This window comes from Citrus clementina, unplaced genomic scaffold (assembly GCF_000493195.1).
Source record: "Citrus clementina cultivar Clemenules unplaced genomic scaffold, Citrus_clementina_v1.0 scaffold_2, whole genome shotgun sequence".
NCBI classification, from domain to species: Eukaryota; Viridiplantae; Streptophyta; class Magnoliopsida; order Sapindales; family Rutaceae; genus Citrus; species Citrus x clementina.
In genome coordinates, this window is record NW_006262688.1 from 16,384,358 (window position 1) to 16,456,446 (window position 72,089).

General features: G+C 32.9%; 4 protein-coding genes and 1 non-coding gene across 5 annotated transcripts; 1 reads left to right on the top strand and 4 right to left on the bottom strand.

Moving 5' to 3' along the window:
* Nucleotides 1-8,746: 8,746 nt before the first annotated feature.
* LOC18053485 (transcription factor bHLH162) lies at nucleotides 8,747-9,920 on the bottom strand. Its single transcript, XM_006447229.2, has 3 exons — nucleotides 9,676-9,920; nucleotides 9,166-9,519; nucleotides 8,747-9,004 (listed from the first exon to the last, which is right to left on the bottom strand). The coding sequence occupies exons 1-3, from the start codon at nucleotides 9,901-9,903 to the stop codon at nucleotides 8,861-8,863; spliced, it is 726 nt and encodes a 241-aa protein (XP_006447292.1). The 5' UTR covers nucleotides 9,904-9,920; the 3' UTR covers nucleotides 8,747-8,860.
* Nucleotides 9,921-23,380: 13,460 nt separating this feature from the next.
* LOC18053486 (60S ribosomal protein L14-2) lies at nucleotides 23,381-24,112 on the bottom strand. The gene is made up of 2 exons (XM_006447230.2): nucleotides 24,029-24,112; nucleotides 23,381-23,773 (listed from the first exon to the last, which is right to left on the bottom strand). The coding sequence occupies exon 2, from the start codon at nucleotides 23,750-23,752 to the stop codon at nucleotides 23,474-23,476; it is 279 nt and encodes a 92-aa protein (XP_006447293.2). The 5' UTR covers nucleotides 23,753-23,773; nucleotides 24,029-24,112; the 3' UTR covers nucleotides 23,381-23,473.
* A 14,225-nt stretch (nucleotides 24,113-38,337) lies between these two features.
* On the bottom strand, nucleotides 38,338-39,614 carry LOC18053487. Its single transcript, XM_006447231.2, has 3 exons — nucleotides 39,361-39,614; nucleotides 39,044-39,269; nucleotides 38,338-38,955 (listed from the first exon to the last, which is right to left on the bottom strand). Exons 1-3 carry the CDS (start codon nucleotides 39,565-39,567, stop codon nucleotides 38,498-38,500), a joined length of 891 nt encoding a protein of 296 aa, XP_006447294.1. The 5' UTR covers nucleotides 39,568-39,614; the 3' UTR covers nucleotides 38,338-38,497.
* A 5,597-nt stretch (nucleotides 39,615-45,211) lies between these two features.
* On the top strand, nucleotides 45,212-45,742 carry LOC112100928. The gene has a single exon (XM_024190804.1). It carries the CDS (start codon nucleotides 45,212-45,214, stop codon nucleotides 45,740-45,742), a length of 531 nt encoding a protein of 176 aa, XP_024046572.1.
* Nucleotides 45,743-60,562: 14,820 nt separating this feature from the next.
* On the bottom strand, nucleotides 60,563-60,666 carry LOC112101307. The gene has a single exon (XR_002907433.1). It is a non-coding gene; the product is annotated as a small nucleolar RNA R71 (small nucleolar RNA).
* Between the last annotated feature and the right edge of the window lie 11,423 nt (nucleotides 60,667-72,089).

Consider the following 72,089-nt stretch of genomic DNA (forward strand, 5'->3'; position numbering starts at 1 on the left):
TATCTGCAAGCTGATTCTCAGTTGAAACAAATTTAATCACAACATCTCCTTTTTAAACATGATCTCTAAGGAAGTGGTGCCTAATTTCTATAAGCTTAGTCCTAGAATGTTGAATGGGATTCTTGGATAGATTAATAGCACTAGTATTGTCACACAAGATAGGTATTTGATCGAGTTTAATACCATAGTCTCTAAGGGTTTGTTTCATCTAAAGAATTTGCGCACAACAACTACGTGCGGCAATATATTCTGCCTCGGTGGTTAAAAGCGCAATCGAGTTTTATTTCTTACTAAACCAAGAGACAAGTGAATGGCCTAGGAAGTGACATGTTCCACTAGTACTTTTTCTATCAACCTTATATCCGGCAAAATCGGCATCCGAATAGCAAGTTAAGTCAATATGAGTTCCCCTAGGATACCAAAGGTCAAGATTAATGGTGCCAATCAAATATCAAAAAATTCGTTTGATAGCAAGCATGTGTGACTCTTTAGGATAAGATTGAAATCTAGCACACAAGTATACACTAAACATAATATCAGGCCTACTAGTAGTCAAATAGAGTAAGGATCCGATCATACCTTGATATGTCTTGATATCAACTTCCTTACCTTTCTCATCTTTGTCCAACTTGATGGTAGTACTCATTGGAGCGCTTTTTGCCGTTCCATTATCATAGCCAAATCTTTTGAGTAGATCTTTCACGTACTTGGCTTGATTTATGAAAATTCCTTCCTCGTTTTGTTTGATTTGGAGTCCAAGGAAGTACTTCAACTCTCTCATCATACTCATTTCTAATTCTTTACTCATACAAGATGAAAATTTTTTACACAATAACTCATTAGTAGAACAAAAAATAATATCATCAACATAAATTCGAACAATAAGTATATCTTGGTTCTTATGCTTAACAAATAAAGTTGTGTCCGCTTTTTCCATCGAAAAATCGTTATCTAACAATAAGTTTTTAAGCCTATCATACCATACTCTAGGTGCTTGTTTTAGTCCATACAAAGCCTTAGATAATTTATATACATGATTTCGAAATTTTCATTTTCAAAACCAGGAGGTTGTTTCACATAAACTTCCTCGATAATATAACCGTTTAAGAAAGCACTCTTGACATCCATTTGATATAAAATAAAATCTTTATGACATGCAAAAGCTACGAGCATTCTAATGGATTCTAGTCTAGCTACAGATGGAAATGTTTCATCAAAATCATTTCCCTCTTCTTGATTGTAACCTTGAGCCACTAGTCTAGCTTTATTTCTTACAACCACACCGGATTCATCCATTTTATTTCTAAATACCCATTTAGTACCTATGATGGATTGATGTTCCAGATTAGGAACTAATTCTCATACATTATTTCTCTCAAATTGATTCAATTACTCTTGCATTGCCATAATCCAAGATTCATCATTTTCCGCATCCGCAAAGGATTTTGGTTCAATTTGAGAAATAAATGCAGCATGCTCACATGTGTTCATAAGAGATAATCTAGTTGTAACACCTCGTGAGGGATCTCCTAAAATTACATCCTTAGGGTGAGAAGAAACATACCTCCACTCCTTGGGGAGTGTTTGAGAAGTACCTTCATTTTGCCTGCATTTGTTTCTTCATGATGATCCTTTTGAATTTCATGTGGTGCATCTTTTTTGTTGTCATTTGATGCTTCTTCTTGTTGTTCTTCTTCTGCATTATCATCAACAACGACTTTCTCCGTAGAGGAGGGGTTAGGCTCATCAAATGTAACATGCATAGATTCTTCCACAACCAAAGTTTTTTTTATTATAAACTCTATAATCTTTGCTTGAGTTTGAATAAGCAAGAAAAATATCAACATCAGATTTTGGATTAAATTTACCAAGATTATCTTTTGTGTTCAAAACAAAGCATTTACATCAAAAGACTTTAAAATAGTCAATGTTGGGTTTTCTACCTTTCCAAAGCTCATATGGAGGTTTATTAAGATTAGGTCTAATCAACACACGATTCAAAACATAACAAGCAGTGTTGACGGCTTCGGCCCAAAAATACTTAGGCAAAGAATTTTCATTCAACATGGTACTCGCCATTTCTTGAATAGATCTATTCTTTCTTTCAACAACTCCATTTTGTTGTGGAGTCCTAGGTGATAAAAATTGATGCTCAATGTCAAAATCATTACAAAAATTCTCAAATGCATAAGTTTCAAATTCTCTACCATGATCACTTCTAATACAAGAAATACTACATCCCTTTTCATTTTGAACCTTTTTACAGAAAACTTTAAATGCATCAAAGGCATAATCCTTATTAGCTAAGAATAATAACCATGTGTATCTAGAATAATCATCAACAATTACAAAAGTATAATATTTACCATTCAAACTAGCATATCTAGAATGTCCAAACAAATCTATATGAAGTAATTGAAGAGGTTTTGAAGTAGAAATATTTTTCTTACTTTTGAAAAAAATTTTGATTTGTTTTCCAAATTGGCAAGCTTCATAAAATTTATCTTTTTGAAAATTGATTTTTGGAAGACCTTTAATCAAATCATTTTCACGATTTTTTAAATCAAATCCATGCTTGCATAACCTAATCTTCTATGCCACAATCAACCATCATCATGCAATGCGGAGAAACATTTATCATTTGTAGATGCACAATCTATATTAATGGTACAGACATTAACACATCTATTTCCTACAAACAAAACCTTGCCATCACATGCATTCTCAATAACACATTTTGATTCATCAAAGATAACTCTATATCCTTTATCGCATAATTGACTAATGTTAAGCAAGTTGTGTTTTAAGTTTTCAACTAAACACACATTTTCAATGAGAGTAGAGGATACATTACCGACATTGCCAATGCCAATGATTTTTCCTTTTGAATTATCTCCAAACGATACATCTCCACCATTTTCGATCTTGGTAAAACTTGAAAACCAATAATAATTCCTTGTCATGTGTCTTGAACAACTACTGTCTAAGTACGACTTATTCTTCTTTTTCTTCAAGCCCTGCAGAGAAAATCTCAAGTTTTAGGTACCCAAACCTTTTTGTGTCATTAAGAGTTAGCAATGGTTCATTTTGAAACCCAAACACATTTCACACCATAATATGCATTTCTCTTCACTGGACATCTATTTTTCATATGACCATCTTGGTTACAATAATGACATACAATTTGATTGTTTATAGATGTATTCTTCACAAAATAACTCTTGTAATACTTTTGTTTCAAATTTGGCTTATAACCAATACCTCCTTTGTCAAATATACATTTTTGTGAGTTTAACAAGTTATCCAACATGTTTTGCCCATTTGTGAATTTTAGCACAATCTCATTTAGTTCATTGCTCTTCTTTCTAAGCATTTCATTTTCATTTTTCAAGTCATTCACGTGTGACTCTAAGTGCTCATGTGAAGTGCTAGAATTCTCAAGTAATGCAACTCTATCATGCAATGTTTTATTCTCTAATTCTAGGCATGTAATCTTTACACTAAATGATTCATTTTCATTTTTAAGCTCTATCATTTTCTTTTTAAGACATATATTCTTTTTACCAATCTTCATCAATTCATCATGCAAATCCTTAAAGGCATCATGTAATTCATCATATATAGGGAGAACACTTACTTTATCAAGTTCATCACATGATTCTTCCCCAAAGGTCATGAGAGCTAAATTAGTCATCACTTGTTGCTCTTCATCATCGCTTGTTTTCTCATCACTATCATCCCACGTGGCCATCATAGCTTTCTTCTTGAATTTGTTGAGGAGAGGACATTCTGGTCGTATGTGTTTGGGCTTCTTGCATTCATAGCAAGTAATTGGCTCTTTCTTCTCCTTTTTGTTTTTGTGACTTCTAAACTTTCTCTACTCGTTATTCTTCTTGTAAAATTTTCTTAATCTTAGAGCCAACATAGCCAACTCCTCATCATCCATCTCGCTTTCCTCATCACTCTCACGTTTTGAGGCTTTGAGATAAATGTTTTTATTCTTTTCTTCATGCCTTTTTTCTGCTGCTAAATCTTCTTCATATGAAATGAGATAACCAATTAAATCATCAATAGGTAATGCATTTAAATCTTTAGCTTCTTCAATGGCAGTTCTTTTTTGTCTCCATTCCTTAGGTAGCGACCTAATGATTTTCTTAACTTTCTCGCTATTTGAAAAAGTATTTCCTAGAGCTCCTAGAGTATTTACTATGTCCGTAAATCGTGTATACTATACACACTCTCATTTTGTTCCATTTAGAACAATTCATATTGTCGAGTGTACCTACTTATTTTAGACTCTTTCACTTGATTCATGCCTTCATAAACTACTTCAAGTTTGTGTCAAATTTCATTAACACTTTCGCAACTAGACACTTTATGAAATTCTTTCTTATCTAGTGCACAAAACAAGGCATTCATACCTTTGGAATTTAGAGAAGGTTTTCTTTTTTCCAATTCATTTCATTCCCGTGAAGGTTTTGGAATATCTTCCCCGACTTCATTTTTAGTTAAAGGCATAAAAGGACCATCACTAACGATTTTCCAAATTTCGTAATCCAAAGCTTGTAAATAAATTATCATCCTAGTTTTCCAATAAGGGTAATCGTTTCCATCAAAATATGGTAGTCTAGTGGTGGACTGTCATTCCCTAAATGTGGAGTCATTTTGGGTTGCCATTAATCTTTAGCTCTAGACTGTTAAGTTTAAACAAGAGCACTAAGCTCTGATACCAAATGAAATACAAGTGTGCAACCCAAGAGGGGGGTGAATTGGTATTTTAAAAATTATCCTAACAAGACCACACAACAATCCAATCTAACGCATTAATAAAATCGAAAGCAATAAGTTCAATAAAAGCACAATAGCAAATGAGTAAGAGAGAAGAGAAACAAACACACGAATTTTTACGTGGTTCAGCAATCCCCGCCTACGTCCACGCCTCCAAGTGATCCAAGCTTGAGGATTTCACTATCCAAGCCTTCAAGGCTTCAAGTGTTTACAATTGACTTCAAGGTGTCAATGAACCTTTACAACAAAGAGATTATCACCTAATCTCTTCACTCAAGTGTCTCACGCACTCAAACACTCACAATTAAGATAAGGAATTGAAGATTACAATAAAAACTATCTTCAAGAGTAGATATACAAATTGAAGAACAAAAGATGATTCAAGGTTTTATGATTTGCGAAAATAAGAGCTCAATGAATGTTGTGTGCTTTTTTATTTTGCTTGCTAGAAAACTTGAAAATGAATTTGACTTGAGTTTATATAGTTTGAGCTCAAAAACTAGCCGTTATGCACATTTTGGTCATAACCGGCTTACCGTTTATGGAATCCGGTTAGCTGCTTGAATGTTACCATTAAGGTAAAAATTTAAATTTTAGAACATCCTACATGCCGCTTACGATATCCGGATAGCCGTTTATACTCCAGAAGCTTACTGCCTAATATTCGGATAGCCGCTTGTCATATCCAATTAGCCGCTTGCTACAGTAACTGCTACAGTAAAATATTTTTTGAAATTATATTTTGGCCCTAAAATTTTATAAAATTATATTATGACCCAAAACGTTATGAAAGTTTTCAGATAGGTCTAATTTTAGAATTTCTAAATAATACTTTGTCAGTCCCAAAATTTTTTGAAATTATGATATCGCCAAAACTATGTGAAATTAAAGAATGGCCCAAAGTATTTAACTATTTCCAAATAGGTCCAAATCCGAAATATCAAAGATTATAAAATTCTTTCATTTTAGTCCAAAATACTTTAATTCTATAAAATCATTTTCTTATTATAAAAGCACAATTCATAAAATCTTTGTTTAACAAACATATGTGATTTGTTATCATCAAAATCAATATTTATAGCCATATAGGATAACACAACTCATTCTAATTACGATTCCTATAATTTAAGTAAATAAATTATTTTTATTCCAATTCTTCATTTCGATTTTAGCTATTCTGATTCTAACTCTAGAGGGGCCGTGGGTCGTGCTCTTGATAGTTACCCATTTAAAATTTATAATTATAATTATAATAAAATAATTATTATAATTATTATCCATTTAATAATTATTATATTTTATTTAAATGGAGGTATTTTTGGAATCTAAAAATTATAAGGGATGAATTTAATAATCTAAGGGTTTCAATGAAATAAAATAGAGTGCAAGGGGTTCAACAAAATTTTGTAATATAGAAATTTCATAATACTTATTAATAAATTGTAAATAACATAAAATGTAAGGGCTCAACGATATTTAATAGCAACAATTTAGAAAAGGCAAAAGCAGCTGAAAGTTAACTGTAACTTAGGCGGATCCTGATATCTATAAAATACTGTTTGTTTGATCTTGCGTCTTGACTGATAACTTCATGTAGAGATCCATTTATCTTCAATTACTTTGATCTTGTGGTCTTCACAAAGCCCAAGTCTTCTAGATCTTCTATAGTTCAAGCCAACCTCAACATTTAGTCTAATATTGTGCGTTCCCTTCATGCTAAAATATCTCTCCACACACTCATGCGGACCACACATATATATAAAACGTAAAACGCTAAATTGCCTGTATATGTTATCATTAGAGGCCAATGCCGTAACACCTGACAAAATTTAAACTACATGGGCATTACAATATTAATGAAGACTTAGTGATGTGTCCAATGAAGATGGCAGCATACAAATATATAAATTAACAACATCGAACAATGAAATTCCTAACAAATCAATTTAAATTCTCTGACTTGGAATGAAACAAAGTCTGGTCTTGAACAAAATTCTTACCTTGACTTCGGCCCAAAAAAAATAAAAAAATCAAGAATCTTTTCTAAACAAAATAACAAGACATAAGACATTATTTTGTGATGGGACAAAACTACCTTGCCCCCACTGTACCGAGCACCCAGTTTTTGGCATTTTCTTTAGTAATTCTTTTTTTTTTAAATAATAAAACTATAAATATAAAAAAATTTACATAATAAGCGTGAATTAAAATATAATAATTTTTAAATTTTAAAAATTATTCTTTTTTCTCTTTGATTTCTTCTCAATCACTCTGTCCTACTTCAAATTCTAATTTCTTTCTATCAAACATGTAATTTATTAAAAAAAAAATTCAAAACATAGAGTCTTTATAAATTAGATTAATTTCTTAACTACAAGTCCAGAAAATAATACTAGCATTCTTTTAAATGAAATTTATTATTTTTATATTCTTTTACCACTATAAAAAGAAATGAGTTGTATCTTATTTTCTATAGAGGATCTAAGCAATTAGTAGACTTTTGCTAACAAGTAAAAGAACTGTTATTTCACTTATCTGATTAATCCTTTCAAAAATTGATATTGGTAATCTTTGCAGTATACTTTTTGTATTCTAAATATTATCAAAAAAATTTATTGGCAAAATCCAATCACCAATATTTACATTCCAGTTACAGTGTATGGCTTACTTGAATGATACAATTGAGAGAGGGGGAAAGCTTTCTACACCAGTTTTAAGATTTACGATAAGAATTCCAAAGAGATTTTCTAGTTAAAGATGTCAACGTAAAAAAATTTATTCTATAAATGTATACTACAGTATAAATTATCTATTTGAACCCTCCAAATTCTTCTCAATTCCCATTTGATCAATATATCCAATAATTAAATTTTGAAATCCTGATTACTCTGAAGTACCAAAAAGTAACCCTAATTGCAAATTTTTATTAGATTTTAATTTCTCTACACCCCCACCAACTATTATTTATTTTTTTAGAAAGTGGTTAGATCCATAAATTTTCCATTTCTTTTTCTCTCCATTTTCTTGTTCTCCATTAACTAACCTTCCCAGAAGGAGAAAAAAATTAGGATCATAATATTCTTGGGAATTCAACATTTATTTCAAATTAGTCTCTATAGAAGGAGAAATTTTTTCATAAAAATAATTTGATTCACATATTCATCAATCATCACTAAAATATTTTCATTTCTCATGTGAATATTACACAAATAAATCACATAATTGTCCAAATAGAAATACCATAACGACAAAATGACTTTCGATCAAATAATCATAAGGGACAAAAATTAAATCTATTCAAATAAATTATTATACATTATACCGAAATTATCAGCTGGCACCATACAACCTAAATTTTATGGAGGATTAAGTGGATTAGGGTTCTAAAAATTTGATGGTGATGTAGAAAATAAAAAACTTAAATAAAAAATATGAAATGGATGAGAGTTATAAGGTTTTAGGTGTATAGCAATGAAAGTTAAGTACGATTTATTTAATTAAATTAATTATTTATCCTCATAAATAATATTATCTTAAATAATAAAACACTAAATGGTATTTATTTATTAAAAAATTATACTAAAAATAGAAACAGTAAAGTAATTTCATGAATTCTGATGGTGCAAATTTTAAAAATCAACAGATTTAAATAGTTATATCTATTTTAAAATTTAAAATATTTATAATGGATATCTTAAGTAAATGGGCATGCAGAGTATTTTAATAGGTTTCAAATAACTCTTTCATATTTTTTATATTTAAATATGTTCATTTTTAGTGGACTTATATGTCAAAGTTTTGAAACATAACCTATTCTGATATTTTTAAGAACAAATGGGACTACGATGTTAATAGTCAGATAATTACACCCTTGCCGTTGGAGTAACTTTTGTGATTGGATCGAAGAAAGATAAATAATGGAGTACCTTGCATCCGTGACAAAGTAGCTCGACTGTAATTAAAGATCAAAATCATTCTCGATTATGCTTTATTTATTTTAACAACATATTCATTATTCATGATCCTACAGATTTGTCTCAGCAAAATTCATATGAATTACAGGATTATTAATTTAGAACTCCCACAATTCTGGATTGATTTCAAAGTCCCATAATTCTGGCAATTGCATCTCTCCTTCACTGGCGCATCCACTTACAAATCCTTTTAGCCGCTCACTTATTTTCGCAGCCCCAAAACCAAACATTGAATCTCTAATCTGCACAAGAAAAATAACCCAAAAAAAAAAAAAAAAGAAAAAACAAAAGAAACCCAAATTAATTTTTTTAAGTTCTAAAAATTCAAAATCATAAAACAAATTAAAATTAACATAATTCAAGAATTAATTGAGATCATTAGAAATCATTAATTGTAACATACCTCAGCATGAATAACATGAAAAATAGTATTTCCGACGACTGAAAAATTGGCATTTAAAATCTCAGCGCCATCCTGGTGGAGAATGCGAATAACATCATAAAATATGAACTGATCATCAACCCCACTAGTTAAAATCACCTCTAAATTCGAACCCATTTCATGAATTTCAATTTCTGGTGCTTTTGGTGATGAACTTGTCATAAGCCTAGCTTCAGTGCCGTCACTGATGCAGGCATGAGATCTTTCTCTACCCTGTAAACTTTCCTTCTTCTTCTTGCATTCCTTCAACTTCGTCTCTAACATTTTTATGTAATTTATAGCTTCATCTACTTGATCAGGCAGTGACAATTCTTCCTGCTCCCACATCAAATTAAAGAAAAAGAAAAAGAAATAATTATGAATATGAATACACACACATATACACTTAATCAAGGAAAAATCTCAAAGTAAATATAGGTGTGATAAAAATCCGGGCAAAAAAGAAAAAAACAAAACCAAGAGAGAGAAGACCTTGGAAGGCTGATTTGGGAGAAGCGATTTGAGTGTGGAGTAGAGATTTTTCATTTGATCTCTTCTGTTCTTTTCAATGGTCTTTCTCTCTATTTTTGTTGGTGAAGAAGAAGAACACTGTTTCCTCTTCATTGATCCTTTGGCTTCCAAGCTTTGTCCCAAATACCCCATTTTCAGATCCAATTTTTTTGTGAAGATTGGATAAGCTATGCTTAATTTCTTGAACATCACATAAAATATATATTTATATGTGAAATATATAGAGCCAGAATCAGTATCACTTTCACCGTCCAAAAGACGATTAATTAATTATAATAAAAAAAATTAAAGACAAAAGCAATGCTGTGAAGTCGTCATCCAGGAAACGTCAGGTTTCACACATCATCAGCCATCAATTTAGAATCTTTATTGCTGCGATTTTTAAAGATTTACACGTATATTTGTTTTGAAAATCTTTTTCGAGGAAGATGCTGAGATCTTTATTTATTTATTTATTTTATTGCACTACGGTCAGGTCAAAATGTTTTTTTTTCCCTCCTAACAGTAGATAATAAGTTTAATAAAAATTTACAGAAATCTTTTAAATCAGTTATATGATAATACATTTGGATGTAAATTAATACACTGAATAAATTTTTTATTTTTAAAAGAAAATTAATTACTGTAAATACATTTAAAAAAGTAGGGGCTGATTTTGCACTAGGCAATTAAGATGTAATTATCAGGTGATGTCGAGACTATAAAAATTGAAAATTATTGTTGTCTAAAAATATATTTAATTCTAAGCTTATATATGATTTTTCTTGATCTTTTCGTCCTAGAATTCCTTATTATATTTATTAGTGGTGAATCTTATCATCACATTTTTAAAAAAAAGTAATATATGGGACTTTCAAAAGTCTAAAGATTTTGGCCGTGCAAGTCTACAAGCATTTTATGTATATATAGTCTACGAACATTATAATTAAACCCACTCATGTTTTCTCCCAAGTAATTAAATTGATAGTGCCACCAAGCCTTTAGTTTTGTTAGTGTTTCCCTTATGATTATTGTGAAGAATTGAAACTTAAATTTATCCTTATTAAAGGTATTGGACATTTTTAGGAGATAACTTACCTAGTTTGATTCTTACCGTGAAATTAATTTCTTGTTCCACTAATTTTAGATAAAAAAATTTTCAATTTTGTTTTGAATATGAGATGTGCTGTTCATTAAATTGATATTGAGAAGAAATTGTAAATCATTTAATTGATACCTCTTTGTTTTTATGTAAAATTAAGATTGAGATATAGAGATTACTTTACTAATAATATAGCACCTTTGATAATGCAAATTCCAGCAGTAATCAATAGATAAGTATCCTACATGACTATGAAGTTCAGTTTGTAGACACACAAACACTCAACAATAGTATTTAAGTTCTAGCATGTGTATATATCTTCCATACATAAGATTTGTATGTAAAACACTCAGCAAACTGTATTTAAATCCTAACACATGTTAGATTAATAAATCCTCCAAAAAAAATCATTTTTTAATTTAGTTCCTAAATGATATACCACTCATTAATTGGTTGGTAATTCTTTACAGGATTTAAGTGAATTAATTAAATTATTTTCACTAACCAATTGATGAATGTTACGTTATTTGGGATAGTTTTTTGAGATAAATAATTTGGGATATGTAGCACTATTATTAAAACTTAACTACCGTCAGTTTTTTTTTTAGTATTAAGAATAAATTTTTAAGGGTAAAACTATCTTCACCATTACATATGATATTAAAAAGCTAATTTTCTTTGCCCTATAATATTAACTAGTTTTATCCTGTCTTAAGAATTAATGGAGAATTTATCCCACCTTAGAGTGTTGTATTAGCAAAACACTCTCAAATTTTTATAACTTAATTAATTAAATGAGAATATTGGAACACATGATCATAGGATTAAATAACTTGTTTGACCGAAAAACTTAAAATCCATCTTATAGATAAGATGTTATGAACCAAAGTTAGCACATATACAAAATACCTAGTTAGAGTTACACCATATATGTGCACCTTTCAAAATAAAACTAGACACAATTAGACTTTTATCTTATGTTTCTTTTAGTTTATGTTAATTTTTAAAAAAAACGTAATGTGGTAATTTTTTTTTAAAACGTAATGTGGTGGATTAAATTTAAATTAACGTTTAAACTCCTATCTCTTTTAAGATTTAAAGAATTCGGACGACCGACCTAATAAAATTCTTTACGGAACACACTTGCATGATTAAAGTTCAAATATTAAAAAGTTAATTAATTAATCAATGAAAAATGCAATTTTCTATGAAGTGGTCCTATCTAGAGAGATTTCCTCAGTGCATGTTTTCTCCCAACCAATAAGAAACCACACACTTGTTAGTCATCAAGTCAAGTTCGATCCTGACCCGTTTTATAAATTAACGACAGTGAGGCGGCCAATTTTTTTTGTTTATTTTGATGACACGAGACTATTATTTAAATTATAACTCATATTATATGAGAATATAACTAATATGTATAATCATATATATATACTGAGACTTATTGATATCAATGTTGATATAACACTGCTCAAATTTTTAATCCTCTTAAATATTCGAGGGACGTTAACTCTTAGTCTGGAAGAAAAATTACCTTCACTCAAATTCTAAAACTAAAAAAAAAATATTTAAATTAAACCCTTGCAATGCGTCTTCAGAGTCTCGAACTATTTTTCTTACATTTATAAGAGAGTGGCTCTAACCACTTTTGGGCTAAGCCCAAGTGGTTGAGGCCACCAACTTTTGAGTGGCCTGGTCCCGCAAGAATTAATAATTGTCTTGGTTCTTTGTGGCTTATTCCGCAATGCCACAAGCATCGACGACTAATATGTGATTTTGGGACGTCCCAGAACCACTTATGTCGTGTCATTAATTTGTTTCAACTTTTCAAGTTACTTTGCTACAGCTCAGTGGGACCACTGATCTGTACAAATTTCGGCCAGCCACAAATTAACATGACCACAAAGTTGACTCTAACAATTATTTTGAGGTCACCGCACTGTTGCATCCTGTTTGTCATGTGCTTTAATTTCATCGTTTCCAGGAAGTTATACGACGGGCAAGTATTGATTTTGATTGACCTGAATTTTGGTCACGAGGATTTAGATTTTAGACTGCTCACAATGTGAAGTCTTTTGTTCACATTAAGACCATGCACATACTAAGCTTTGTAAGTGATTGTGGCTTCTTGTAAATGAAACAACGACCAAGCTATCTCACTTTTGATAACAAAAACACATAAAAAATAAGGACAAGTGTAACTTACTTTTAAGTTTTCTTTATAACTTGGTGGATTCAATAACAAATAATCATTCAAAGTCGTCTTGTATTAAGTTTCCTGAGACAAATGACAAACATTAAAGCAGAAAAGTTATTCCAGCGTACTTGAATGTTGAAAGTTGAATGGTGAACAAACATTAGTATTTATTTATTTTTTTTTTAAGTTTCCAAAAATGAAATTTCTTGTTAAAGACTCTGTAAGTGATATTCGGTTGTAAGAAAAGAGAGGGGAGGAGAGGAGGAAAAAAGTGAGGAGGAGAAAGAAAAAAAGAAGATAAAGGTGGAGAATTCAATTTTCTTTGGTGTGTTTGGCATGGAATTATTAAAAGAAAGGAACCGAAATTTTTTTTCTCTGACAACTTTAACATTTGTGTTAAATTCCTAATATTTATAATTAAATTAATTAAAAAAATACAAATATGTTTAACCATCGAAAAACTAACCATAAGGTTAATGTTTCATTTCTAATATCCTGCCTAGATTTATGATACTTTTATTAAAATGTGCTATTGCCTATTATTGTTAAAGTCCCGTTTTTCCTTAATTTTTAATAAGAAACACGAATATTATTTCATGAAAAATAATAACATGAAGAGAAAATATAGTAAAAATTCAAATGCTCAAATGAAATAATAAAAACATAGCCCAAAATAATAGTAAAAAATTAAACATTGTTTTGTTGATGATATTCATGCTTCTTATGGAAATAGTCCAAAATATCAAACACAACCTAGAATATGAAATATCAAAAACATAATAAAAAAATTTAGTCAAATTTCAGGTGCCCAAATGGCTTAAATTTCACCATTAAGGAAAAGTCTAACCCATGTTTCTCTATCTTCATAACAAAAACTAACAAAAGCATTGAGCACAGCACTATTACTATCGATTTGAGGGGTAATTTTTAAAAATCTCCCATGAGGTTTGAGTTTGTTGCAAGTAGATGGCGAGAATTGGTTTATTTGTAAAAAAACCCCTACCATCAGTTAATTTTAACATTGACCGTTAATTTACTGTGCAAAGACAATATTACCCTTAACAATAGTTTGTAGACGGAAATAGCTAAAAAAAAAATCAAAATTATTGGCTATTTTACCCTCTTTAAATTATTGATATTTTCTTAAAGTTCCTACAAAAAAAATAAAATTAAAAACTTAAAAAATCCTCTTTAAATTATTGATATTTTCTTAAAGTTCCTACAAGAAAGATAAAATTAAAAACTTGAAAATGAAATAGTCATAATCTTTACCTATGATATTGTAAATCTTTGGAATTGACAAGGATAAAATTGTCAAAAAATAGGGTTTGTGCTTTTCGCGCCAACAATTTTAGTTTTTTTTTTAGTTATGTTAGTCTACAAACTATGGTTAAGGGCAATATTGTCTTTGCACAGTTAACTAACGGTCAATGTTAAAATTAACTGACGGTAGGAAATTTTTTATAAATAAACCAATTCTCGCCATCTACTTGCAACAAGCCCAAATCTCAGGGGAGGTTTTTAAAAATTACCCTCGATTTGAGTAGCAGCTCGAAGTCGTTGTACCATTGTTAGGACATTAATTTTCTTCAACTCATCATTCAACCTTACTTTTTTGTCATTGAGTTCTTGTCCCATAGCTCGACTCATGGCACTAAACCATTCTTTCATTTGTGCAACAATAAGAATTGTTAGCTCCTAAATTCTCCAAGTTCTTTTGAATCTTCATTTCTAACCTTTCTTCTTGATGAGCTATTTTAAGTTTTTGGACACTTCTGTGCAGCAAGTAAAAACGAAACCCTATCATCCGCATCATCCCTCACATCCTGAGTACTCAAATTCTCTCCTTAAGCTTCATTGTTAATTTTTGTCTTCTCAATTTCCTCCACAAAATTCAGGGGCTTTTGCATTTTTTTTTCAGTTGCATGGTCTTCACCATAATTCATGCACAAGTCCTTATAATATGAGAATGCTTTATTCCTAAAATTTGTTACCTCTTTATGACTCCATAAACTATTGAGAATGATCAACTTAATGAATGTATCATTTAAATGAAGTTTAACGAAACATAAATATAGTAATAAAAACTTGGCATGACATTGTAAAAAGTGAAAGAAAACACTGCAAAAAAAAATGTGAACAATAGTAAAAAAGCAACTAAAAGCAGATAAAAATAGTGGCAAAAAATAGTAATAAATTACAGAATCAGCACAGAAAACATTAGCAACTACTAAGTAAAATAGCATTAAATAATAGTAATAAACAACAGTTACCAACAAATAAAACAGTAGTAAAAAATGGTAGAAAATAGAAAAAATCAGTAGCAAAGGCAGCAAAAAAAGTAAATAAAATTGCGGCAAATAATACTAATAAATAATGGCAACCACCAAGTAAAATAGCAGCAAATAACGAGTAAGATAATAGCAAACAGCGGTAGAAGATAGCAAAATATATATATATATATAGAAAATCGTAAAAAACAACAAAGACACAAATAACTCAGATTCATAACTAAGCCATGACAAATGAAAAACTCACATACCTAAATATAAGCATCCCATATAGCTTTTGTTGCAGTTACAATTTTCTTTGGTCCGGTTAACATTTGGTGTATAGTTTAGAATTGCATCTTTAAAGTTTTTGTATTAGATTCAATGTATGGTTTCGTTTTTATACTACATCCATTTATTTTTGTTTCCAAAGTATTCTCAAAAACCCCTAAGGAGCCACTTTTAAAATTATTGTCAAATTCAAATTTTCCAGCATTATACAAACTAAAGACTCCACAAGCTTAATATATTCTTCTGAGGCTCAAAATCTTGATTTTGGAGGTAATAATGATATATAACTAATAAAAGAAAAACTAAACAGTGAAAATCTAGCTAATGAGGTGTAAAACAGTAGCAACAACATCAATAGAGCCAAAAAAAAAAAAAAAGACAGTACTAAATAACTCCTCAACCATCCATTTCACCAACAATAAAAACATAGATGCCAAATCTTCATCACAAGTAATAAAATAAACCGTCCATGTTACATTCAATTATTAAGAAAAGTACTGAGCAACATAACAATGTCAATAACACAAAATCTAAAAATAGTAAAAATGAGTATTACATCTATAATCCAGAAAATGAAATGACAATCCTAGTGTTTCCTAAAGAGTTTCCATGTCATTTATCTACTTGCTCTCTATTAATTATACATCCTTTAAGATAAGTTTTCCCTCCATGCATTCCTGTCATGACCCAACCCAGACCTGGCAAGATATGTCCGCTTTAAGGCCCGCACGGATTTGTTCTTGGGGCGCCCATACACCCCAAAACGCGTCTTGCCAATTAAGGTGTGGATCACCCCTTATAAACCCAGCATCTCTCTCGTGCTTTGCCGATGTGGGATTCGCCTAGGGTGTTACATACACGCCCCTTGGGGACTCAGCGTCCTCGCTGAGGTTTGCCCCACCATCGCTCAAGAGGACACGCGGAGCCGCTCTGATACCACAATGTCATGACCCAACCCAGACCTGACAAGATATTGTTTGCTTTGGGCCTTAACAAGGCCCGCACGGATTTGTTCTTGGGGCGCCCATACACCCCAAAACGCATCTTGCCAATTAAGGTGTGGATCACCCTTTATAAACCCAGCATCTCTCCCGTACTTTGCCGATGTGGGATTCGCCTAGGGTGTTACAATTCCACTCTTATGAGGTTTCAATACTTGATATTGAACTTTCGATAGTGATTCGACTCCAGTTACTAGGGGTGGGCTAAACAATTGTTGCACCAAAAAACAAAAAACCAAATTGATTTGATTCAATTATAATTTTTTTAAAAAAACCTGAATATTGTAATAAAAAATTGTAAAAAAATTATAAATCCGGTTCAATTGTTAACCAAATCGAATAAGTAAATAACTGAATTTATTCACAATTTACATGAGTCGTAATTTGATTGGCTATGTTCAACACTTACCATATGCTCACATACATATAATTGCATGAATAAAATCATCATACCCTCACATAAACCAATACATATAATTACTTTTGATGAATATTTTATTATCTTTCTTATTTGTTTGTTTTAGTGTAAAAGTATAAGTTACAATATTTATTAGCATTTTTAGACAAATTATACAATTTAATTGTTACGAATACATTTTAGTTAGTCTTTAATTTTTTTTTTAAACAATTGTTGCTCTTTTATTGTTGACTTTTAGAATTCATGACGAGTATAGAGCATATTTGAATTTTAATTTTTTTAGATTTGGAGTAGATGTAGATTTTTATTTTTTGTTTCAAATCTAGATATGGAGCAAAAAATATAAATACTGTGATAGATCTGGAGCATATACAAATCTCAATTTTTATTATAAATTTAGATCAAGAGCAAAGTAGATCCAACCCAGATATAGGTTACAGTAATTTTTTGGGTTTTTTTCCTCAATTTTCTTAGAGTACCTGATTATGTTGACAATTCGATTTGGATTAAATCCAAACCAAAATACAACCCAATTGGTTTTCAGTTATTAAACCAAAACGGGTTTAAAGAAACTTGATTCCAAAAACAAAAAATTAAAGGACATTTATAAAAACTCATATATAAAATCAAAATCTAATCATAAATTCACCTTAATTCACATTAGGTCATGTACACAACTTTCAAAATATTGAACCAATTCCAGAATTAAACTAAACCAAATATAAGAACTCTTATTATTAAAATTAGTAGATGGACCAACGTTATAGATATATAGCATACGTTATTTCAGATATATGTAACTCTTAAATACAACAACAAATCATGATAGAATATTGCTAGCTAACATGTAAAGTGTATTGATGCACTTTGAATAATCTACAGTAGACTCCTCAAATATCAAGACGTGTCTAACTAAAGCCTTCCCATGCGGAACAATACATTTATTTCTGTTCACTATATATTTGATAACTACACTATAACCTCTATAAATTAATAATGTCGGGATCATAGAAATTTATTAATTTAGAAAGATATTAATTAATCGATAAATTAATAATTTATTAATTTATAGAGTGTGTTCACAGTACAAAGAACTAACATTTAATTGACTGAAAATTCATTGTATTTTACAAATATAATCAATAGAATTTAAATAAATTCATCAAATAAATAATGTATACTTGATTAAATAAATTCATGAATTTTACTAAATGTATTCAATGAACTAAACTAAATGGTAGTTATTAAATTGTATTAATTGAATTTGAACTAATTCATCTACTGTACCTATCTACTTGATTCACTAACTTCATGTATTTACATAAATTTATCTAAATGTATTCAATGAACTAAACTAAATGTTAGTTATTAAATTGTATTAATTGAATTTTAACTAATTCATCTATTGTACCTGCTCTACTTGATTAACTAAATTTATGTATTTACAATACCTTTAGAGCCTATTTCGCGCACTGAAGCACTCAAGTCATCAACAACACTTCATAATTTTTTATTGCAGTACGAGAATTCAACCCGAAAACTTTTAGATGAAATAAGAAAAATTAGAGATGAGATTCAACTAGATTTAAACTTCAAGAAAAAAATAAGTTACAATAGACTCATATTTTAATAAATTGACATAGTTAGTTACATTTGTAATTTCATAATATTTGTAATTTCTACAATTATTAATTTATGATATAAATGAGACCACAAAATTATATAGGAGTTCTCAGAAAAATTATTATCTTATTAATTTATCGAAATTATTAATTTAGCTTCAGGGCCCAAGTCGGGACCGCAAAAAATTATTATATTATAGAGATTATTAATTTATCAAGTATTAATTTATAGAGGTTATACTTCTTGTTTTGACTTTTGAAAATCAAATTGATCAGTGATATATATCATATGCAAAAGAGGATATATAAGGATTACATGACATTGAAGTTTTGAACCTAATCGTCCTCCAATTAGTGATCTTGAAAAAAATCAAGTATCTAGAATTTCTAATCTAATTGATCGAGGTGCCAGATGCTATTCATCATAATTTATTTCTGCAACTATAAATGACCCTCATGGGTGTTTAAAAATTGAAGTGTAGGAAGGTTCAACATTCATCGCAAACATTCCATTAATTTGCTTTTTAGTTAATTAAGTAAAACTAAAACTAAAACGATAGAATATTGAAATTTAAGAAATGAAACCAATATAAATTCCATTTTCTTAAAGGAATGCTATCTAACTCCTCGAAAAGCCTACAGAGACTGGTAAAAGAGTAGTTTAATAGGGAACGAGAATATTATTAGAGTAGTTGAGTAACATGATAGTGTTATAAGTAGATATTTTAAAGGATGAATCATCATGCCTAAAGCCTCCTAAAGTGAGATTCGAACTCCATATTCATATGAACTCAAGCATATATTATTAAGAAAACATAACTCAATTAATAGAACTCCATATTCATTTCAAATCAACCCAATGAACATGCTATCTAATTCTTCCTTATGCTATTTCTTACAACCAACCTACACCACTTTAATTTCGAAATCAACCATCGCAAAATTCAAGTGCTAACAATCATAATGCAAGATGGCACAAACACATTCGAACCTAAAAACCAACATCAAATATCATTTACATGATAGTGTTATAAGTAGATATTAATAGGGAACGAGAATATTATTAGAGTAGTTGAGTACCATCAGAATGAATCTTTCAAGAATCTGATCAAATCACCTTGAAATAACTATTGTTTGAGGGAATAAATAAAGGAATTAAAATAGAGCACCACGTGTCGATAAAGGGACTTTAAAGGCTGGGAGTTAATTTCGCGGGGTACCCGACCTACACCAAAAATACTCTCTAGATAAACTAATACGCGGGTACGCTCTGGAAGAATCAACGAATTAAGAAAAATACCCAAAAAATGGCCATCACACGTACTGTCTCAATCGCCCAAAAGGAATATTTGAAATCAAATCAAATATATTCTGTTAGAAAAAGCGAGACAACTGGTTGTAAAAATCAGCAAAAATCAAGAGCAGCCCACAAAGGATAGTGGTCCTTAGCTTCCACAACCGTCACTGTACATACACCCTTCACAAAAAAGAACCTTAGACCACCAGCAGTGTACGCCATGTGCACTGAACGACAGCATCCGCCAAAAACTGCCTCCTTGCTCCCCAAGCATGCTCCTAACGGTAGAAAACCGCCATAATGATAAAAGGACGTGAGAATTTCAGCAAGGACAATAAAAATCTCCAATAGAAATGTGACACATGGTAAGGTACCCAAGGCGAACTATATAAGACCAAAAAAGGTTATATCTCTTTCATAAGCTCACACACTCTAATATTCATCACAAAAAACACACACAAAACCAAGGGGTTGGGGTATTCTTCAACCTTCAGCCACCATTTTTTTTAGAGAGCTTGCAAGCTCTTATCACCTCAAAGGTTCAAGTAGCTAACCTAAGCGTCAGAGTGTGGTTGCCGGCCACCGCCAGCTCCACTTCTAACCTTCTTTCTTTGTTTTGCAGATTTAAAAGTATTCCATCAAGTTTTCCTACTTTATTCCAAACCCCTTGCTGCTGTTAGGGCTAGGCAAAAAAATTGATCTGATCCAACCCGATCCGATCCGATCCGAAAAATATCGGGTTCGGATCAGATCAGATTGTTAAGCAAATCCGATCGGATAGCATTTTGCCAACCCGATCCGACTCGAAAATCCGATCAGGTTGGCTAAAAAGATAAATAAATAATTTATTTACAAAAGTAATTGATCAAACGGCAAAGATTGTGCCATCACATATACAACAGAACATCACAACACAGTCTTCACACACGTAGCAGCAGTCGGCGGCACTAACCAAACACGTGACGGCAGTCATGGCATGGCAGACATAGATGTTGAGACGCAGACGACGCGACAACAAAGCAGCCCTAGCACAATCCAATGTATCTGCGCAAAGCCATCGCGATCCGCAACGAGCCAACGCAATCTGCTACCCTGCACCGTGACCACTGCTGCCACTTGATCCACTGGCCAACATGACGGATCTGCACTGTGATTTGCTGCCCTTCGCTCAAGCATGATTCTGCTCTCCTAATACGTAATTTATGTATGTATTTTTTTGAATTCTTTTTTATTTTTTAGGATTGGGTTTCTTTGTAACTTATAAATTAGTTGAAAATTCGATGATAGAAAGATTATATTATAGGCCGTGGTAAGGGGAAAAATTCAGATGAAGAAAATACAAAATGCTGCAAACCGACTTTTGACATTTTCAAATGTCTATTTTCCATTTTGCTGTGTATGACTCGATTTGACCGAACCCAATTGAATCCGAACTCAATCCGAATTTGTGGTTCAGATTGGATCGGATCGGATTACAAATTCGAATTGAGTTCGGATGAGTTTTTCTCCAACCCAAAACCCGATCCGAATCCTATTTTGCCCACCCCTAGCTGCTGCCTCTCAGTCCTCTTCTTCTTAAACTCCTTTAGAAGTCCAAAATAGCCTATACACCATGATCCAGTGAGGTACCCTGAACCCCATAAAACAAATTTATTATTTTTGTGAGATTTTACCCATCCTCCTTGTGAACCAAAATCCACTAAAAACAATTATAATGGTAGATAATATAAACAAAATCTCACAGAATTAACAAGGCAGTAAATAGTAAGCAACATTAATATATTTACAACATGACAAAGCATTTTATAACAATTATCCACTACTAGAAAAATGGTCTTTACTGACTTTAGAATAGTGTCAGAAATTACTTTCACTAACACTTTTTAATTGTGTCAGTAATCTGGGAGTCAGAAAAATAGTGACACTTGTAAGTGGTGTCAGTGATTACTATTACTACAGTATCGCCGATATTATGACATCATAGTGTTAGTAGTTATTGATATTTTATTAGTATCTATAATTACTGTTACCGTGGTATCACTAGTTAATTTATTTTTAAAAAATAAAAAAATTAAATTGGATCATTGCCTATTGATTTATTGATAAAATTAAAAGGCACCACAAAATAACAAAAAGAAATTGATGTATATCACAAAATCTTTCATTTCACATTTAAATATTATTAGTATATATTACAAATTTTAAAACTTCAATAGCAAAAATATGAGATATCCTACTCTCATAACTAAATATCCAAATTCAATACATAACAATTTCTACCATCCAATCAAATGCCTACTACTTGTGGCTAAGTTTAATAAATCTAGAAGCTAAATTGAGAAGGATGACTGCCTTTCACTCTTTGAATATGAGTAGTATAATTGCGTTATCACACCAGCAGCTTCTCCATTCAATAGACTGTATGGGTTAGGATATAAGTGAAGTTGAGGAATAAACACTTCAAACACATTGATCAAATCTGCATATGAATAAATGGAAAAGAAAAAAAAATTAGCTGCCAATATCCAGCCATTAGAGAAACAACAATTAACAGAAATAAAATTATTTTGTTCGAAAGAAAAAAATACTCATAAGCTATTTATAAATAAACTCAATTATTCTCTTTTGGTAAAGGTTATATATATAGCAAACTATAGCAGACAAGAAGTTTTCAATGTAATATATACTTTCAGCACAAGCATGTTACTCTATCTACATATACCAAATGATTTTTGTGCATAGTTAAAAGCTATCACAAATGCTCTATTATAAATAAATCATTCCGAAATAATAATAATAATAATAATAATAATAATAATAATAATAATAATAATATATTGCCATTATCTCAACTTCTCATAATTTGCTGGAGACAATACAAGATTGATTTAAAGTTGACGGTGGTCGTCCGCCAAAAGCATGCTCGATTGATTCGAGAATTGATGGTAACAGGCTAACAGCCAGCTACCTTTCATGCACGCCTAGATCACTCTTTGTTGCAACAATTTATTATTAGTTAGGACCTATATATATATATATAATGAAATATTTTGGAAAGTATATGAAAAACTTCTTTCGCATTAATGTAATGCTACCTAGAACTACAAAATATCTTATATAAATAAGTCTATATAAATTAATGTGGTATGAATAGATTAATTGTATAAAATTATAATAAGCTTATATAAAAAAAAGTTAAATCATGATTCAATTTTATTACCAAAATAAGAGTATATATGTGTGTGTGTGGAATTAGTTTTAAGTGCACACATATACAGGCAAACATGGACAAATTAAGAAATCGAATTAACATGGCCGCACCAACCTTAACATTGCCAACTTCCTTAATGGCAGTGATGAGCTTGGTCTGATCTGCTAGCTGCATGCTGCCAACCGTTGATATCACCACATCCACTTGCTTGATGGCTTTCACCAAGCTCTCGCGGTCGTGCAGATCACCTTGCACACCCCACCCAAAAATGCCAAGTTGATGTTTTCTCATATTAATCAATACATTAATAGAATCAAATTGAAGCTGTAAGAATTAAAAACCAGAAAGGGGAACACAAGAGAGAAATTCTATGCTGCATTCTCCTTCTTGAGTTTTGCAAGCTCCTGTCGAATAAGTCCACCCTTCTTGATCTTTGCCAACATGAGCTTGAACTTATCAAAATCATTCAGTGCCACTCTCCTTTTCTGGACAATCAGCTTCTTGCCCCAGGAGCTGTTTTCCCATTTGTTTTTCACATCAGCCTTCTCCATGGCTTCAATCAAAGACTTCTTCCCAGGAACTCGATTGATGTCAATCTTAATATCCGTGAGAGAAAGCCTCTTGAAGTTCATTTGGCTCCTCACCATATCAGGGGCATCAACAAGAGCCTATAAAGCATCACAAAAATAATAACAATTGTATACAATTAAAAAATAAACGAAACAGTTCAAAATTCAAAGAAATCCAAACTAAAATCACTCTGTTTACAAAAGCACATCAACTTTCTAATTTGCTATTTTTGTACAGAAAAAAAAGAAGGGGTACCCAGTTATCATCAACTAAATCAAAATATTCAGAATTCTTGTGACAATTTTATAAGATTCAACTCAAATAAAGCATAAGCGTAAAGTGAATAAAGGTACCCTGTTTTGATCAAGGACATCGACGATGACCACAAGCTTCCCATAGTCCTTGCCGTAATTAACGAGAGCAACTCTTCCTATCTCCACGTATAAACTTTCAATTATCAACTACTTGTTGAAAAAAAAAACTACGAGAGATTCAAGTTAATTAATCACTGTGTTGGTTAATTTAATATTGTAAATATTCTGAGCAAATACAATTATTTAATTCTAAAATTGGAACATCATTCCGAGCAAATAGATGAACAAGCAAAGTTAGTTGGATTCTCCATTGTCTAGACACAAGAAACCAACCAAGAAAACAAGAACAATAGTCAAGGTTCACTTATATATAAAATAACTATTGAACGATACTTTTGAGCCTACGTATACTGCTACACTACCATTAGTCGACATGGCCGGCCTATTACTTCCAGTCATGCATAGCAGCCTCATGACTTTGCTGCTCAGGTTGCAGTTGGCCACGCTGAGGCTGCTCCTGCATCTTGGTTCTGCTGCTGATGTTGCATCTGGAACATCTGATGATTAATGGAAAGCTGTTGAGCCATGCGGCTTGAAAGTTGGGCCTCTCCATTGACCTCTGCAACAGCGAGCTTCAGTCTCTGTACTTCTGCAGCCAATGCCTCGTTTAAAGCTGCCAAATCAAGCACAAAGTAGGATGCATAACTAACAGAAAACCCCTTTTTATGACAGCGTGATCCTAAAATAGTTTATTAATCCATAAGTAAAAATTAAGAAAATCCATTAACTTGCATCGGAAGATAGAGATAAATCTAACACGAGTCAAGATGCCCTTAATTGCATAAATAGAGGACAAGTAACAAACCGAACCAGTGCAATGATCAACATTGGTCTCACTGCCCCCAATCAAAAGCACAAGGACAAAGTATCAATCCTGAGGTGTTAATCATATCTAATATGCCCGACCAACTCATTCAAGAGAGCTAAGGAGCAGTGAACCATACTGGAGAAGAGTTCTCATAAGAAAACAAAGAAAGTGCTGCTGGGTAAGAACCATTAACATCATCGAACCATTCCCACAAATAGTCTCTCTTCAATCTTTCTAGTCTTTTAGCTACCCCACAAAGAATTTTGAATAGCAGAAACAGATCTTCAAGCATATAAACATGCAGAAATAATAGTTAACAAGCAGCACACATATGCAATTGATAACTCAAAGGAAATAATTTCTAAATAACTATTTGTGAAAAATGTAAACTTATGTTGATCTAAAAGGTTATATGTTTTGTACCATTTCTTGAACTGTTGAAGGTACACGATGCAATTGCCCTGTATTGTAATAAGAAAGGAAGTAAGTAAAGGACAAGGATGAGTTATATGGCTGATAACTTTACACACACATTGCTACTAAATCTTAAGAGTCACAAATCTCCAAGCATGGAACTACATTGTGATAATACTATAGAGAGAGGCCTAATTCATACCTAAATACTCAATAAATAAATAAAGAAATGAATTCCATCCCCTGTAGATGCTAGGGAAATATGTGTAAGTCTACCAATGACAACTGTTGCTAGTTGAAAGCTAACAAGATCCAACCAATCAAAGCATAGGTTCTCCATTAGAGATAAAATTTATGTTAGTTAGTCACGCCCATGGGTAGCACAGTGGGACATGGAGTTCAATGTTGACTTCTTACCCAACTGATAGACACAAAACACAAGAAAAATAACCACACACAATAGCCAAACAACACAACAATGGTTCTCAGTTTCCATAGAAATCCATTAGATAAAAATTAAAATGAACAACTTTCCCAAACAATACTAAGAGTTATAGGTGAATGAAGTAAAATGGAAAAAAATGACTGCAGCTAGAACAACAACACCAGGTAGTATGACTGCAGCTAGTGGTGCCATATCAAAGCGACTGCTCTACTTGCTGCAGATAAAATAGAAAAGGTAAAAGAAATAATGAACAAAGACATAAATGCCATACTTATCCTAATTTTATCTGTTTACAAAATGAAGATAACATATCTCAAAAGTTGAACATGTAAAGCCTTTCCCAATATAATAATTAACAAGGAACTTTCGCAGTTTCACCACCTCAATGACCACATTTAAATTAATTTGTTCTATACCTTTTGGAAAGAGCACGGGAAGGAGAGAGATTTTGGTCGATTCCTCAATTTGTCACTTGAATGGGAACACGATCTATGTCTACGCCTTCTTTCTTTGTCTCTATTATACTCACGATACCTACAAAAAAAAGTGATTAATTTCAATTATTGAGCATCAAAGATGCATTTCACACTTGTAAATAAAGTTTAGGGTTTTTGTTTTCTAATTTATTTGGTTCTTTCATCAATCATTTAATCAATTTTCTATAGATCTGATCTAAAAATATAAAAATCAAGAAATTAATCACTCTTTTTTTTTATAAAAAAATTAAATTACAACCTGATTCCCTCATTTTCTAAAATTCACGAAATAAAGAGATAACACATCTCAAAAATTTTCAAATCTAATATGAAAATAGCCATCTATCGCACATACCTCGCTTCTTATCTTTTATCTTTATTATGAATTAAAAGAACAGCGGCTGATGGTCGCCTGGACGATGATGACGAGCAACGATGAGAGCCGAAGCGAAATGACCGCGACAAATGAGAGGCGATACCACCATGACGAATGAGAGACAACGATCATGAAGACTGGATGACGATCGCAAGGGGAGGCCAAGCGACGACCACGAAGACTAGATGACGGCAATTTGGGCAAGGCAGTGAGATAGGAGATCGTGTTTTGAGAGTTAGAAAATTAGGGTTCTTTCATTTCTACTTACAAGTTCTTTTTCTAATTGGTTTTGTGTTTATATAAATGTTTTTTTGGCTAATACCTTAAAAAATAGTTACAATGGTTTTTTTCTTAAATTTAAAAGCTTGACTGTTGGAAGTCTTGGGTTCTAGTTGTATGTGGAACAAGATTAGAATTATTATATTTTTTCAACTGATACTTTGGTGTCAGAGATCTCTGATGTCTAACTTACAGATACCATCGTATCAGTAATTTGTGATACTTAAATGTTAAACACGGAAAATGGTCCACATGTATGTAAATACTGATACTTTTTAAAAAGGTGTCACGAGTTAAGTATCAGTAAAGACTATTTTTCTAGTAGTGATCTTAAGGAAATTATAAACCTAATAATATATCATTTTATTATAAAACTATAAGCATTGTATAGCACGACAAAGCATTCAATAGCAATTTTATGTAATGTTTACAGCTTTTTATAGCAAATGCAAAATCAAAATAATAAAACTGAAAAATAATTTCAAGTACTATATGTTCATAGCTTTAATCAGAGTCATCGGTTTTTGAATAATCAATGAGCTTATCTTGAAAATTGAAAGATAGGTAAATAGATAGAAGCTGAGACAAATACATCAAAGTTGAAAGTGAGATGCTAAGAGATCAAAACAAAAGCATAAGATTAAAGCTGTATGGAAGATGATGAGATGCTGCTGAAACTCAAAGTGGTCTCTCACACTCAAAAACTGTCACAGGTGCTCTTTATCGCCTATGAAAATTGCTAGAAGTTCATAAAGGATATGCCAATTTTGAGAGACAGAGTTTGACATTCGAAGAAATAAAAAGTGAGAATTAGGGATTTTTATTCATTTAAATTTGTTTGAGGGTGAAATTAGAAATTAATAATTAAATGAGGGTGAAATAAGTAAATATGATTTTAATGGAGTAGAATCTCAATCTAGACTTCCTTATTCATCAATGAGGAATCTAAATTCCTCAAATAATAGAAATTTGAATTGAAATGGAACTTGACTTCTTGTGAAATTTTGCCAACCGAACAAAGAAAAACCAATAGAAAATAGAAAATCTCTCCTCTCTTGGCTGTCTCCTTTATCCCCACCTAAACATGGCCTTAAGTAGTATTTTGTTTGAAGAAATGAGAAGAGAGGAAAAGAGTGGAAAAGAGAGGAGGGGAGAGGAAATAAGGAGATGGGATAAGGAATTTCAATTTTTATTACTCGGTTTGGTATGGAATTCTAAGGGGAGAAGGATGGATGATTAGTGCTTAATTTCACATCACTTCTTATTACCTTTTTCTTCTAATTATTTAATATTTTCATGAACTTCTAGATTCTTTTTTATTCTTTCATGTTTTATAGAATTGTTTAGGCAAAGAAATGAAAAGAATAAGAAAAGTTACAAATTGGTGGGAAAAATGACCAGATTGTGACTTCATGGATTTTTTTTTTTTTTTGGATGAATCTTTGGGCTTTATTCACTTTATTGGGTATGTACATTATATATTTACTAAGGTTGAGGATTAGATTTGAGCCATAAAAATAGATTCTTGAAGTAAAAGTTAACATACCTCTTTTTGATATTATTAAATAAATACCACGTTATACAAAGTTCCTCAAAGAGTTGTGCACTAACAAATGCAAGCTAAAGAGTAAAGAGGTAGTGAGTGTAGGGTAGAATGTATCTGTTATTTTTCAAAGAAAGCTTCCACCAAAATGAATAGATAAGAAGTTTCACCATTCTATGACAATTGGTGACACCGGAGAGGGGTAGGCGCTCAGTCTAGGTTAACTTGAACCAAACCGATCCTGAATTTTCATTATGTTTTCGGTTTGTTTCGGTTAAACCTAAAAGCTGAACAAATTGAACTCATAAAGTGATCGATTTTGCAATTTGGTTTAGATTTAACCCAAAGCGAATTATTAAACTAATCGGGTTACAATGAAAAAAAAAATAGGAAGCTTACACTAAAGGAAAAAAGCCCTAAATACCCACACAGCCTGTGAAATCGATCCATAAATCAAATTCAAAACAAATCCTCATCCTCATGGTCATGGCCGCATCTCTTCTCTCTCAAGTGTGAAGTTGCTGGTTGTCTGTTGCTGCCATGCCGCTCCACATTGGCATGACAACAGAGCTGCACCATGATAGAGCTACCGACAGCCACAACAGCCTGCAAAGACCCTCATCTCTCCTTTCTCAAATCAATGTCATGTTAGCCCACAATAGCCACACCATGACAACCTTAGCCGACCACAGTAGTTCACAATAGCAACTCAAGAGAGGAGGAAGCTGTTGGCGAAATTGAGGGTCAATGCCAAGAGGGTTGTCAAAAGTCATTGCTCTCATCAAGTAAAGATGATTCATAATAGGTTTGTTTTCCAATCTAAGAAGGGAATGTTCTCATTATATTTTGCCTTCCATTTTGATATTGATAGATCATAGATTTATTGCGGCAGTAGGTTTGAAGTAGATGTTATTCTATATGCGAAGTACTTGTTGAAATTAGTTATTTGGGTTATCAATTTGCCTCTTTGTGATGTGCATGTTTCTACACTTTTGGATTATGTAGAATTGTTTGTCAAAATCTGTTTTATTTTGTTAATTTTTTGTCATAATTGCTAGAACTCAAACTATTTTGTAACCAAACTATATTTAAACCTGAATTACGAACCCGAAATTAAACCAAATTATGAATTGGAACCGAACTGAATTTGAAACCGAACCAAACCAAACTAAAATAATTTTTCAACCTATTTGGGTTGAATTCTTAAACTCAAACGAGTTATAGCCCCAATTGAAAATTGTAAAAATCAAACTGAAAACTAAAATGCCCACACCTACTAACACTAGGTTTGAAAGAGCTAGCTAGACTTAGGTTCATCTATTATTGTTGTACTTTATTTTATTTATCTAAATTTGGGTTAAACTAACGCAGGTGGTGTAGCTATTGAGCTTGGTTATAGATCTGATATTTATCCAAAAGCTATTTTAGAAGTTATTTTATACAAGTTAATGTATCCTTTTTCCCCACTAATGTCTATATTCTTGATATGGAGGATGATGCATTTCCTACGCCAACTTTATTACTTCTAGGAAGACCATTCATGAAAATGGCCAGAACTAATGTAGATGTGTATAATGGAACTCTAACTATAAAGTTCGATGGAAAGATTATCCGTTTTAATATTTTTGATACTATGAGGTATTCAAGTGATTACATTCTTGTTTTTCAATTGACATAATTAATCCTTTAGTGCAACAAATCTTTGGGTTTACAAGTGAAGATGAATTGGCAAGTTTTATTGCAAAGAGCCTTGAATCATAAGATTCTAAAAATGCAAGAAGGGAGATAAAATTATTTGACAAAATTGAGGAGATGGTCACTTTAGAATCATTTCCAAAAGTTCAAGATAGGTATAATCTTTCCTTTCTATCTTTATATTTATCTAATGAGAAATTTTTATCTTCTATAATATAGGTGCCTACACTAGAATTAAACTACTTCCAAAGTATTTTAAATACCATGCACTCATGGATCTTTATAAATAAAAGGGATTCAGGTCAAACTAAGGAGACTAAACCAAGTGCTATTTGGAAAGCAGCCCAATGGGAAAGCATCATAATCAGATTTGAATCTTTTTCCTCTTACTTTCTTATTCTTTTCAATTATTTATGTATTTATTTATTCGTTTTTCTTCAATGTTTGTTTATGTTTTAAGTGTTTATTCTTTTTTCTCACCATTAATCCTCTCAATGGATAAATAAGAAAGATTGATTCATTAATTACCTTTTTCCTTATTATAAAGATTGATTCTTATAGGACTATCTAGGTATCTTATTTCTGCCTACGTTAAAAATGGATTTTGGAGCTATTTTGATACGTATGCCTATTTTGTTGGTTCAATATCCTATTCTTATATGGAGGTTAAAAATGAGTTTTATTAGTCCTACAAGGATTCAAACAGTAACTGTATTTAGGCAACAAATTAGACGCCCTAAAAGAAGAGAAAACACAAAGCATCAATTTAGCGAAAAGAAGAATGTAAGGAAGAGAAAAGTAGGCAAATTAGAGAAAAGACTTGGCTGCTTTAGTATAATTCAATTGATAAGTATAATTCAATTGATAAGACTTTTATTCTCATATCTTTTATTAGTTTTCTTCCAGGGATTTGATGCTTAATAATTCAGGCATGTGTGACTAATCTTTTTATTGGTTAGGGTTGATTTAAAAACCTTAGATATGAATTTTTATTAATAAAGATTCAGAATCAAAATTTCTTCATCCTTTCTAGTTAATTTTATATTTCACTAATTTTAATGTTCAAGAAATGCACTAGTTGAGAGGATTATATTTCACTAATTTTAATGGTCAATCTAATTTTCATTGTTTGATTGGATATGGAACTCATCTTTCTCCCCTTGTTTCTTTCCCTTCTCCTCCTTTCCTTTTCACTCCACTCCTCTCATTATATTTCTTCAAACTAAACATACCATAATAGTATTTTTATCTTAGATTACTTTCCAGAGGGTAAAATCATTGTTTTATTTTCTTAACTTATTCTAGGGATAAAATAATCTTTTATCTTTGATTTTTTTTTGTAGTAGCTAATGGAATTAATAGAAAAGTAATGGGTTGATACAAAATTTAAACTTAAAGTGGTGTAGAAATATTGTCAAAAACTCATGGTGGCTACTTACACTTTTAATATCTTGAGGTAGTAAATAGTAATTTATCAAATTAATATTCTACCATCTAATATTTGAATGTAAATATTAGTTAGGACTCAAATTAAGACACAATTATTGATTTCTATGCATTCAAAAATTTATCTCCACAAAATCTTGTTTATGTTTAAAGACAATAAGATTTCAAGAAAAAAGTAACAGAAACTTAGGTTGTGTTTAGGATGGTCAACAATACTGCGAAAGAAAAATATTAGTTAAGTTCTCAATGTTAGAAATGAGAAAAAAAAATAGCTTGTATAAGAAAAAGAGATGTTGTAAATGTGGTGGATTCACCATTTGTCCCACATCGAAAAATTAACAACCTCAACTCTTGGTTAGCTTGTAGATGAATCAATTAACAATAGCTTAACAATAATAAGTTATTAACAAGGTACTTGAAGTACTTTGTTTTGGAACACGTATGAATACGATAGTTAACTTGACGTGGGCAGTTTAATTTCTACTCCTTGTGTTTATTTATACTTATTTCTTTTATGTCTTATTATTATGTTTTTAGTTTATCATATTGTTAATTGGTTTGTTCCAAATAATTTTAATTTATATGACTGGTTCTATAATAATACCTATATTGTTATTCTATTAATATGATTGGTCTTATTTATTAGCTTATATGGCTGATTTAACTGTCTCTCAAGTTATTTTAATTACAATAAATTAAGATTTGTTCTTGCATATATTTGTCTTTGAATATTATTCTTATAGCCTGAAGTTTGAGGTAGTAAGAACCTGAAGTTTTGAGTTACGATTTTAGAAGTTAGAACCTAAAATTCTAAATTCATGCATAAGATTTCTACATATTTTCATGATTTTTCTTGTTTAAATTAGAAATTTTATTTTAGTTTCAATAAATTAAGATTTACTCTTGCATATATTTTCTTTGAATATTATTCCTATAGCCGTAAGGAGATGGTAAGAACTCAAAATTTTGAGTTATGATTTTAAAAGTTAGAACCTGAAATTCTAAATACATGCATAAGATTTCTAAATGTTTTCACGATTTTTCTTGTTTAAATTAAAAAATTTATTTTGTGATAATTATTTTTTTCTTTGATTATTAAACAAGGTTTAGAAAAATGACAAATATCACGAACTTGCAAATTTCCATCCATGAAGCTTTTGGAAGAAGCTACCTTTCTTGGGTGTTGGATGCCAAAATTCACCTGTAACTTATATGACTGAAGGCATTATAGCAGAAGGAAAGGAAGCATCGTTGTAGGAAAAAACAAAAGCTACAGTTTTCTTTCGCCATCATTTTCATGAGAGTCTGAAATATCAATATCTGATAGTGAAGGATCTGTTAACTTTGTTGAATCACTTCAAGGACAAGTTTGACCACTAGAGGGGCATTTTCCTCCCAAAACCAAAAACAAGAGTAATTGAACATAAGGTAACAAGAATATGTTAGATTTTATGACTACAACTCTACTTTGTTCCGCATCAATTAAAAACTAATATTGTGTGGTGAAAAAAATCACTAGAAATGATATGCTTGAAAAGACATTCTCTACATTTCATGCATCAGATGTAATCTTGCGACAATAATACCGAGACTGTCGATACACTAAATACTCTAAGCTAATAACATTTCTTTTGATTGTTGAACAAAACAATGAGCCATTGACGAAAATCATGAATTACATCCACCTATTCTCAATTATTCGCAAAAGTCAATGCACATACATGCACCAATAATGAACCTAATTGAGGAAGCAAGAGAAAGCGTGGTTATTTCCCTCATCATGGCTATAAACACTCAGGATAGTAGAACAACAAAAATGGACACCACCAGAAGTGAAGTGTCTATGAGAGGCATGACAAGGTCAATGGTGCAAAAACGAAAAATGTTAGAAATGAAAGTGAAGAAATTTGCTATTGATGTGGCAAAGAGGACATTGGTCACTACCTACGTACAGATGAACAATTGGTAGACCTCTATCAAGCATCCAAGAAAGAAGAAGGAAATATTGAGACTAATCTAGTCGATGACTTAAATCCTATTGATTTAAATAATCTTAATGTCTTCAATTTCTTCGAGGCACAAAAGGGGAAATCAATCAAGTAATTGGTAATGGAAATTTCCACACTAATTAATACCATAATAATTAAGTTAGTAACATGTTAACTTTTGTTCTTTTTATAGTTTCATCAGATGTTCTTAACATTCATATCTAATCCTGATGACTAATGTGAACTATTTTTAATACGAAGTTATCGATTTTAGAAATAAATTATCTATTTTAGAAAAGAAAGTTGGGGATGTATCCTTGGCTAACACACACTATTCTTCAAAATAAAAAATATTTTTTGGAAACAAAACTATTCGAAGGAAAAGCAAATACTATATCTAAACCTACAGACCCAATTAAAGGGTTCGAAATAGCAAGTGGAACAAACTAACAATCCAAAATGCCTAATATTAAGCAAGATCCAAAAAAAAATCTACTGAACTTTAAACATATCCACTAAAACGGGTATCACATTGTGACTTTAAATAAAAACAATGTGGAATACCTTTGTATTACTAAAATTGTCTCAATGAGGAAATACATATTACAAAATCTTCCAACAGTCTCATTAGGATCTATAATGATTGAGCGCTATGCAATAATGGAAAAGAAGTTCACAGATCTAAAAATATTTATGTTGTTGGATGACCCTCTTAAAACACTCAGGATCTATGATGATGCTTAAAATTATTGAAAATTCTCATGAACATCCATTAAAGAACTAGAAAATTCTATTATCAAATGAGATTGTTTTTATTGCTTACTCCCAAGAAAAGTTTGTGGTCATACCATCAATTTTACAAATAATTCAAGGAGATATAGATGGACCAATCCATCTACCTAGTGAACTATTTCGTTACTTTATAATTTTGATTGATGCATCACTGTAAGGTGGTTTTGTTTGTTGTTTGCATGCATTATTGTGCCCAAATTATAAGATTAAGAGCACAATTTCTAAATTATCCAATTAAGGCTACATGTCTTGATAATGTTAGTGAGTTTGTATTGAAGATATTTTATGACTAATATACATCAATAGGTATTGATGTTGAATATTTGATTCCACATGTACATACACAAAATGGATTGTAGAATCGTTGATTAAGTAATTACAGATAATTGCAAAAACATTACTTATGCATATAAAATTAAAATATCTGCAAGGGGTCATACTATTTTATGTGTTGCGACAATAATTCATTTTTGACCGAGTGCTTATCATCAATGTTCTCCATTAAAATTTGTACTTAGTCAACAACCTAACCTTTCCCATTTGTGCACTTTTGATTATGTTGTGCACATTCTGTTGGGAAAATATGCTCTTTAAAAGCATGTGTTTATTTAATTGTAATAAACAGTTTTATGATTAATAAAATAAATGAGGTATTTTATTCAAATATCTTAATTGCATTAATATTTTGATTAAAGTCCATTTAATCATATTATATGTATTTATATGATCACCGTGTGGATTCACAAAAGACATAAATACAAGTTATCTTATAATTAAATAAATTTAGTTCGCAATTGATAAATAAAGTTGAACACTTTATTTAGGTATAGACTGTAATGAATTCATTGAATGATTTATCTTAATCATGTACGAATTTATTGATATAGTACGACTACATTGAACAGGATCACATATGAGATTTAATTAACTTTGTAATAACTGTCAGACTTATTAAATCTCATAGGCATTAATTTTACTGTAATCTTAATCTTGAGTTAGTTATGATTTCATGATTATAATTGTTATTCCATTTGAGTTACCAATGGGCACGACACACACTTGTGATTAAGATTACCCGGTATCTTGGTGGGAGCAATTATGAGTATTGGAGTTATAGATTAACAATATAGAATTTGTACAACACATCTCTTGATTGGTTTTCGGCTCTTGATCATAGAATTCTCTTACCAGAGTGTGTCAACATATTTAGTATGTTAAAAATGATCATTAGAGAAAACCAGTAAGTATCAAGGAACAAGATGTAATTAAATTGATTGGACAGTTGAGATATCAATTTACTTAATGATGTGGTACAAAGGATTGTGCAGTAAAGAAATCAATGTGGCTTGAGACGAATTATTATTCGAACATACAATTATGGAGGTCAGTTCCAATCTTATAGTGGAGTAGAGTTGGAATTAAATGATTAGGCTTATTTAATTACAGGCTTAATTGTTGTAGCCACTATTGTATGTTCCTAAATGATCCCCAGATTACCTCATTTAATTGATTGTACCACTACTGGATTAATAAGCAAGATAACTAGTCATTTTGGTCAAAAGTCTAAATATATCATTTAGTGGGAGGCTCCATTTAATATGCTTTTGTGTAAGGGGCTTTATGTTATTTTACAAGATGGGTTCCCTATAGAAAAAGCAAGTAACGTGGCATTTGATTTTCATTATTTGAAGAGGGTTTTCACTAAAGGGAGATATAAAAAGACTTTTTTTTCTCTAAAGAAGAATAGTGAGGCCACATTATACAATTCTGAAAAAATGATTTTTCTCTCTAATTTTTAGAGAAAAATTTTCTCCTGCTAGTTGCTTTAGTGGTGATAAAGGCGCCCACACATCAAGTGCAGATCAAACCTGAGTCATAGTCTGGAAGATTATTTGGTGGCGGATAGTGATCTAACAGGAGTATTGGTGACGGATCGTGATCTGGGAGCCTAAATCACTTCAGTGGAAAAAGCAAAGATTGTTCATCTTCTTAGATTTTCAAGGTATGATTTCTACATTACAAATTCTTATATATTGTATGAGATCGATCCTAAATTTTTTTTAAAAAAAACTGATTTTTCCGCAACACATTCCAGCATCACTCCCTCAGTGCACAAAAATGGGACCTCCATATCATTTGGGTTTTTATGTTGGTTTTAACTTATCTTCAGTTATATGATATCTTGAACCCTTGACAAGTAATCTTTTCAAAACACTTTTTACGGATTGCCACTTTGATGAGACAATTTTTCCATCATTCCCCCTAAAATAAGGCATGAACTTCCTTGGAAAGTTTTTTCTTTTTCTCATTTAGATTTTTGTACGAATCAATGTGAAAACAAAGTATGCAGGATAATACTTTTGCAGCATTTTGCAAGTTAATCACTGGATGCATTTACAGATACATCAAATCTAACTAAATCATATATTCCAGCTATTAATACATCAGTCCTAGTGATTGTTCCTACTAAATAATTATGTGTAAACACAACTAATAAGTTATCTATTGCACGTCAGAAGCATGACAGACCACTTGGTTCCCAAGACGATGTTCCCCAGAAAAAGGAGAATTGAAGATCAAGATCTTGCTGAAAATAATGTTTAAGCTATAAATATACTCATGTTATCTAAATCACCGGTTCTAGATGAACTGATGGTCCGTGATGAGACAGAAGTCCTTGAAGAGAAATTAACTCCTGAAGAGGTACAAAAACATAAAAATGAGAAAAAAGTCTACAAATTATATTTATATAAGAGAAATGTGAGATCATAATGAAATAGACATAGAGAATGTATTCTTATTAACAGTAGCTACTAAAATTAGAAATTATCTTGTGTCTCAAATTATCAATAAATGTAGATAAAGGCATGATTAACCTCAATGGAAATAAGCAATTGAAGTAGAATTTACTTCTCTTGTAAAATGCAAAGTTTTTGAACCTCTAGTTTAAATACTTGAAGATGTCAAAGTCATTGGACACAAATGGTATTTGTGAGAAAACATAATGAACATAATGACACTAAATACAAAGTGTGACTAGTTGCACAATGTTTCTCATAGAGATTTAGTATTGGTTATAAGGATATGTATTTTCTAATGATGGATATTATTATGTTTTAATTTTTAATCAGTTTAACAGTCTCATAAACACTTGAAATGAATCTCATGAATGTAGTGACTTCATGTTTTTATTAAATAAAAGTAAGTTTATATTATTTTTTTAAAAAAAGCAGTTATAGTACTTCTCTCTCTTTAGTAATAATGATATAAAAAAATATAATATTAATTAAAAAGAGGGAAGTTGAAGAGCGAGGACAATCTCATTTGAAAAATCTTTTAAAATCTTTGTTACTGATGTAACACTTCAAATAAGGAATGAAATCTCATTTAAAAAAATTTTTTAGAGATTCAGTCTAACAGAATTAAAAGAACAATTTTCTAAAGTGGAGTATCACCACTTATTTTTTTGAGCAACCAAACAAACTAAAGCTAAATATATGTACCGCTTGAAGTACATAATCGAAGTATTTGACGTCCTTCTCATTGTTCTCAACTACTAGGAACCCGCTATTGCTAAATCGCTTATAATTGCATTGCACCTTAATCACTTTGGCACCTACTAACTACTTATTTAACCGCTAGTAAATTGATTTTTACAACACCTTAATCTTAAACACTCTCATAGACATTTGAAAACCAACATTAATTTTTAACGCTGTTTCAAACTCCGCCTAATCAAGACTGGGTATTGTGGTAAAATCCTTTTGGAAATGATCATATAGGACCATGCTCTGCCGTTTCGAACGATTCCCCTAGTGGCTTGTGCTTGTATGACATACTTTGTGTTGGCATGAGCAACAAATTTCACGGGTGCTGCCTCATCTAAGAATCAGCCTCGTTATTGGCAAACATTATAGGCATTTGAATTGCCAGTATGCAGTTAATTGCTCTGCTACCCAAAGAATAAAAAACACAATCAAATGATATTGAAACGCGCGCTCATCATTCATTCATTCATTATTATCATTTTCACGACTGGAGAGCAATATTTATTCAATCTCTCTCTCCCTAGCTAGGGGCAGGGGGAGTTAATATTTTACAATGTGAAAGGGTCAAAACTTATTAAAATTAAAGCTCTTCTAAATAGGAATGTGAATATATTAATAATCCTCTGATGTATATGTATTCACAAAACTTCAACTGCAGCTGTCGCACCGCAATGCAGCCCACCAAAATTTTCCATCAAATCAAACGTTAACATAGAGGCTGCAGCTTTGGGTTTTGGCTGTCTGTCCGCATAGGCATAGCTCACTACAGGCATCATTATCAATGGTGTTGTTTCTGCTGTTGGTCTTTGGTAACCCCCAAGCCACTTCGCTTGCATGTACTTGTGTTTTCTCCATGGAGCGATATGCATTTTCTTCTCCTTCATACATTTCTTCGCCGCCGCACACATAATCTTGATCACCGCCTTTAATCTCTCTGTTTTTCCAACGAACACTTCCGGTAGCCGGTTTACCAACCGATTGTACTCTTCACTCGCTCTCGCCATCTCGAATTCAGCCCGGAAATTCAACTCAATCACCACCCTGATCACATCTCCTTTCTTCGATTTTTCCACCACTTCTAAATAAGTGTGATTTCCTGGGAAAAAAACATAAGTACAAAATCTATTTTAATTCCAATCAGCGGAATTCCAACTCTGGAATGAATTAAAATTATATATATATACCTGCAGGAATTTCGGATGAGCTCTTCCATTTAGACTTGCAAATGACACAATTGTACCCAACATTCTGAAGCCTAACGGAAATTTCTTTCCGCATGCAAGTCCGGCAACCACCGGCCACCGGTGTCCGGCAAGAGCATTTTGAACCAGCCAACTTAATCTCTTCTAAACTATACTTCACAGCCTGCCGAAGCTTTGATTCAAAACTACTAATCCTACCTATTGTGGCCTGCAAAATTATAGCAAATTTGACAATTCAATTCTCCAATCTTCATTGCAAATCATTTCTGTTTTCTCACAATTACCCAAATGAAATTTACCTGAAGAAGCTTTTCTTGCGCTTCCCAAAAGGCCTTATTTTCTTCAACATCTTCATTGTCATCCTCTTTACAATCACATAAATTTCCTACGGTGGACTCACTGCTTTCCTCCATAAACCCAAATACAATATCGGAGAAATTCGCCGTTCCCTCTAGAAACCTGGCGATTTCTTCCGAATACGGCTGGCTCACCGGATTCTTGGCCATGGAAGAATTTTTATTTTTTATATTTTTGTGTAATCAGCAAATCCTAATCCACGTGCTCTGTATGGTTCCCTAAAAGTGTTGTTGGCGATATTTATAGCTAGATTTTGGGTCCCACATAGGACCTAGTTGTCCGAGGTGGACGAACGAGGCGCCGCACTCGAACATGAATGTCTGTTTCTTGCTTACGTGGACAGTTATCATTGGATGTTCAGCTAATTGTATTTTTGTTCCCAGCTGGTTCCATGTCAGCCAGGCCAACAATTATTGCTGGTTTGGATATACTTGAAATATTCTATTGTTAGAGTTTAAATGGATTTTTTTTTTTGGAGTTCTATAACGATAATAATAATCGTAAAAATAGAAATAATCTGGCTCATATCTGATATATGATGTTGGTGGTGGGGACAGTTGGAGTTGAATCTGACGGCTGAGAATTAAGCAGTTGGATTCACGATGGGCACTGAAGGTGCATGATCTTATCTGGTGATGTTGACGTGTAAGCTTATCTAGTTTGAATGGGACCAGCTTTTTGTCTTAATTTTATTGTGGTTTACTTCATGAATAGGGATATTCCACTAATTTTAAGCATCTCGATCGTATTGCCAAAAAATAAAAAATAAAAGCATCTAGATGTTTGTGCTTATGAAAATGATTAGCATTGAAACATTCAAATTTGGGGTTTCTGTACTTTTTGTTTGGACCAAAATGCCCTGCAATCGAAAGCTTTGTTAAATTATTTGCCTATTGTTAGGGCAAGATCGACAGATTGGTACTTTGGTAGTATTTATGAGAGACAATTTTGTCATCTAAAAAGGTGAAAATGGTTTAAGATTACTAGCCTATGCTCCTAAAACATTTAAAAAAAAAATGAGTTAGCTAAGATGGTTTTCATGCCAAAGTTAACAAAGTTGCCCCATGGATAATGTGGCAGAGTTATCTTGAGGCCATAAACATAATATTTTAATCTATTTTTTATGTCAATTTTAATATTTAAGCTCTTTTTTTAATTATATTTAGCCCCCCTAAACTTATTATGTTTATACTATGGTCTTCTTAAGTTTATTATTTGAAATTATGACTCTTTAATATAAATTCCTACTTCTGTCCTTGAGGATAAATTGGTCAAGGAATTTTTTTAAAAAAAAAAATTAAATGTATCATAATGTATCTGCATAAAATTAATAAATATGAATCCTATCTCAAAAGAGTTTTACTAAAAAATAGATTAAAATTTTCAATTAATAGTCATATTAAAAAAAAGACGTAGAATTCAATTCTCATAGAATAAGGGGTGTGATCATTTGAGCTCTTCACAAGCAAAATGCAAAATAGTGATTAGTGACTATGAGATAAGAATATAAAAAGTATCTGATCTTAACCGGAGACACCATGCGGCCAAATGTGGCATGCATAATATCCTAGCCGTTTTCATTCAATAGATAATTGTGTTATAACATATTCATAAAATCGGAACCAAATGATTAAAACCAGTTTTAATTCGTTAAAAGGAGATAAAAATTAAAAACAAGTACTAGATTTTCTATCTAATAATAGTTGCAACCAATAACAAATTTTGATAGACTTTAGCGACTCATACTTCATCAAGCAAGATTGTTTCAATGAATGGGTTATTCCTATTATGCTGTTGCCTTGTTGGGCATAATACTAGCAAAGTCAAACTTCAAATTTATTGTTAGTAGTGAGATTATTTATTTATTTATTAGTGTATTAAACTATCTAATATCTAAAAACTACATTGAGTCTCGATTAATCCAAATTCGAGCCGGATAAGACCAGTAAGTGGCAAATCTCTCCAAAAAAATATTTAACACAACTACATTCTTAAGTTTTAGAGCGAAAACCTTGATTAAGTTACAACAACCATATGCAGTGAGACTATTTAAACCCAATATACTACTCTATAAACTCAATCTTTTGAGAGACTCATTTACAATATTTTAAATTTATAATTTTCCTTTAAACACCCATTTTAATTCCCAAAATATCCTTATATCTATTTTCTTCATCAGTGAGCATTGAAGAGCTTTATTTCATTATTCCCGCAATAATTTCGTACCTGTAAACTTCATGAGGGATCCTTATGAGATTATTTTTTTCATAATCAATGTACGTTTGTTCATTATAAAGTTTTGAAGTGGAGGAAGATCCTTAATTTTGGTTTGGCAATAAGCAAATAGACATTTGGAGTTTTGTGCAAAACTTAATTCAATACTATCGTCTGCAATCAAATTGCATCCACTTTTGATTTGATCATAATTTTTTTTAATTTAGTGTAATTCTTTTTTCTTTTTTCTCCCTCCGCACAAATCTAAGGATTTTAAACTTGGTCTGTGAAATGAAACCTGAAAAACAGTGTTGTTACTACTTTGAATAAATATTGATATTTTATTTTCTGTGTGTTTCACTACAAAAAAGCTGAAAGCATAATCTTCAACGAATAATAGGACATTGTTTTCTTTTATCGTGTTGTCTTGTCAAGTGGAAAAAATAATTTATTTGAGATTTAGCAGAAGAAATTATAACTTAGATCGTGAAGAAGGGAAAAAGGAACTTTTAAGTAAATTAATTTAAGGGAATACTTATAATATAAAATTTTATAAAAAATTTTAAGTGTCAATAATATTTTAATGGTTTCAAGCATCTTTATCCGTTGTCTAACAACTGTAAAAGAATTAATAATTGAACAGCAGAACTGCTTTGGCCTTTGAGTTTATCTATTCGGAATTAATTAATTAAAAAGAAATACACGTATTGGTTTCTTACTTAAAAAATTGGGAAAAGCTATTTACCCCGATTTTAACCCTGAATCTGCGCCCCGAATATTGTCAAAAACGGTGCGTTTTGTTTTGATTGTTTTTTTGCTTTGACTCCTTTCCTTTTGCTTTCATTGCTTTTTCCTTACAAGCGAATTGTTCATGCAATTAACTTGACAATTCTCACGCTGAACCCCTTCACCTTAATATTAGCTTGATTGATCAAATTCTTGCATGCATGAGCATCAATAATTCACTCTGCAGGTTTTATTTTTTCATGGTTAAAGATTACAAATATGATAAAGTTAGAAGGCACGTTTAGAAATTGCGCCATTGTTAATTTGTTACAGTCATAATTATGAACCAAATAGACCAAAACTTACTTTTATTTAACGATTTACGAAAGCTATTTCCACTAGAAGGCATCTCATTAATTTCACTTGATTGTTTAGCAGGTTTAAATCTGATCTTATCAAGGCAGATTTTCACATTGGCTAACTAAGAAGAAAAATCGACATTTAACGCTCGATCTTGTTCTTGCATGAGAATGACATTGGACTTAGAACAAACACGAAAAACAATAGCAAACGATGAAACTGAAGCAATATTTTCTTTATAGCATTGTAAACGGCAAAACTGTAAATTAAACCATAAACAAAAGAACTCAGCTTATTTGATTCCCCACTTGAGTTTCAAATAAACACCCATAAACAAGAAAACAACAAGTCTAGCTAGCATTGGGTCCGATCCTCATCAGTATATTATATTCCTCCCTCACCTCCTATATAATAAAGTAACGGGAAATAGAACTCAGAAACTACAATTAGGTGGACTTGACAGCTGAATAATAGTACGAATAAAAACCATAAACAGAAATGCTCAGACGACCACAATTTCAGCACCAGTAACACTTCCACCAGCACCAACACAATTCCAGCACCAATAACACACAAACACAATCAGCAGCAAGACAATCCCAGAACAGTAACACAGAAACACAATCAGCAGCAAACACAACAGAGTCTTGAAGGAACATTTAACGATACATGAAATTAATTTGTATTAATTAAAAATAAATTTATATGAAATTATTTAAATGTTTAAAAATAAATTCAAACTTATTGAAATTATTTAGAGAGAGCAGACTGCCTTGAAGGAAGCGGCAGCAGTGGACTTGAAGGAAGCAGCGATGGCTTCTAGATCATGAAGCCAAAAGGAAGCAAAGGTCAAAATCGGCAGTGAGGGGCTTAGAGAGCTCGGTTCTTGAAGGAAGCGACAGCGGCAGTGACCACAACAGAGCCAGAAGGAAGCGGCAGCAGCTGTGGACTTGAAGGAAGTAGCGATGGCTTCTAGATCGTGAAGCCAAAAGGAGGCAAAGGTCAGCAGCGGCAACAAAGCTAGAACGAAGCAACAACGACAACAAAGCTACAAGGAAGCGGCAGCGGCAATTAGAATCTAGAAGGAAGCGGCAAAGGTCTGTTTCTGTAGTTCGGCAAAAGAAAGGAAAGGAAACATGGGTTAAACGCACCGTTTTCAATTTAATCAAAACGGTGCGTTTTAAATTCGGGGCGCGATTCGGGGTTAATATTCGGGGTGAGTAGCAGCGCTCTAAAAAAATAAAGAAAAGTGACATAATCCTGTTTCCAAATGGCTCTATTTGACTTTGATATTCTTCAACAGTACGCTGAAGTGTGACAATGCCGACGATTGATGTTAAACATCCTATGTTAGTACAAGACTACAAGTGCATAGCCACAAATCTGCAAACGTACCAAATTTTAGTATTATAATCGAATGGTAGCAACCTATAGAAACGATATGAATGAAAATTATACCGTTATAACATCTTTCACATTGCACCTTAATTTGAGGGTAAAAGATAACACAAAGTATTCCTACTTAAATATGGCGATTGGGTTTCACTAGCAGGAAATAGCTGAACCGTGTCAATGGACCGCCACAACAATTAAATTTGAGGTCCTACACGGTTCATGGACACCTCACGCTAAGGTACTTTTATTGAGTATAGAATTCAAGACTTCAAGTAAATTAATTAGGAAAATTATCAATCGTATACCCTTAGTTTACTCCGTTATCAAATGTACTACAACACTTTGAATGTATATCAGTCGTCAACCTTAAGTTGACAAAATGTATATGTCGTCCACCAAATCATTAGTTTCCGTTTAAATATGATGACGTTAGAGGGGTAATATGGTCTTTTCATATGATAATAATTTAAGGGTATATAAGTGATAATAAGATATTTTAAGGGTATACAAGTGATAATTTTTAAGGGTAAAATCATCAATTCACTATAGTTCCGTTAACTTTCAAATGACAGCTAACGGTTTAGTAGTCGGCAGATAACTTTTGTCAATTTAAGGTGGACGATTGATACACCCTTAAAGTGTTTTAGTATGTTTGATAAAAGTGCAAATTTAAGGTATACGAATGATAATTTCCCAACTAGTTATCCATATCCACTAGGCTAAAGAAATTTAATTAGTAAGAAATCATAATGACTATATAAAAAGACTAAACTAAACCATAGTGCTCTTAATTAATTTATTAATTTAAAACATATTAATTGCTTTTAATAAAACAAATAAAAATTAAAAGTATACTATAATCTTAATTAGTGTAGAAAAAACAACAAATCTTTCATTAATAAGTTATTAAATCCTATTGTATCTGATTCATTTGCTGGTGTGTGGAGGAAACTATGGAGATTGAATGTTCCTAGCAAAGTTAAGAATTTTATTTGGAGGGCCGCAAAGAATGTGTTGCCTACTGCAACTAACTTACTCTCTAGAAGGGTGGATATTCTCTCCACATGTGCTGTGTGTAACGCCAATGAGGAAACTGTCATGCATGCTTTAATAGAGTGCAGCTTTGCCAGGTCTTGTTGGTTCTCTTCTCCTGTTGGTTTTGTTGGTACCTGCACTTCTTTCTTAGGTTGGCTGGAGCACATTTTTACACGTTGCAGTGAAGATGATTGTAATATAGCTATGATGATTTGCTGGCCAATTTGGATCCATGGAAATGATAAAATCTGGAACCAGAAAAATGGCTCTGTTCAGCAAGTTCTTAATTCAGCTGGGCAGTTTCTTTATCAGTGGCAGGCAACTAAGAAGCAATTGTATTATGTAGATGCTGAGGTTCATAAGTTGGCTCATGGGGCTGTGAGTTGGGAAAAGCCTGAGTTTGGCTGGGTTAAGTGCAATGTAGAGGCCGCTGTCTTTGCATCTCAGGGAAGGATTGGGCTTGGCTGTGTCATTCGCAATTCAGATGGAGGATTTTTTGCTGCAAGATGTGTTGGCAGGTTTGGAACATTTAGTGCAAGGGAGGCTGAAGCTCTTGGTATCCGGGAGGCTCTTAGCTGGCTAAAGGAGTACTAGCTTCCATGTGTTATTGTTGAGATGGACTGCCTTCGAGTTTTTCAAGCTCTGACAGAAGGTTTTTATGGCCCTAATGGCTTTGGTCTCATCATTGAGGATTGTTGGGAGTTAGCCCTAGCTATAGGAGAAGTGAAATTCTCGCTTGTTCGTAAATTTGCGAATTTTGCTACTCACTTTGTTGCGAGGGTAGGAAATTCTATGACAGATTCTCGAGTTTGGAGTTTTGTTCCACCTCCATGGTTGCTAAACAGTTTGTAATTCGTTTTGCTTAATGAAATTCCTTTAAAAAAAAATACAAATTTAATTCTATTTTGATAGCATGATTTATATTTTAAAAATATAAAACACTAACTACTTATACAAATTCAATTTAAATTAACTCAAACAATTAATAAGATGACGATGCAAGTGTCTTATACCATACATCAAAATTAACAAAATGATAGAAATTCTGATGATGAAGACAATGATCATGTGATGATGTTCACCTTGAATTTAATGATGATAATGACAATAAAAATAAAAATAAAAACTTTAAAATGGTTTTAGTGAATAAAATTGTTATAATATACAAATGATAGATAGTTCGGTTCTGCAGTAGGTGCCAACCTAATTAAAATGTACTACAAACTATTGTGATGCAAATTATGCCATATTTCATTTTATTTGTAATTTGTATCCTTTCATAAAACTAAATTTCATTTTATTAATCCATCAAAAAATATTATTTTTAATTTAATTGAATAGTATTTCTATTTATTTTTAAATATTAAATTATTAATAATAATACAAATCGTTCGGTCAATTTAAATTAACCCAGTTAATAGATTTATCAATGTGAAATTAAAAATTTAGAATACAAAGTAAAATTTCATATCTAAAGTTCAAACTTTAAAAATTAAATTTAAAATTTTATTTTTCCATAACAAAACAAAATAAGAAATCAACAAAGTATTTCAAAAATATTAGATATGGCAAAATGCTTGCCCGGCTCAGTCCATTAGTGGAACGTGCCGGCTGTACCATGCCGTGCCCTTATGGACTATTGGCTCATCTCTATTCCTAGTATTTTGAAAATACCTAACTGGACCCCTTCCTTTCATCAGTTTGGATTCTTCAATGAAATCGAACTTTGTATTATAGATCTTAGCGATGTTGAAACGAATAAAAGAAGCGCAGACGCAATAATTACTAACAGATTATGGCCTCATTATAATTCAATTGGGGAGGGTGGGTGAAAGGAAGAGAATTCAAAATCCTTTTGTCATTTCGTTTGCTATCGAATTCTGAATTCTGGTTGATAGCGGAATTAAAATGTATGAATTACCAACTTTGACCCCAACTTAATGCAAGGTGGGCCCGCATAAAACTTGGATTCCACCGATATCTTATTTAATGCAATATAAACATTTATTAATAAAAAAAATGAGTGGGACTATTAACACCTATCTACACACCTCTTAACACCCCTTGTCTTTATTAACCCTATTAAAATATTTAAAAATAATATAAAATTCTTACCCTTAATTAAAACTTATTAGTTTGAACTCATTCTTTAATTTTTATTATGAAACCCCATTTCAACAACACTATTTTTTTCCATTGAAAAGAAAAAATAACAGTTTCTTCTCTTTTCATATATAGTGATAAATTCTTTTCTTTATATATTTTATTTGAGCATAAAAACTTGAGTAATAAATAAGTTTCAAAGAGCTGTTCTTCATTATAGTCTGAAATTTCAGTGGTTTCAAGCTTAATTTGCTACTTGCCTTCGCCTTCCTTAACTACTTTTACCATCTTAAGAAACATGAAAATTAATTTTAGATGAAGGGAAATCTTGAAATGTGAGATGTTGTAATATCCGTTTTGGCACAAAATGAATTAGTTACATTTGAAAATATCTTTCCAATGGCATTCATCAAAGCTAGTTCATTTTGATGAGATGGACATGGACGATGGCTGAGATTGGATTTAGAGGAGTGTATGGTGGGATACAGTGGCGAAGGTAAAGGGAGGCTAACCCGGGCTGCACTTTTTGAAAAAAAAATTATAATTTAAAATTTTACTTTATTAATATTTATAAAAAATAAAAATAAATCTAATATTTGATAATATTTTTCTTATTTAAATTGTATTTTTATAATTTTAAAGTTAGATTTTTTTTATGTAGTGTGTTTAATTTCGTTTGTATAAAATAAATTTTTGGAGAAATAAATTTTATTTTTTAAAAAAATTTAGCCCACCTAAAAAAATGATGCTAGCTTCGCCACTGGTGGGATAGGGCCATTAATGAATTTGGTTATGCCCAATTGTTCGGGAATTTGTTTAAAGTGGTGGTGGTGGTATGAGATTGCAAAACTCTTGAATGAATATTTGCAGAATCCTACACTCGATGTGGCCGCCACTAGAACTTAGAACTCTTACATGAAAATATTTCATATAAAGAATTTTTAAGGAAAAATTTATTTGACTTTTGAGTGAGGTTTAATTAAAAATTATCTTATTATATAATTTTAATAAAGATTAAAATTGTAAAATAATTAAAGGGGTTTTAAGAGGTATTTGGAGGGATGCTAATAGTCCCACTCTAAAAAATTACTAAAAATTAATGAATTGATATGAAGATAGCTTTTAATTCATATTCAAGATCTTATTAATATATTTTAATGTAAAGGCATTGGATTTTGCTTCTAATGTTGAGAAAAAAAATTGACTTCATAATTATATTGGATTTTATATATACAGACACACGCTCATTCAATGTAGGAGTGATTAAATAGTAAAAAGAAATATTAAAATTAAAATTAATATGATAAAATTATATTAAAAATAAAAAAATAAAATTATAAATATGAATGCAATTTAAACTAATTATTTATTAATAATTAAATATTAAATACATTTCAAGTTTAAATATTTTTCAATAATAAATATTGATAATTTAACACTAAAAGGTGAAATTGTTCAAGAAAAAGTAATTTCTTTCTCATTAAAATTTCATACCAAACTAAATAAAGGAATTTGAAAATCATTGGTCCTCTCTTTTCTTCTCTATTCCTCTCATTTCATGTCCTCTCCTTTTCTCTAATTTCTTCAAACTAAACACAAACTAAAAATAGAAATCATTTCAATGAAAATTTTCATAAACCAAATTTTTTTTGAAACGTCATAAACCGAAATTTTGTGCTTTTTAAAATTCAAATTAAAACTCTCATCTTTTGTACAAAAAGTTTTGGAGTTAATTCTTTTTGTTTAAATAAAAATAAATTTACTGACACCCGCACTCCTAATTACAAATTACATCATTTTCTTACGCCAAATGGAACAACATTTGACAAATATGATGATCTTTGACCCAGACATGGAGTGGCCACAACTCACAAATGGGAATTATCTTATGTTAACAATTTTGGTGCCTCGCCATGGTCATAGGCATTGCATAAAAATATTTACAGTCATATGAATAATTTAAAACATTTGATAAAATTACTATACAATTTGTTGAGCGATTAATTTTGGATTATCCCCTTATAAATTAACTATCTTCAAATCAGTTTCTTTATTTTTTAAAACTTCAATTTATTTCTTATTTTAGTTAAGAAGACCCAAAAAATTTTATGAGTCAACCCCCATTTTTTCCTTACCTTTTGAACAAAAATAAAGGTAACTTGAGATTTTTAAAAGTAAAGAAGATAATTTGAAGATAGTTAATTCATGAAGAGGATAATCCGAAATTTACCATTGTAAGGAGCCAAGATTAAAGCGTTAAACATTTTTCAGCAAATAATTTACTTTCTACACAAAAAAATCATAATACACTATATGCACTGATACAGAACATGTACATACATGTATTTTTATTTGTTATTGGAATTTTGGAACAAAACCCACTAGAGGAGAGTGATATTTGGTAGATTTGGAAAATTTCTTATTCAGGATATTTTATATGTACACTTCGATGCATATTATTTGTCAATAACAGAAACTCCTCTTCTTTTATTTTTCCTCTCTTTCATACCATTTTCCTCTCTTTTTCTAAATTGTTTTATTAATTACTTTTCTTTTTTTGCAAAACAATTTCTTTCAAATGTTTGGAAATAATACAGACGTCCAATCCGTTATGCACTATCACATAGCTATCTAAACAGAGTGTCAGTAGATTTATGATATATTTGCAAATAAATTGTAATATTATATTTCAAAAAAGAAACAAGATTATACATAAATAGATTTTTTATTTTAAATTTTGTGAGCCGCGGCCCACAACAATAAAGTGGATGATTCCACAAGGAGGCTCACCAAATCTACCAAAATAACAAGTTTTGGTCGGTCAATCACACCGCCTAAACATAGATTATGAGCAATAATTAATTATGATACATCCACAAGAGTATTTCTCCAATAAAAAGAAACTTTCTTTAATTAAAAGTGTCATAATCCTATGTTGGACAGACACAAGATCCCCTCTTAAAAATTTTTATAAATTTCCGAATGGTAGAAGCATCAATCTTCTTACATCAACAACTATATTAAAGTGGCTTACCTTTGAGTATTCTGAAGAGTTAGATGGTTTCCCCTCCTCATTCTAGACAAATTGATGGGGAGAAAAGATTTGCGCCCAACTTGTTATTATTATAAAAAGAAGAATCAATAAAGAATACACAAACTGTACTAAAGTATATATTATTCGATAATCTGAAGTTAAAAAAGGCCAGGTACATAGATAATGATTCGTTATGAAAGCCAAGAGAATCTCAAGATGGAAGATTTTGGATAGAATACTGGAAACTAGTTTTCATGATGCATCATGAAAGTTAAGCATAAATTTTTAATAATGAACAAATTGTTGTACCTTTCACTTCTCTACTCTCTTTCATATATCACTTTCCTCTATTTTTCCAGAAAACAATTTTAACAATATTGATATTTTTCCTACCCCGATAGCCTGCACTAATGAAAATAGGACACAAACAATATGGAATCATCAACTTTGTAACCAGTAAGGAAAGTGGATACTAATACCTGAAAAAGTATTATAGGCGATTATTTTGATAAAAGATAAGTAATCTACATTATTGAAAAGAAGTTCAGTCTAAATTATATTGCATCACCTCGAAATAAGTAGATATTTTGTTTGGGACAATTTACAACAGAAAATATAAAAATTGACTCCCTATTTAACTTCAAGGTAATTAGAGAATTAACACAATCTAGGATACACAATCCTTTTCCACCAAGTCAGATAGCTCAAATCAATGGTTACTCCTTTACATAGGTTACCCTCAACTGATTTGGAGCAGAATCATGCACAATATGATCAATTTACTTGAACTTATGATCCATCCTTACTTTTTAGGTTTATATAAGATATTGCTAATTAGTATAGTGAAAATTTCCAAACATGTTAGTAATTTGAAAAGATATTGCCAGAATGATCATATTGTGGGTACAATGTATATGGCAACAATCAATCTCGTTACCAGTATATTCATATAAATTTGCAGGCATATAGCATATTGCAGTACAATAACGGCACCGATATATGTGAGATTTTAAGATTCCCTTATTCGATAGATGTAGAAAATTTGAAAACATACTGGGCAATTCTTCTTGCTTTGTAACAGCAATATTCAAATGTGTTATGTTTTAATACCTTCAGACAATAGATAATATTTTCCAACTCCAAAAGCAACCTATATGACGAAAGAGATTTATATGGGTAGGTATGAAGTGGGCACAAGTGTAATGACTAACAGGTTAGACAAGCCAAAAAAAAAAATTGCTGCCGAATTGTTAAAAATTAAAGAATCTTTTGTTGGGGAAAAATCAGGTTTTTAAAATTTTTATAAAACCTTTTAAGGACCGCTCTCATATAATATATAGGAATACGTAATTCAGAAATCGTACCTTGAAAATCTGAGTTGGCTTTTTCCGCTGAAGTGATTTAGGCTCCTAGATCACGATCCGCCACCACCACTCCTGTTAGATCACGATCCGTCACCACCACGCTTGTTAGATCACGAACTGTCTCCAATGATCTTCCAGGTTATGACTCAGGTTCGATCTGCACTTGACGTGTGGGCGTCTTTATCACTACCAAAGCAACTAGCACGAGAAAATTTTTCTCTCAACAATGGAGAGAAAAATCTTTTTCTCTAATTTGTATAAAAAGTGGCTTCTCTACTTTTCTTTAGGGAAAAATAAGCCTTATATATCTCCCTTTAATGAAAACCCTAGGCTCCAAATAATGTCCTAAATAAAACTCACGTTTATTTACTTTTTCAATAGGGGACCCACCTTATAAAATAACATAAGGCCCCTTATACAAAAGCTAATTAAATGGAGCCTCCCACTAAATGATATATTTAGGCTTTTAACCCAAATCGCTAGTTATCTTACTTATTAGTCCAGTAGTGGTGCAGTCAATTAAATGAGCTAACCCAGGGATCATTTGGGAACATACAAAAGTGGCTACAATAATTAGGCCTGTAATTAAACTAGCCCAATTATTTAATTCCAAATCTACTCCACTAAAAGATTGGAACTGACTTCCATAATTGTATGCTCAAATAATAATTCGTCCCAAGCCACATTGATTTCTTTACTGCACAATCCTTTGTACCACATCGTTAATTAAATTGATATCTCAACTGTCCAATCAATTTAATAACATCTTATTCCTTGATCCTTACTGGTTTTCTCTAATGATCATTTTCAACATACTAAATATGTTGACATACTCTGGCCAGAGAATTCTATGATCAAGTGCCGAAAACCCATCAAGAGATGTGTTGTACAAATTCTATATTGTTAATCCATAACTCCAATACTCATAATTGCTCCCACCAAGATACCGGGTAATCTTGACCACAAGAATGTGTCGTGCCCATTGGTAACTCAAATGGAATAACAATTACAATCATGAAATCATAATTAACTCAAGATTAAGATTACAGTAAAATCAACGCCTATGAGATTTAATAAATCTGATAGTTATTACAAAGTTAATTAAATCTCATATGTGATCCTGTTTAATGTAGTCGTACTACATTAATAAATTCATACATGATTAAGACAAATCATTCAATGAATTTATTACAGTCTATACCTAAATAAAGTGCCCAACTTTATTTATCAACTGCGAACTAAATTTATTTAATCATAAGATAACTTGTATTTATGTCTTTTGTGAATCCACATGGTGATCACATAAATACATATAATATGATTAAATGGACTTTAATACAAATATTAATGCAATTAAGATATTTGAATAAAATACCTCATTTATTTTATTAATCAGAAAAATTGTTTATTACAATTAAATAAACACATATACTTTTAAAGAGCATATTTTCCCAACAATCTCCCACTAGCTCTCAAAGCATATTTGGCATCTCACGCATGCCCATGGAATCTAAGTGCAAGTTAAAAGGTTTCCCAGGTATGGCCTTAGTAAAAGGATCTGCCAAGTTTTGCTGTGACGCAATCTGAGTAACCTCCACATCACCTCTCTGCACTATATCCCTTATAAGATGATACTTCCTCTCAATATGTTTTTGTTTCTTGTGGTTCCTTGGTTCCTTAGATTGAGCTACCGCACCACTATTATCGCAAAATAGTTTCAGGGGTGCAGTTACAGCAGGTACCACCTCAAGATCTTGTAGGAACTTGCGGAGCCATACAGCTTCTTTTGCAGCTTTGGATGCAGCCACATATTCAGCTTCAGTTGTGGAGTCTGCGATACAAGATTGTTTCACACTCCTCCAACTAATAGCTCCACTTCCCAATGTAAACACATAGCTGGAAGTTGATTTTCTGGAATCCTTATCTGACATAAAGTCAGAATCAGTATAACCCACTGGAATGAGTTCATCACCAGAATACACAAGCATATAATTTTTAGTTCTTTTCAGATACTTCATTATATGCTTGACCGCAGTCCAGTGTTCAGGTCCAGGATTAGATTGATATCTACTAACCATCCCTACCGCAAAACAGATGTCTGGCCTAGTGCAAAGCATGGCATACATAAGACTTCCCACAGCTTTTGCATAGGGAATTTGTCTCATTCTCTCTATCTCTTCAGATGTTTTAGGTGATTGATCCTTAGAGAATGTAATTCCATGTCTGAATGGTAATAAACCAGTCTTGGAATTTTCCATGCTAAATCTAGCCAATATCTTATCGATATAGACCGCTTGAGACAAGGCTAAAGTTTTATTCTTCCGGTCTCGTAATAATTTGATACCAAGAATATAACTTGCCTCTTCCAGGTCTTTCATATCAAATTGTTTTGCTAACCAACTCTTTATTGTAGTCAATATTCCTATATCGTTTCCAATTAGGAGAATATCGTCTACATAAAGAATTAGGAAGGCTACATATTTTTCTTGAATTTTCTTGTACACACATGGTTCATCAATGTTCTGAATGAATCCAAGCGATTTTATCGCTTGATCAAATCTGATGTTCCATGACCGGGATGCTTGCTTCAATCCATAAATGGATCTCTGCAACTTACATACCATGTGTTCTTGGCCTCTTTGTATAAATCCATCTGGTTGCTGCATGTAGATGTTTTCTTCAAGATGCCCGTTGAGAAAGGCAGTCTTGACATCCATTTGCCAAATTTCATAATCTAGCACTGCAGCAATGGAGAGCAGAATCCTGATGGATTTAAGCATAGCAACCGGAGAAAAAGTTTCCTCATAATCGATTCCCTCTTTCTGAGTAAACCATTTGGCTACTAATCTTGCTTTAAATGTTTCCACCCTTCCATCTACTTCTCTTTTTCTCTTGTAGATCCACTTGCATCCTATAGGTTTTACCTCATTTGGTGCCTCTACAAGTTCCCAGACTTTATTGGAATACATAGATTCCATTTCTTGATTCATGGCCTTTTTCCAAAATTCAACATCTCTATCTATTAGAGCTTCGTTGTAACTAGTGGGATCTTGTACATGTTCATCTGAGATAGCCGTATAGGTTTCTCCCAAAAGCATGTATCTCGCAGGTAACCTAGTTACCCTCCCACTACGATGAGGTTCTAAAAGTGATGGTTGTTCAGGGTTAATCCTGTGTTGATCATCTAGTTGTTGCTGTTCTTCCTGTTCTGTAACAGGCATTGAAAGCTGAGCATCAACCTGATCACCTGACAGTTCTTCAAGTATTACCTTACTCTTAGGTTTGAAGTTATTCATATAGTCTTCCTCAAGGGAAGTGAAATGTGTGCTCACGATCACTTTCCTATCTTGAGGACTATAAAATAAACCTCCCCTTGTTCCTTTGGGATACCCCACAAACATACAAACCTCAGAACGTGAATCCATTTTGTCTGCCTTTGGTTTCAGCACATGTGCTGGTGATCCCCAAATACGGACATGTCATAAACTTAGTTTGCGACCTGACCATAATTCTATTGGGGTTTTAGGCACTGACTTAGATGGAACTAAGTTCAAAAGGTAAATTGCAGTTTCCAGTGCTAGTCCCCAAAAAGAGATTGGTAATGACGAATAACTAAGCATAGATCTCATCATATCCAAAAGAGTTCTATTTCTTCTTTCAGCTACCCCATTTTGTTGTGCTGTTCCCGGGGCAGTCAATTGAGATATAATCCCATTTTCAACCAGATACTCTTTGAAATCTCCTGAGAGAAATTCACCACCTCGATCAGATCGAAGTTTCTTTATGTTCTTATCTAATTGCTTTTCTGTCTCAGCCCTATACTCTTTGAATTTCTCAAGAGCTTCAGACTTATGACGCATCAGATAAACATAACCGTATCTTGAGTAATCATCAGTAAAAGTGATGAAATACTCATAACCTCCTCGAGCTTGTACATTGATTGGTCCACATACATCTGTATGTACCAATTCAAGTGGTACTGTTGCACGTACTCCTTTGGCCGAGAATGGCCTTTTGGTCATTTTCCCTTCTAAACAGGGTTCACAAAGTGGCAATGATTCATTTTCTAATGGACCCAAGAGCCCATCTTTGATCATTCTCTGTATCCTATTTTGGTTTATATAACCCAAGCGTAAATGCCAGAGGTAACATTGGTTGGAAGAAATATTTCTTTTCTTAGATAAATGTGTATGCTCATCATTATTTATCACTGTGTCATGCATAGAATGGATCATTGGACTTAAATGATATAAATTATCTTCCAATGTACCAGAACAAATAAGTCTCTTATTATGAAAAATAGAAACAGAGGATCCAAAATTTACAGTGTACCCTTGCTTTGACAAACAAGCTACTAAAATTAAATTCCTCTTAATGTCTGGAACATAAAGACAATTATTCAAAACTAAAGTCTCATTATTAAAAGATAATAAAACAGATCCAGTCTTTACTGCTGACACGAACTGTCCTGTCCCTAACTGCAGCTTGACGCTTCCTTCACTTATTTTCCTGGTTTCCTGAAACCAATAAAGTGAATTACAAATATGATTAGTTGCTCCTGAATCCAACACCCAAGTGTCAATAGGATTCTGAACAAAACAGGCCTCAATTACAAAAAAATTTCCCATACCTGATTTCACAATCTTAGGGCAATCCTTTTTCCAGTGACCTTTCTGTCCACACTTGAAGCATTTGCCTTTCGGCTTGCCATCTTGCTTGGTAGACGGTCTCTTTTTCCCAGCTTTCTTCTTACCTTTGCCTTTCGGTTTAGGCCCAGAAGATGAACCTTTTTCAGTAATATTTATGCTTCCTAGAGATTTCTCAGCACGATAGATCTCTTCAGCAGAATGGAGTTCGTTCATCAATTCAGTTAAGGTCATGTTTCTTTTGTTCATGTTATAATTGACCTTAAACTCCTTGAATGTTTCTGGCAGAGATTCTAGCACCATGTCAATCTTTGAGTTATCATCGATTTGTGCTCCCTGAATCTCAGCCTCATTCAAATAGTCCATCATTTTGAGGACATGATCACGAACTCTTGTGCCCTTCCCCATTTTACTGTTCATAATTCCTTTCAGCGTTGCTTGTCTCGCAGAGCGAGTACTCTGCCCGAACATCTGTTGGAGACTATCCATTATTTCAGTGGCAGTCTCCAAGTTCTGATGTTTGGTCTGCAGAATATTAGAAATCGAGGCTAGAATGTAGCACTTTGCCATTTCATTGGCCTTTTGCCATTTCTCATAAAGCCTCCTCTGATTTCTATGAGCATCATCCGCTGGAACTGGGGGGCATGGCTGGGTTAAGACATATTTATAATTTTCAGCAGTCAGGACAATGAATAGATTTCTTTTCCAATCTATGTAGTTTTCTCCAGTGAGTTTGTTTTGACTCAGAATAATAGTAAGTGGGCTTAGGGAAGACATTTTCTGAAAAATAAAACATCCATGCATAAATAATTTGAAATAATATTCACAATAAATGACAAAAATGCATAAAACCATAAATGCATTTTAATTTATTGTAACGATAATCTAGTTCCGCTTTGACAAGCTATCCGGTGGGGAAGTCATGTCTATACTTACTAGACCCAATTACCCATTGGATTATTTACTTTCATGTAGAGACATGATAAATAATTATCGTTATCTTTTTGGGCCTAAATTTGTTAACAGAGCTTCGTTGGGAAGGTTAATAACAAATTTCAGTTGAGTGTATAACCACTGTTTCAATCTACGTATTTTTCATATCAATAGTCACCGTTGGGGTGAACAATCGATTGAAAAATATTTCAATTTTATCTTTGAAGAAGTTCATCAAATAAAATATTTAATATATATACCCTCCGAAGGGAGCATCACCGTATCATGAAGTCGAGGTATATATATAATTTTATTATTGAACTAACAATGGAACCCGTGGGAAAATTATCTTGAATTTTCCCTCTCCCACTCAATATTTTAAAATTGGTTTTTCCTTTTTAAAACATACATATTGTTAATTGCATGCTTCCTATAATATTATCTAGATGATATCAAATATTATTAAGCATGTACAAATTTCAAACAATATAATGAGATTCATTATTAATGAATGACATGTAACATTATGCATAGAGTGGCACTACCTATTCTATATGACATGTTATCATGGCATGTTATCATCCAAAACATAACATATAGAAAAACAATTAAATAATCTTAATTCATGGCTTTCCTAATAATGAAAAATACATTAACTCTAAGCCTAATCTTCATTGGGCTTCTTGTCAATATCCATCTTCCATGATCTTGTTTTTGTTAATGGACTAGGGGAAATTGGGCTTTTTAATTTATAATTGGTCCAATTTTTAATTTTAAAAAGAAATAAATAAATAGATATTTTTATTTTTTTTATTATTAAAATAAAACTTTTGGACCAAAAATAAATTTAATGTATTTAATTTTGTCTATGCATTTTTAATCCATTAAGCCCAATTGAAATTGGGCCTAAAACTAGGATTAATTAAGCCCAAAACTATGTTTGGACTTAAATGCAAAAAATTAAAATTTTCTGCCCACAAGAAACAAATATGAAACTATAGGGACCTCCATGGTAAAAACCATGGAACCCTAAAATCACATTTTTCTTTTCCTCTTCTTCCCCAGCCGCCACCAGCAGAAACGGCCATTGTTCAGGCCAATCTCACCGGACAGCTGTTGAGTGTTAGAAAATGCATATTTATAAAGGAGAAAACCGTCATTTTACATTTCAAGTCTTACTAACAACCCTTACTTTTATGTATTTAACCTTCTTGTGATTTAATTACATGTGTTTTATTTTAATTAAGTATTTTATGTATTTTAGGGGCATTATAGTTATTTCACAATAAAGGAGAGATCAGACGGCAAAACGGACATCACTTTGGAACTCAGGACAGTCGAAAACCTTAAGAGGAGCATAAAAGGAAAAATGGCACTATTCACATGTACGGTACTGTATACGTTACTGTTCACGACACTGTTCACATAGACGGATGATGACGTGGCATTGACCGATGATGTGGCATTGACTGATGAGGTGTCACGATCCTGTTGGACTAAAATTCTTATGTACTGTTGATGGTGACATGGCAGCATATCAGTGGACGAAAAATCTTGCGTACGGTGCATGCATCACACAGGATTATTTTCAACCAAACCGCGTTACTGTTCATCCGGGTCAAACCGCGTTACTGTTCAAAGTCGGGTCAAACCGTGTTACTGTTCATCTGCGTGGTCAAACCGTGGACTGTTGACTGATGACGTGGCGCAATCCTGAGCGTCCAAACTGTTTTTAATCTGATGGCCATGATTTACTCCATGTATCTATAAAAAGGGGGCCTCTCCCCCCTAATTTGATATCTCTGAATCCATTTTTGGGATCCATTTTCTATAATTCCTTCTCTATCCTGTATTTTCTTCGTATTTTAATAAATTCCTATTTTGCCCCTAGTTCAATTATGAGTGGCTAATTTTCTTTCAAGCTTGGGTTGAAGGTGAAGTCTCAACATGTGTCATGGGCTTAATTTGGTAAATTTATTTTCTCTTCCCCTCTAGTTTTTGTGGATGTTTTGACTTCTCGTCGACAAATAATACTAATCTTGTCTAGTACTGCCTTGGTTTCACCGGCCCTCTAGTATAAGGTTATTATTATTTGGCACGATAAGCCCTTAGCATTAGAGCGTGGTTCATGAGGTGTGGATTCCCCCCTCATGATTTAATTATCATTAATAAGGAATATTTAGCCCATGATGCATGTTGATACGGATCCAGATACCCAAGTACGTCATTTTAATAGAATTCTCTTCAATTTATTCTCACAATTTCTATTCCAATTTTAGAATTTATTCTTGCCATTTTAATTTAAGTCTTAGCATATTCCAAATCATTTCCACCACAAATCCAATCACCCATTTACAAAATTAATTCTACACAATTAAAATCCACCTCCTCGTGGGATCGACACTCGTCACCATTGATCTATACTATAATAGATTCGTGCGCTTGCGAGTACATTAAAATTTGCACAACAAGTTTTTGGCGCCGTTGCCGGGGAGGTAAGTAATTTTAATTCATAGAATTAATTTTTGTGAATAATTTCTTTTATTTGTTTTCTTGTATTTTTTTTATTATAAAAAAAAAAGAAAAAAAAGAGTGAATCTACATTTAAAGGTTAGTATTTCTTTTATTTTTTCTCTTCTTTAAAATTCTGTAATTTAATTTTCAATTTATTTTTCTTTGTAATTTTTTTTGTTTATTTTATTAATTTAATTTTTAGTTAATTTATTTCACGTATTTATTCTTGTGTATTTTTATAGAAAGGTTTTAATAGCGCAATAAGGTTAGTATCGTAATTTCTCCCTCTTCTTTATTTTTATTTGTTTTGTTCTCATCCTTATTTTTATTTTATTTGTTTTGCATGCATGGTCGTAGGTTATTATTACCTAATCTTGAACCTATAGACCTTGAATTAGAAAAAACACTTCGCACACACAAACACGTTAAAAATAAAATGGATTTACAAGCACCACAGGAGAGGCCATTTAAGGACTATTTTAGTCCCTTAGCTAATTTGAGCACGTCATGCATAAGATACCCAAATGTAGCTGCTAGGAGTTTTAAACTAAAACCTAGTGTGCTAAATTGTCTCCCCACATTCTATGGCCTAGAAAATGAGGACCCATATAATCATTTGAATGATTTTCATGCAATTTGTCAAACATTTAAATATGAGAATTTTTCAGATGATGATGTTAAACTCAAATTATTCCCATTTTCTTTAAAAGATAGAGCTCGTTCATGGCTTAATACATTACCTGCTAATAGCATTGCATCATGGGAACAAATGGCAACTAAATTTTTAAATAAATATTTCCCAGTGCATAAAACCAATGCTATTCGCAGGGAAATCTCGGAGTTTACCCAGAGAGATGACGAGCAGTTTTTCGAAACGTGGGAGCGATTCAATGGGCTACTCTTGAAGTGTCCACATCATGGGTACAAAAAATGGCACCAATGCCAATACTTTTTGGAGGGATTATTGCCGAATGTGCAAGAATGGCTAATGGCAACAAGTGGAGGAGAGCTAATGTCAAAAAGTGCATCAGAAATTTGGGAATTCTTCCAGCGACAAGCAGATAATTCCCAACAACAGAGTCGGTCACTCAGGACTACTAGAAGAATTAAATGAGTGAATGAGGTTCAAATTGGCGAATCAACTTCAGGAATCAAAGAAGTCAAGGAGATGGTTGAAGGTCTTGCTCGACAAATAGCATCGTTATCGACTGCTAAATCAACAGAACCACATGACCATGACTCATACTCAGATCAAGCCAATGCCATATGTGTAATGAGAAAGCCATCAAATTACAACCCATACTCCAACACATATAACCCTGGATGGAGAGACCACCCCAATTTTTCATGGTCTCAAGGATTCCAACAGAATGGACCAGCAGCTCCAGCTCCACCAATTCCTCAAAATCCTCAAGCCTCTCAGCCCCCATTTAGACCATACAATCAGAACCAGAACTACTCTCAACCTAGACCATGGGAGATTCATTCCAGAATCTCAAGAATCTTACTCACTCTACGATTGAACAACAGAACCGCACCATTGATGGACTACGAAATGAGTTGAGAGCAGGCTTCAACTCACAAGCTCAATCAGTTTCAAGCCTCGAGAAGATGGTGGGATAACTTGCTTCTTCAGTTCAGACCTTGGCAATGACTGTTGAGAAAGGCAAATTTCCAAGTCAACCAGTGCCTAACCCTAAAGGAGTGCATGAAGCAAGTACCAGTTCACCACAGCAGTATGGAGAAGTCAAAGCAGTAATGACCTTGCGAAAAGGAAAGGAAGTCGACAACAAAGTGGAGATGCCGGTGACAAAAGAAAATCAAATTGTACCTGTGAATGTTGATGACTCATCACCGGAGGAGAAAGAAGAAACCAACCCATAAGAATATGTTCCCAAGGCTCCATTTCCTCAGAGGTTAGCTAAAGGAAAAAAGGGAAAATCCACAGGTGAGATTCTTGAAATCTTCAAACAGGTAAGTGTTAACATCCCTTTACTTGATGCTATTAAGCAAGTTCCATCTTATGCCAAGTTTCTTAAAGACCTTTGTACTAAAAAGAGAAACATGCATGTTCAAAAGAAGGCATTTTTAATAGAAAACGTTAGTTCTATCCTCCAACATAAAATTCCTCTAAAATGCAAAGACCCAGGCTCCCCCACTATCTCATGTAGCATAGGGAACCACACAATTGAGAATGCTTTGTTGGATTTAGGAGCTAGTGTAAATCTGTTACCTTATTCAGTGTTTGTGAAACTTGGACTTGGAGAATTACACCCAACTCCAGTGGTGTTACAGCTTGCAGATCGGTCCACGAAAATACCTTGTGGTATTGTGGAGGACGTGCTTATCCAGGTAGACAAGTTTTATTTTCCTGTTGATTTCATTGTAATTGACACTCAACCAATACAGGACTCGAGGAAGCACATCCCCATTATTCTAGGTCGACCTTTCTTGGCAACTGCGGATGCTCACATTCAATGCAGGACTGGAAATATGCAGTTGTCCTTCGGCAACATGACTATGGAGCTAAACATTTTCAACATTGCCAAACAACCTCACAGTGCAGATGATGGAATTGTTGATGTGGATTTAATTTAAGCATTAGTTGATGATACTTTTCTTTCAAACCTTAGTGATGATCCTTTACAAATATGTTTAACTCACTTTGGTTTGGATTTTGATATTGACAGATCAGTCGATGAGGTCAACGCCCTGCTTGACTCAGTACCATCCATGGACACTAATGAATGGAAGTCAAGAGTTGAGCAACTAGCACCATCAGAGAAGCAACTCATTCCATCATCAGAATCACCACCGAAACTCGAGCTCAAACCATTGCCCAACACTTTGGAATATGCGTTTTTGGGAGAAGAAAGCACTCTGCCGGTAATCATCTCATCATCCCTCAATGACGAACAAAAAGGTAAGTTGTTAGATGTTTTGAAAGAGCACAAAGGGGCATTAGGATGGACCATAGCAGACATAAAAGGTATAAACCCAGTAGACTGCATGCATTACATTCACCTTGATGAAAATGCTAAAACTACTAGGGAGATGCAACGTCGGTTAAATCCTAACATGAAAGAAGTTGTTAGAACAGAAGTCCTTAAACTATTAGACGCAGGTATCATTTACCCAATTTCTGATAGTTCATGGGTCAGTCCTGTACAAGTTGTCCCCAAAAAGTCAGGAGTCACAGTAGTTACGAATGCTGATAATGAATTGATACCCACTAGAGTAACTACAGGATGGCGTGTATGCATTGATTATAGAAAGTTGAATTCTGTCACACGTAAAGACCATTTTCCTTTACCATTTATTGATCAAATGCTTGATAGATTAGCAGGCCATGAATTTTATTGCTTTCTAGATGGCTACTCAGGATACAATCAGATTCCCATAGCACCAAAAGATCAAGAGAAAACTACTTTCACTTGCCCTTTTGGCACATTTGCATATAGGAGAATGCCATTTGGATTATGTAATGCACCTGCTACATTTCAACGATGCATGTTGAGCATTTTTTCTGATATGGTTGAACGATTCCTTGAAGTCTTTATGGATGATTTTTTTGTCTTTGGTGATTCGTTTGATCAATGTTTACATCATCTAACACTAGTTCTGCAGAGATGTATTGAGAAGAACTTGGTCTTAAATTGAGAGAAATGTCATTTTATGGTAAAACAAGGTATTGTTTTCGATCACATCATTTCGAACAAAGGTATTGAGGTTGACAAAGCCAAGGTGGATCTCATTTCTAATCTTCCTCCACCCAAAACAGTCAGAGAAGTAAGATCTTTCCTTGGGCATGCTGGGTTCTATAGACGTTTCATTAAAGATTTTAGCAAAGTTTCTAGACCCTTATGCAATTTACTTGCTAATGATGTACCTTTTGTCGTTGATGATTCATGTCTTGTTGCGTTTGAAAAATTAAAGCATTTGTTGACATCATCACCCATCATTCAGCCCCCGAACTGGAGCTTACCATTTGAGCTCATGTGTGATGCATCTGATTATGCAGTAGGAGCAGTATTAGGACAAAGAGTTGATCGAATTCCCCACGTTATTTACTATGCTAGTATGACATTGAATGATACACAGTTGAACTATTCAACTACTGAAAAAGAAATGCTAGCAGTAGTGTTTGCATTAGAGAAATTTCGATCTTATCTCATTGGTTGTAAAATAATCGTGTTCACAGATCATGCTGCTCTTAAATATCTTCTCACAAAGAAAGATGCAAAAGCTAGGCTAATTCGTTGGGTGTTACTTTTGCAGGAATTTGACTTAGAATTCAAAGATAAGAAAGGGACAGAAAATGTTGTGGCAGACCACCTCTCTCGTCTCCATTTTGACTCAATTACAGAGCCATTAATATTGAATGAGTCATTTCCAGATGAACAATTAATGAGTGTGGAATTATTACCTTGGTATGCTGATATAGTTAATTATCTTGTTACAGGTAAACTTCCAGAGCATTGGACCAAGCAAGACAAGGCTAAATTCTTTGCAGAAATAAAGAATTTCTTTTGGGATGACCCGTATTTGTTCAAGTATTGTGCAGACTAAATTGTTAGACGATGCGTCCCAGAAAGTGAAATTTCGAATATCCTTTCATTCTGCCATGAACAAGCTTGTGGAGGCCATTTCAGTGCTAAGAAAACAGCGACTAAAGTTTTACAATGTGGTTTCTATTGGCCATCTATATTTCGAGACGCTTACACTTTCTGTTCTTCATGTGATAGGTGTCAACGAATGGGGAGCATTACACGAAGGAACATGATGCCACTAAATCCAATTTTAGTGGTTGAGATTTTTGACGTATGGGGTATCGACTTCATGGGACCCTTTCCCCCGTCTTTTGGCCATCAATACATATTGGTTGCTGTTGACTACGTATCGAAATGGGTAGAAGCAATTCCATGTAGGACCAATGATCACAAGGTGGTGATAGCATTTTTGAAAAGCAACATTGTTTCACGCTTTGGATTCCCACGAGCGATAATCAGTGATGGTGGTGCCCACTTTTGTAACAAAGCATTCAAAGCACTTTTGACAAAGTATTCAATCACACACAAAGTGGCGACCCCGTATCATCCGCAAACCAGTGGCCAAGTTGAGATATCCAATCGAGAAATAAAGCACATATTAGAAAAGACGGTGAGGCCGGACAGAAAAGATTGGTCATTAAGACTTGATGATGCATTATGGGCATACAGAACGGCTTTCAAGACCCCGATTGGGATGTCACCCTACAGGCTAGTGTATGGAAAAGCTTGCCACCTACCTGTGGAACTCGAGCATCGTGCGTATTGGGCCATCAAGAAATTCAATTTTGACATGCAGCAAGCCAGCTCAGAAAGAAGATTACAGCTGGCAGAACTTGAAGAAATTCGCAATGATGCATACGAAAATGCCAAGATTTACAAGCAACGAATGAAAGTCTTCCATGATAAGCAAATTATGAGAAAATCGTTCACCCCAGGTCAGAAAGTGCTTTTATTCAATTCTCGCTTGCACCTATTCCCAGGTAAGTTACGCTCTCGTTGGTCTGGTCCATTTATTGTTCATACTGTTTTTCCACATGGGGCAATTGAAATTAAAGACCCAAAGAACGGTGTCACGTTTAAAGTTAATGGTCAAAGATTAAAGCCATATCTAGAGTACCAACCACATGAAGAAGACACCGAAATAAATTTGAGTGACCCACCAAATTTGAATTGATTTTTTTTTATTTTCGTTGATTTGATTTTTCTTTCTTTCTTTTTATTATTATTCTTTTGCTAATTGAAATTGTTTTTGCATAAGTGTGTTTATTTTACCATTAAGTTTTCTCTTATCATTTTTAATCATGAGTCTTATACTTAGACCGTTCCTCCTGAACATTCTTAAACCACTTCAACGTGTCAAAACTCATCTCAAAAGGCAGATTAAATTTTGTAAAACACAACGCATTTGGGCTCTACAACCACCAGAGTTAGTAGCCTATGTTGAGGGTTTAGAACGCCAACTCAGAGACATTGAGAGAAGTGTTTACGACATCCAGTTGGAGCTTGAGGTAAATTCAATAAGAGGATGATTTTAATTTTCTTTGCGTGTTTTAATTTGTTTTTCTATTTGTGTGCTTTAGTTTGTTACCCCGGTGAAGTGGCGGATAACGGTACTCCGTGACAATCAAGTCGGTTACTTCAGTTTCCCATAATAACTGATATTCTGAGGCGAAGGTATGGACAGAAACGAGATTCTAGCGAAACTTCACAAGCGATTCCCTTCACTTCCTCAGAATGCCCTCCTTACAATCTATAAAGCTCGGTCTGAACGCATGCGATTATTCATGAGGAATAACATACCTGCTGACATCCGTTGGTTAATCGAGGCTAAAGTACGATCGGCAGGTGAGTTACCTCCAAAATTTATTGCATACATGCCTGGTTGTGGTAAAGGAAATTATGCAAGAAAACGGCGAGCTCGAAGAATTTCTGTTGCTTGTCATAAGTGTGCCAGAATGAGTTGCAATAAAAACCCATGTTCTTTAGGAATGATGTCTGATAACAGGGAAGATAAGATTCAATTCATTAGGGATGGCTTGAATAAGGAGTCATTGGATGATATCCTTTTGTCTCTTGAAACGCATCCCAGTGGATATGTGCAAGGAGCGATTCTCCAGTTATGGCCATTATTCCAGAAAGAGCATGCGCGATATAGTCTCGGGAATCTGACTATAAACGACCTTGTTTGCCAGTTTATAAGAAAACTGGATAGGAAGCCTATTCTCGACTCATAGAGGGCGTTCAAGCCGTTTCTGGACGTAAAACCAGAGGAAGATGTGAGCCACAGTCGCAACTACCTGTAAATATCCTTTTACTTTATTGTTATTTTATTTCACTATTGTCTTATTGTTTGCATTATTGTCTTTAATAATTTTATTATTGTTTGCTTTTTCCTTATTACTGTTTACTTTTCCCTTTTTACTGTTTTCTTTTTGACTCGCGAGCCACGTGCTTTACGCGTTATTTGACACTGACATATTACCTCATACACAACCATGACCCACTATCACCGAGACTCTTAAATGTGATTTCTTTTTTGTCAAGCACTCACAAATTGTTTTTGAGAAGTATCACAATGTCAGCTACTCCCAATAGACAATTCAAGAACATTTGTGTGCTTTCTGGATTTACATATGGCAAACATAAAGAGTTCGTTGAGGCAGCCATAGATCTTGGTCGAAGCATAGCAGCGAGAAAATTACACTTGGTGTATGGAGGAGGTAATCGAGGGTTATCAAAAATGGTCTCAGAAGCAGCTTTTATCAGAGGAAGTCAAGTGTTAGGCATCATCCCAAGAGTTCTAAAACCATTGGGCAGTTCGTCTGACTCATCAACTGGAGAAGAGTTAGTCGTCTCAGGTATGCAAGAAAGAATAACTGAAATGCTTAATCATGCTGATGCTTTTATTTTCCTTCCAGGAGATCTTGCAACACTAGAGACACTTATCACACTAGCATCTTGGGCCCATCTGCACATCCACCAGAAACCCATCGGTTTGTTAAATGTCAATAACTTTTATGATGGCTTTATCGCATTTCTTAACCATGCAATAAAAAACTATTTCATTCCTTCTAATGTGAAAAAACTTTTTATTTGTGCTCACACTGCTAATGAGTTACTTGATCTGTTACAAGCTTATAAACCGGAGCCAGACCCCTGGACCTTTGTGTTGGAGCATCCACATAATGATGGTAACAGTAGCCGCAGTAAGAAGTACAAATTAGATTTAACTCTCCGCTTGTAAATATTATTTTCTGTGTTGCACCACCCAGGTGATGTCTTCTAAACTCTACTTCTTTCATTTCAAACATTGAGGACAATGTTTCGTTCTGGTTGGGGGGAGGGAATAGTCGACAACTGTGGAATTCTGGTTAAGTTTTTACTAATTTTTGTTGTAGAAACTAACTGTTGCTAACTTTTTGTGTCGAAGATGGCTGAATATGGAGTGTAGTGACTCTAGAAACGCATCTTCATCGTAAAAAAAAAAAAATTAAAAAACTAAAAAAAATTTCAGACATTTTCTTTTCTTTATTATATGTTTATGTTTATTTTTCTTCTTTTTAATTTCTCCTCTATCAATATACATTTTCCAACTTTTGAGTCGAAGATGGCTGAATATGGAGTGTAGTTCCTCTAGAAACGCATCTTCTTTAAAAAAAAATAAATAAATAAATTATTTTCGTTTTTTATCATTTTACGTGTAACTTTTCTAATTAGTTTTTATGCATCATTTTCACATTTCTGCATGCATATTTTCCTTTCATGTTTAGAATAGGTTGGGGGGTAGAATGTTGTTTAAAAAAAAAATTTTATGATTTGTTTTAACATTGGGTGACATGATTAATTTTAAATTTTAGTATTTGTATTATCTTTGGTCTTAAGTGATGTTACATTATGTTTGCTACTCTACATGTTGATGTCGGAGACATATATGAGTTGCTTGAAGGAATGAACATGTCATAATAAGTACCAAGTAAGTTTTTGAGCCTATCATTTTTCTTGGAGAGTAACCCTTTTGCCCATTCTTTATACAGCTTAACAGTTTATTATTGTATACACGATCTCTAGATTTCTTTTGAGTTAACCCTTAATAAAAAAAAAAAAAAGTTTGTTGCTACATTTGGAGGCCCATCTAACTAGTAGATATGGAAGGTTATTTAGAGCCTTAAAAGACGATGGAAAGGTCATCTTTGATCCGTTTGAGCCTTTCTAGCCATCCCTTTTATTAAATATCCATAGTTAACCCTTTTGAGCCTTTAAAAAAAAAAAAAATTTCTTTGTCAACTTATCATCTTGACCCACTCCGATTTGGAGTATTACCCGATATCTTATAAGTTCCATCACCTATTTATTTTTGAGAAAATGTAAATAATTATGTTGTTCAGTGAAGTTATAGCAAAAAAAAAAAAAACAACAAACAACAAAACAAAAGTTGTTGTTTCAAAAGAATAAAAATAACAATAATAGGTGAAATCCACCTTGCAATTTCCAAAAAAAAAAAAAATATTCTCTGCATTTTTCTCAAACATACACTTTGTTTTCCTTATTTCCCTTCTTTGTTAACCATGTCCCTAACCTACGTTACGTCCTAATAAAAGTCCTTCTTGATTTTAGGGAACTATAATTCGAAGTAGAAGCTAGTTATATGGGCTAAAAAGATGTAGTGGTGCATATAAAAAAATAAATAAATAAATAAATTGGGTTGACTAATAGTTTTTATTTGACTTGAGATCGTATTATTTTTAAGCTGAGGGCATATTTATTTCATCTTGGTGAGAGCATGTGATATCACTTCTTCATTATTTTCTCTCAATTACCATTCATTGGAGTGACTATTTTTATTGGATTTAATTTCTTTGTGAGAGTGTCACTACTTCCAGTGAGATTTTGGGGTTTGACATGTCATTCTTGAAAGTAGCTATAACAAAGTCTACTGGGCTGATTCATGTGGATGGTTGATGTGGGTGTGATGTTACTTTAGACTGGAGATAATGCTTATACTTTTATTTAATTGCTATCATTAATCTGATTGAATAAACACGAGTGTTTCTAAATTTAAAAAAAAAAATCATTTTGAATTTGAATTTTATTTTCGCTTCATTTGCTAGGGACTAGCAATAAGCTGGTTGGGGGGTGTGTTGAGTGTTAGAAAATGCATATTTATAAAGGAGAAAACCGTCATTTTACATTTCAAGTCTTACTAACAACCCTTACTTTTATGTATTTAACCTTATTGTGATTTAATTACATGTGTTTTATTTTAATTAAGTATTTTATGTATTTTAGGGGCATTATAGTCATTTCACAATAAAGGAGAGATCAGACGGCAAAACGGACATCACTTTTGAACTCAGGATAGTCGAAAACCTTAAGAGGAGCATAAAAGGAAAAATGGCACTATTCACATGTACGGTACAGTATACGTTACTGTTCACGACACTGTTCACATAGACGGATGATGACGTGGCATTGACCGATGATGTGGCATTGACTGATGAGGTGTCACGATCCTGTTGGACTAAAATTCTTATGTACTGTTGATGGTGACATGGCAGCATATCAGTGGACGAAAAATCTTGCGTACGGTGCATGCATCACACAGGATTATTTTCAACCAAACCGCGTTACTGTTCATCCGGGTCAAACCGCGTTACTGTTCAAAGTCGGGTCAAACCGTGTTACTGTTCATCTGCGTGGTCAAACCGTGGACTGTTGACTGATGACGTGGCGCAATCCTGAGCATCCAAACTGTTTTTAATCCGATGGCCATGATTTACTCCATGTATCTATAAAAATGGGGTCTCTCCCCCCTAATTTGATATCTCTGAATCCATTTTTGGGATCCATTTTCTATAATTCCTTCTCTATCCTGTATTTTCTTCGTATTTTAATAAATTCCTATTTTGCCCCTAGTTCAATTATGAGTGGCTAATTTTCTTTCAAGCTTGGGTTGAAGGTGAAGTCTCAACATGTGTTATGAGCTTAATTTGGTAAATTTATTTTCTCTTCCCCTCTAGTTTTTGTGGATGTTTTGACTTCTCGTCGACAAATAATACTAATCTTGTCTAGTACCGCCTTGGTTTCACCGGCCCTCTAGTACAAGGTTATTATTATTTGGCACGATAAGCCCTTAGCACCATATTGATTAGAGCGTGGTTCATGAGGTGTGGATTCCCCCCTCATGATTTAATTGGCATTAATAAGGAATAGTTAGCCCATGATGCATGTTGATACGGATCCAGATACCCAAGTACGTCATTTTAATAGAATTCTCTTCAATTTATTCTCACAATTTCTATTCCAATTTTAGAATTTATTCTTGCCATTTTAATTTAAGTCTTAGCATATTCCAAATCATTTCCACCACAAATCCAATCACCCATTTACAAAATTAATTCTACACAATTAAAATCCACCTCCTCGTGGGATCGACACTCGTCACCATTGATCTATACTATAATAGATTCGTGCGCTTGCGAGTACATTAAAATTTGCACAACAACAGCCGCTATCAACGTCGAGTTTGCCGTCGCCGATACGCCAGAAACAAACTAACCCTGCGCGCGCTGCTTGCTGGAACGCACGCTGCTTATGCGCACGCTGCTTCTGCGCACGCTGCTGCTGCGTGTGCAGCGCGCGCTGCTGCCCTCGCGAGCCGCGCGCGCTGCTGCCCACGTGGGCCGCGCGCGCTGCTATTGCTCGTGGCTGCTGGCAGCATGCTTCTGAAATTTCCGGCCTCCGTTTCCTCTGATCTGACATCCGTGATTATTTTCCGTTGATTTACAAATTTCCTAGTCCAATTTTTGGCTTACAAAAATTCTATAACAGAAAAAAAAAATCAAGAGGGAAACATGGTGATAATAAACCACCCCTCTTGTTACAGATCCAAACGAAAAATACAGTAGAACATCTAACCATGAATTAAGACAAACCATAAACATGCTTTATTCATATATTAAACAAATAATATATATCTGAATAAAATGTGCCACTCTAATACATAAATTTCAAGAATGATTTCATACAATATTCTTATATATTAATATGAGATTGCTCTGATACCAATTGTTGGGGAAAAATCAGGTTTTTAAAATTTTTATAAAACCTTTTAAGGACCGCTCTCATATAATATATAGGAATACGTAATTCAGAAATCGTACCTTGAAAATCTGAGTTGGCTTTTTCCGCTGAAGTGATTTAGGCTCCTAGATCACGATCCGCCGCCACCACTCCTGTTAGATCACGATCCGTCACCACCACGCTTGTTAGATCACGAACTGTCTCCAATGATCTTCCAGGTTATGACTCAGGTTCGATCTGCACTTGACGTGTGGGCGCCTTTATCACTACCAAAGCAACTAGCACGAGAAAATTTTTCTCTCAACAATGGAGAGAAAAATCTTTTTCTCTGATCTGTATAAAAAGTGGCTTCTCTACTTTTCTTTAGGTAAAAATAAGCCTTATATATCTCCTTTTAGTGAAAACCCTAGGCTCCAAATAATGCCCTAAATAAAACTCACGTTTATTTACTTTTTCAATAGGGGACCCACCTTGTAAAATAACATAAGGCCCCTTATACAAAAGCTAATTAAATGGAGCCTCCCACTAAATGATATATTTAGGCTTTTGACCCAAATCGCTAGTTATCTTACTTATTAGTCCAGTAGTGGTGCAGTCAATTAAATGAGCTAACCTAGGGATCATTTGTGAACATACAAAAGTGGCTACAATAATTAGGCCTGTAATTAAACTAGCCCAATTATTTAATTCCAAATCTACTCCACTAAAAGATTGGAA

Excerpts from the sequence above, each read along its gene's own strand:
- LOC18053485 (XM_006447229.2), bottom strand. The coding sequence starts at position 9,903 with ATGTTCAAGAAATTAAGCATAGCTTATCCAATCTTCACAAAAAAATTG. Across the intron at positions 9,520-9,675 it reads TCCCAAATCAGCCTTCCAAG|GAAGAATTGTCACTGCCTGA; the intron begins GTCTTCTCTCTC and ends ATGTGGGAGCAG. Across the intron at positions 9,005-9,165 it reads TTCATGTTATTCATGCTGAG|ATTAGAGATTCAATGTTTGG; the intron begins GTATGTTACAAT and ends TTTCTTGTGCAG.
- LOC18053487 (XM_006447231.2), bottom strand. The coding sequence starts at position 39,567 with ATGGCCAAGAATCCGGTGAGCCAGCCGTATTCGGAAGAAATCGCCAGG. Across the intron at positions 39,270-39,360 it reads CGCAAGAAAAGCTTCTTCAG|GCCACAATAGGTAGGATTAG; the intron begins GTAAATTTCATT and ends ATAATTTTGCAG. Across the intron at positions 38,956-39,043 it reads CTCATCCGAAATTCCTGCAG|GAAATCACACTTATTTAGAA; the intron begins GTATATATATAT and ends TTTTTTTCCCAG.
- LOC18053486 (XM_006447230.2), bottom strand. The coding sequence starts at position 23,752 with ATGGTGAGGAGCCAAATGAACTTCAAGAGGCTTTCTCTCACGGATATT.
- LOC112100928 (XM_024190804.1), top strand. The coding sequence starts at position 45,212 with ATGCATGCTTTAATAGAGTGCAGCTTTGCCAGGTCTTGTTGGTTCTCT.